At 46.0% G+C, this 72,089-nt stretch overlaps 1 protein-coding gene and 1 long non-coding RNA gene across 3 annotated transcripts; both read left to right on the forward strand.

Annotated features, from left to right (window-relative positions):
* Positions 1-6,839: 6,839 nt before the first annotated feature.
* LOC125517050 (uncharacterized) lies at positions 6,840-9,094 on the forward strand. 2 transcript variants are annotated; one of them, XM_087527366.1, is made up of 4 exons: positions 6,840-7,325; positions 7,424-7,471; positions 7,583-8,437; positions 8,582-9,094. In XM_087527366.1, exons 1-4 carry the CDS (start codon positions 7,290-7,292, stop codon positions 9,092-9,094), a joined length of 1,452 nt encoding a protein of 483 aa, XP_087383492.1. In that variant the 5' UTR covers positions 6,840-7,289. The 2 variants fall into 2 exon arrangements, with proteins under 2 accessions (XP_087383492.1, XP_087383493.1); XM_087527367.1 differs by lacking the exon at positions 7,424-7,471 and having other exon boundaries at positions 6,840-7,329; positions 7,587-8,437.
* A 19,880-nt stretch (positions 9,095-28,974) lies between these two features.
* LOC147966733 (uncharacterized) lies at positions 28,975-30,251 on the forward strand. Its single transcript, XR_015607857.1, has 3 exons — positions 28,975-29,167; positions 29,257-29,430; positions 29,670-30,251. It is a non-coding gene; the product is annotated as an uncharacterized LOC147966733 (long non-coding RNA).
* Positions 30,252-72,089: the final 41,838 nt, after the last annotated feature.

The raw sequence follows: 72,089 nt of genomic DNA on the forward strand, positions 1-72,089 counted from the left end.
GATGAGTGTTTTATAGAAAATAGGATAGCTCCCCCAAGACTAGTGCATTATAGAGAATTTGCATTTGAATACAAAATGCACAAGGTGGGATCACCACTTTCACTATCTCTAGAAAACACTAGACAAGATCAAGAAATACACAAGATCCACAAGTGGTATGGAAAACAAAGGGAGTTGAAACAAACCTTGGCAAGAGAAAGGGCAAATAAAAAGCAAAAGCCAATGTAAAGATGATCAATAAATTCTACCACAAAAGTGAGTACCAATTGTCAAAAGACAAGAAGTAAATGGGAATAGTTCCCGGTGGTAGATAGCAAGGATATCCGACATCATCTCCACACCAAACAACAAGCAAATTGCAACTTGTAGAGCTAGCATGCCACCTAGGGACAAGATAATTTACAATATTAACTCTAGATGACAATATCTCAAATGTACACATTTTCTAGGCTAGTAATATACACATAGCATATTACTCCCCCATAATGTGATACCAAATAAACACTTCACAAGAGGCAATTAGAGGATCCAACAAGACAAAATTAATGGACTATTTAGAATTTGAATTTCTCATGAGAAGACATACCACATAGTGACTAGATAATCTTGTAATATAAATACTAAATGGTATTCCTCATGTACACACATTTATAGGATTGTGAGGTGCACAAAGCACATTACTCCCCCATAACGGGATATTCCATTAATCTCTCACAAGAGCCAACTAAGATACAAGAAGAAGCATAAAGGCTCTATGCACGACACACACGTACATGATGTGCAAACCAACACACAAGTTGGAAGCACAACATATACAAACACATGCAAGGAACAAAGCCAAACATGCAAAGGGGCAAGTAACTTTCAATGTAAGCAATTTAAGCACGAGTTACTGCAAGGAGGAACATTGGATATAAGATAGAAACTTGATAATCCAAATGACTTGGCTTGAGACAATAAGTATGATGAAGTCCCCTTAATTCTTCATGATATAGCCAAGTCTCCAATGACCTCCAACATCACCTATTGATCAAGTTTGAGCTTGTTGGTCCCCAACCAAGTTGGGTCCTAAGAGGTTAGTCACAAGAGGCTTGGCTACCCAAATGGTTCTTTGCTTCAAACCACTTTGAGTACCAACAAACTTGGCAACCACATTGCCAACCTTATCCTTCCCAAGAGAATAGGCATCATCAATAATAATTGGGTTGGATAAGTTACCGCTAGTGCATGAAGAAGCGATGTGACCTTTCTCGCGACATAGGTAGCAACGTCTACTCTTCACTTTCTTCTCACTTGATTTCTCAACTTGAGAAGCATAAGCTTGAGTCTTCTTGGGAAGAGGCTTTTCTTCAACATGAGGTTGAGCATGAGAATGAACTTGTGGCCGCTTCCCTTGTTGCTTGTCACTAATGGGCTTCTTATTCAATGGGCAAGATCTAACATGATGCCCTTCTACTTTGCACTTGAAGCAAATAATCTTGGCTGAATTCTTGAATTGTTCTTGGCCCTTCTTCTTGATCATCTTGGAATTCTTCTTCTTATTGGAGTTGAATCCAAGTCCACCTTTGTCATTGGGGGATTTTTGCACACTCAAGATATTGTTGAGTGTGGATTTCCCTTCATGACTCTTTTCCAAGTCTTTCTTTAAAGAAGTGACTTGGGCCTTGAGCTCTTTGATTTCCTCTACATGGTTAGTCTCAACACAAGTACTAGAGGAAGTATAAGCTTCATCGTTAGAGCAACAAGGCAAGGAAAGTAATTCATCACAAGATGTACCAACATTGTGAGTAGATGAATTACAAGGACTAGCACATGGCAATATAGCATTTTGACTAGAAGTAGTGCTAGTATCCACATGAGGCTCACTAGATGTTACCTTAGAAATCATGGCCTCATGGGCTATCTTTAGCTCATTATGGGATACTAGAAGATCATCATGAGAGCTTGAGAGCTTTTCATGGTTTTCTTCCAATTTCCCATAATTGCTAGATAGCAACTCAAGTTGAGCCCGAAGCTCAACATTCTCCTTCAAAATGGATGCTTCACAAGAGATAGAGTTAGTAGCACAAGCATCATCATTAACAACAAGAGGAGAAGACAACATGGCAAGCTCTTTAGAATATGAAGCTTTAAGTTGAGCATGAGACTCGGTGAGTTTGATGAGCTCACTCTTAATGACCCTTGAGCCATTTTCGAGGTGCTCAAATTCCTCAAGGAGTTTAGCATGCGCAACTTCAAGCTCCTCATTTTTAGTTTCAAAATCATTGGCCACCTCAAGAGCTCTATCACGAGATTCCCTCACTCTAGATAATTCTAGAGCAAAAGTCTCCTCAAGAGATTCCTTGGTGGTTTGTTCAAGTTCAAGAGCTTGAGAGAGGTCCGCAATTTCATTAGCTTAATCATGCTCATAACCTTCCATTTTATCAATGGTGACCTCATGCTCCTCAAGACGAGATTCCAACTCATCAATATACTTCTTGCCCTCAATGGCAATGGACATGATTTCCATGAAGTTCGAACGAGCAATTTTATTTTTATGAAGAGCTTTAAAAACCATTTCCCCCTTAATTTTTAAGGAGGCAACATTATCATTCTCTCCATCATTATCCTCATCATCGTTAGTATCAACATCATCATAAAGAGACATATTGGGTTTCAAAGTAGGAGATACCTTTGAAGCCTTAGCCATAAGGCAAAAAGCAATAGATGATGATGTAGGATCCCTTGAAGCACCATTAAACACCACATCTTGTTCCATGTAGTGTTGGGTTTCCTCTACATTGTTAGCACAACAATTCGAGGAAATATATGTATTTTTATCATGGCAACAAGACATAGTACACATATCATCATGAGATTTAGTCAAGCAATTTCTACATGATATGCAAGGACTATCAACGCAAGCATGTGAAACATTTGGAGTGCTCGAAGTTCACACCCTTGCGGATGCTAATCTCCGTTTGGAGCGGTGTGGAGGCACAATGCTCCCCAAGAAGCCACTAGGGCCACCGTAATCTCCTCACGCTCTCGCACAATGCAAGATGCCGTGATTCCACTAAGGGACCCTTGAGGGCGGTCACCGAACCCGTACAAATGGCAACCCTTGGGGGCGGTCACCGAACCCGTACACTTTGGCAACCCTTGGGGGCGGTCACCGAAACCCGTCAAATTGCTCGGGGCGATCTCCACAACCTAATTGGAGACCCCGACGCTTGCCCGGAGCTTTGCACCACAATGATTGAGCTCCGAACACCAACAACCGTCTAGGGCGCCCAAGCACCCAAGAGGAACAAGCTCAAGGGTACCAAGCACCCAAGAGTAATAAGCTTCTCAAGTTGCAACTTCCACGTATCACGTGGAGAACTCAAACTGATGCACCAAATGCAATGGCAAGGGCACACGGAGTGCCCAAGTCCTTCTCTCTCAAATCCCACCGAAACAACTAATGCTAGGGAGGAAAATAAGAGGAAGAACAAGAAAGAGAACACCAAGAACTCCAAGATCTAGATCCAAGGGGTTCCCCTCACATAGAGGAGAAAGTGATTGGTGGAAACGTGGGTCTAGATCTCCTCTCTCTTCTACCTCAAAAACTAGCAAGAATCCATGTAGGGATTGAGAGTTAGCAAGCTCGAAGAAGGTCAACAATGGGGGAAGAACACGAGATCAAAGGATGAGGTTCAAAGGGGAAGAAGACCCCCTTTTATAGAAGGGGGAAAATCCAACCGTTATGTGCTCAGCCCGCACACGAGCGGTACTACCGCTCAGGCGGAAGAAACAGGGAAAAGGAGCAACAAAACAAGAACCTTGGGGCGGTAGTACCGTAGGAGACAGCGGTACTACCGCGGAGGAAGGGCGGTACTGCCGCTAAGGAGCGGTACCGCCGCACTACTGCCGCAGTGAGGTACCGCACAATCCGACACAGAAAAAGACCCCTCGAATCGACGCGGTAGGGACCTGGTAAGCCAACGGTAGTACTGCTGCGGAGTCACCGCCGGTACTGCGCTGCAGAGCGGTACTGCCGCTTGTGACTCCTCAGCGGTACTACCGCTGGGTACCACGGTACTACCGCTGGGAGCCTGACAAAAACCACACTCAAGAAAACCAGAACTGCCATAACTTCTGCATATGAGCTCCGAATTGAGCAAACTCAAGCTTGTTGGAAACAAGACGACGAGTAGCATCAAAAGAGCAAATAGAGTAGTGAAACCTCCAACCGAGAAGAACCGGCAAAACCTCCAACATCGAAAACATCATAGAAGAAGCATGTGAACTCCGTTTTCGATGAACTCGAGCTTGTCATCAAGATGACCATAAGCTCTAAGGCTATCAAAGAGAACCAAACAAGAACCAAGAAAGATGATGCAAGGATGCAATGGTTTGAGCTCTCAGCGAACGATACGATCAAGCTACTCATCGAGAGCCCCCCTTGATAGTACGACAATCGATCCTATAACCCGGTCTCCCAACTACCATCATGAGACCGGTAAAATAGAAAACCTATCAAGGGAAAACCTTTGCCTTGCACATGGTCCACTTGAGCTAGATGATGACGATCTTGACTCCCTCAAGTTGGACCACCTTTCTTGATTGGGTTGACTCGATGAAGACTAGTTGATTGCTCCCCCATACTCCACTATGGGTGAGCCACTCTTCCGCACATCTTCACAAGTCCATTGTCACCACAAAGGACGGCAAGCTTCAAGCATTTGATCTCTTCGTGATGCTCCACTTGAACTTGCACACCGCAACCTTTCTTGATTGTGTTGACTTGATGAAGACTAGTTGATTGCTCCCCCATACTCCACTATAGGTGAGCCACTCTTCCGCACATTTTCACAAGTCCATTGTCACCACAAAGGACGGCAAGCTTCAAGCATTTGATCTCTTCGTGATGCTCCACTTGAACTTGCACACCGCAACCTAACCCCACAAAGAACCCTCGCGAAGACCATGGGTTAGTACACAAAGCGTAATTGACAATGCTTACCATACCATGGGATCACTTGATCCCTCTCGGTACATCTTCTATGCTTTGTGGGTTGATCAACTTGATTCACTCTTTAACTTAGTCTTGATCAACCTCTCACAAGACCAATCTTTAGGTAATTCCTTGAATAGCACCTTGGTCGACACAAGCTCTTCTTGAAACCAACACATGTACTCCAAGAAAAGCCTATGGACAAAACCTTCAAATATAACTCAAGGCAACCATTAGTCCATAGAGATTGTCATCAATTATCAAAACCAAACATGGGGGCACCGCATGTTCTTTCAACTGCGCTGCTGCTACGTTCTTCCCCATCCCGTCTTGCAGCGTGCACCGCAGGTCGGGACAGTAGGCCTCCGAAACCGCACCTTTTGAGTCCTGTATGGGAGAAGGGTGATAAGGTTTTTGGGGAGCGCTCAGCGCGACTACTGGCTGCTTCATCATGGACGATCCGGTCGCCGATGACTAATTCCCCGACGCCGACTTCTTCCCCGATGTCCACGACCTCCTCGACGACATGGCAGGCGAGGACACCGACCCCAAGTCCAGCGCTTCTGCTGCTGCTGTCCCCTACGTGTTCTTGTCTTTCCTGTTAAAGGTTCTGCTGCAGTTCTTTGTTCTAGTCCTTGTCCTACACATGATATGTTCTACTTCATATATGCAACTAGTTCTACTGTCTCCTATAGATATGCTAGGCTACGGTTCATATATGCAGAAGCTGTTTACCTTCTCTCTGTCAGAACACATGACTTGTTTTATCTCTATTATATTACTCATGCTTTATCTAATATTTCTGTTAATAAAATCATTTGGTAAATTGCTCATATTTCCAACACTAGCCATTCCAATCTCGCACGTTGTCTCCAAAGTATCTCCTCTCTATGATACAACTCGACCAGGCGCTCCGTTATTTTATGTTCGACGTGTGAAGGAGCCGTTCTGGGCTGTTGGGCGCGAAGCAACTCCAGCTGGCCCTTTAAATATTTTATCTCCTCCCGGACACTGCCAAACTTCTCGCGATCCCACGCAGATAGATCATCAGCAAGCACAGCCAGCTTTCCTTTGAACGCCAGTACGGAATCAGCCTCCGTCGCTTTCCATCCATTACTCACAGAATCGAACAGTCTAGGTCCCGCTCCCACATTAGCTCATATTTAAAACTCCTGGGCCCCTTCTTGCATGCATGCACGTCAATCTTGAGGAGCAGGGCTGCATGGTCGGACGACGCCGCATTCTTATGTTCGAGTGTACGACAGAACCAGTCGGAGTTTGCAACACATCTATAGGAGCAGGAATACCTAAGGGCATCTCCAATAGTTTGTATGTTAGTTTGTTGGTAAAATATGCCATGTCATCAACCAACACCTTAATATACAACAATTTTAATGGGTTGTATCTAGTTTGCCTAATAGGATGTGAGATAATAAATGGGGTGCTCTTTCATTCTACATTGAAGCTTGTGCAATAGGTGTTGGTTCATGTACATACAACCTTCCTCTCTTTTCTCATTTATTGTATAACACATTATCAAAAATCCTATGTGGCAAATTGTACCAACAACTATCTTACGACCATTGGAGATGCCCTAAGAGCATATTTAGCGAGGCTATGTGCCTCGAAATTGGAAGATCTTTAGTGGGCCGCATATGAGTGTTCTTCATAACCTTACTGTTTTGTTGAAATGGGCCTATTGTCTCAATTTTGTAGATTAGCCCAAGCCCAATCTTAATAGGTCCACCACAGGAGAGACATACACATATCTACATCGTCTGCTGCCCCTTAGAAAAAAAAATCTACATCGTCTGCCCTAACGCTGTCCCCTCCTTACCCACCCTCCGCACCATCTGCCGGCGGCGGTCACCGATCTCCTCGCCGGACTTGTCCCCTAAACCAGCTCCGCTCCAGATGCTACCTTCCAGATGAAGAAGGAAGATCTAATCCATTCAGCAGTCGGATTCGAAGAAGGAAGGGACAGGTGCCAATTTCGTTCTGTCCCAAGATTCCAAGAGGAAAGGGATCAATTTCGGTTTGTATTAGAAAAAGGAGCTGTTTTTCTATGTCTGCGTCGCGTGAGATAATAGTAAATCGGCCGGTCTACGGATTCCATACCGGCTTGAAGAGGATTCGGAAACCTCCTCCGTCTCCGTCTCTTCTTTTGGGATTGGGATCCAAGGAGGCTATATAACAAGATCAGGCTGGGCGCCGGCGATTGTCGCACACAGAAGGGTCATCCTTTCAAGATTCGTTTTTGTTTGTGTTATGTTTATCCTCGCAAGTTGGTCTCTTTTGTCATCGCATCAACATGAAGTTTAATAGGGGTCGCCGCCACCGACGGAACGTAAGTCGGTGCTTATGTTTTGTTTCATTCATTCATTTTATGAAAGTCAATTTATCGATCTTTCACCGATGACTAATCTTCCACCTCGCAAAATGCAGTCGAAGGCAGAAGTTGGTAGTGGAGGCATGCTGCGATATACTCCCTCCGTTCTGAATTACTTGTCTTAGATTTGTCTAGATACGTATGTATCTAGCACTAAAATAAGTCTAGATACATCTGTATCTAGACAAATCCAAGACAAGTAATTTAGAATGGAGGGAGTACAAGCTTGTAATGGGGACAGGCTAAGTGAGCTGCCCGCCGATGTGCTGCTCAACATTCTCGAGAGGGTGGGCACACTTGATGCTGTAAGAACCTGCATCCTTTCGAAGCAGATGCAGAAGCTGCCAGCTATGCTCTCGCAGATCGTCATTGATCTCAGCCCTCGTGATTTGTTTCAAAAAAGTGATGTCGTGGCTGATGTGACCAACAAGATTCTTAGTAGGAGGCCTCCACACATCACCATTCGCAAGCTGAAGCTCAAATTTGTCTTGAGTCCTTCTCGCTGCCTTTCCATCGGCAAATCCGTTGGCCTTGCCATGACAGCTCAGAAATTTGATGCAGCTGAGTTTGAGATCATGACGCCGGTGGATTTCCATCTTTGCACTGATGCCTATCACCTGCTCTTTGCTAAGCAGTTCAATAATTTTGTTCATGATTGTCCAGATGCATTTGCTGGTCTCACGCAGCTGCATCTACCAAATATGAGGTTTGGTGAATCAGACATACCCAACATCCTAAGCAATTGCAAGAGGCTGGAGTCACTGTCTTTCTTCATGTGTGGCGTGGGGATCAGTTCGGTTCTGCATGTGGAACACACTCAACTCGTCGAGCTTGTTATGTCCTATTGTGTATTCAAAACAGTGGAGCTCAGCTCTCTACCAAAGCTCCAAAGGATGACCTTTGGTGATTGGCCCTGTGATGAAACTCCGTTGGTTCTTGGTTTTGTCCCTCAGCTTTCCAAGCTCAGTCTTGCTAATCCAAACTTTTCAGGCAAGACCCACAACTTAAGCAAGCTGCTTGCTGATGCCCCTACTGTAAACAATTTGTTTCTGGAGTTTCGAAGTGAAAAGGTACTCACTCTAATCATCTCTATCCCATTCTTGTTTGTTGTATGATGTTTATATCTGACGGTAGTAACTTATGCATCACTTGATGATGCAATTTACTCACAACTTGCACGCATTATTACTTCTAATTTGCTTTATCTCTCCCAGATTTGGGTTCAACCAGAATGCCCGAAAGTGCTTGCTCATGTTCTCGCCAAATTACGGTTTGTGAATCTGGATCACCTTCCCGAAGAATGTGATATATCTTGGACAATGTTCCTTCTTAAAGCTGCACCGTTGGTAGAGGACCTTTGCATCACAGTATGGGATCATAAGTGCCGAAAAAAGTCACACGAGAGTTACTCCAAGAAAACAGATGTGAAGTGGGAGCCATTTGATCCTTATTTTAAGCACAAGAATCTGGCGAGGCTAACTACTTACGGCTTCCAGTCCGGCGACAATTTCACAAGATACGTCAGGCGTGTCATTCAAGCTGCGGTGAATGTCAGGAAGGTATCTCTGCACGACAGGAAGATGTGCAAGCTCTGTGCTGAAAAGTTTCCTCATGCTGAGGTTCGTCCTTCGGGTTATCCACGGACCAGCGAGGAGATGGATTTGTCAAGGAAGAAGATGACAGCGGTGTCGGCGACGGCTTGTCCTGATATTCACTTCTGCTCATAAGGTTGATTTGAACATGAATGTGGTTGGAAGGAGCAATGTTGGTTTTCTGCAGAAATGTGCTCCCTCTGTCCATAGAAGTAAGATAAGCCTCTAAAATGTCTTACATTTATGAACAGAGGGAGTATCTTGTCTACCAAGTTGTTGGAGGAACTCGTGTAATTATTCCCAACAATTAAACTTGAACGGATAAAATAAGCACGTCTATGCTGAGGTCGCGCGTGCTTATGTTGAATACACAGTCAATATTATGTTATTTTTTACATCTTCTATTTTTGATGTTTTTCATGGGCACGCAGACGCAAGCTTTGCTGGATGCAGAAAATGCACGTGGAGAACGGCGGAGTCCCTGTCCGCGGTCTTGCCGTAAGAGTACGGGCTGCCGGTGGTCTGTTCAATCCCAGCGGCCAGCGAGAGCAGTCCATTTGGGAATGCTTTGCTGAAGATTTGCAACGCTCGATCAGTTCATCATTGATCTTTGCACTCGGGTTTTTTTACCGCAAGATGTAGATGGCCTGATGTGGGGATAGGGCATCTCCAGCCGCGCCCCCAACAGGCTCCCCCAGGCCACTTTTTCGGCGTCGGCGCCGAAAAAACGGCCCAGTCGCGTCCCTAGGACGCCGAAAATCGCCGGTTCGGACTTTTTTTCCGCCCGGCGGTCACAGGCCGAACCCGGCGCGCTGGGGAGCCGTTGGGCGCTCCGGCGCTAGGGAAAAGCACGCCTGGCCCACACCGCCAGGGGAAAAGTCAAGGTTTTCTTCCCCGACTCGCCTCGCACCCCCCGCGCCCTCGGCCACCACTAGCTGTATCCCGCCGACGGCCGCCGCCCGACTCCGGTAGATAGCCATTCCCCGCCGGAAAATAGCAGCGCTTCGCCGCGGCAGCCCCTCCCGCAACAGCTGGGCGTTTCCGGTCGCAGTTTCGGGCCGCGGAGGCGCGGTTTAACGGCGGGTTCACGGCCACCGAGCGCAAGGTGTTTGGCGATTTGCCCGTCTCGGCGATGGACTCGGATGAGGAGGAAGAGCTCGCCGCACTGCTGGAGGAGGAAGCCGCGGCCGACGTCCAGGAAGAAGAGCATCTGATGGTGCTCGCCGCCCTCGTCCAGCTGCTGGCGAGCAATGAAAAGCCGCGGCGAGGTGGCTCGGCGCCGGGGCGGGTGAAAGCAAAGAACCGGCATCGTCTGCAAGGCTACTGCATGCTCTACTCCGACTACTTCGCCGATGCTCCACTTCATGGCGAGAGAACATTTCGGCGCCGTTATCGGATGAGCCGAAAGCTCTTCCTCAGGATTGTGAATTCCATCCGGGAGTTCGACAACTACTTCAAGTGCAAGATGGATTGCATTGGCGCTCTTGAATTCACCTCCATCCAGAAGTGCACGACAGCGATGAGGATGCTTGCATATGGAGCTCCCAGTGATTCACTCGACGACTATGGGCGCATGGCCGAGTCCACCAGCATAGAGTGTTTCTACAAGTTCTGTCGGGCAGTGGTGACAGTGTTTGGGCCACAATACTTGAGAACACCCAATGCGGAAGACACTGCTCGGATCCTAGCCCAGAATGGAGCAAGAGGATTTCCTGGGATGCTTGGAAGCATCGACTGCATGCATTGGAAATGAAAGAACTGCCCATTTGGTTGGCAGGGGATGTACAAAGGCGCCAAAGGCGGTTGCAGTGTGGTGCTTGAGGCGGTAGCCACACAGGACCTCTGGATTTGGCACTCCTTCTTTGGTATGCCAGGAACTCGCAATGACATCAACGTGCTGCAGTGCTCTCCTGTTTTTGCCAAGCTCGTTGAGGGCCATTCTCCTCCGGTGAACTTCGAGATCAATGGGCACCAATACAACAAGGGGTACTATCTAGCTGACGGCATCTATCCGAGATGGTCGACATTTGTGAAGACGATCTCAAACCCTGTGGCAGGAGGCAAGAACGCCTGGTTTGCGAAGCTTCAGGAGGCTTGCAGGAAGGATGTCGAGCGGCCATTTGGTGTGCTCCAATCTCGATTCGCTATTGTTCGATACCCCGCTCAGACCTGGTCGAAAGATCAAATGTGGGAGATCATGACTTGCTGTGTCATCTTGCACAACATGATCATCGAGAGCGAGCAAGAAGACCCAGTGTTTGACACTGAACCATACTACAGGCAGGGTCCTCTAGCCGAAGTTGATCACCAGCTACCGGCAACTTGGACTGCCTATCTCAGTATGCGTCAGGAGATCCGAGACCCACAGGTGCATCATCAACTGCAGAAAGATCTGATTGAGCACCTATGGAGGCTCAAGGGGGACGCTTCGTGATGAAATACGAGTTTTTATTTGTTGAACAATATAATTTGTATTGAACTATTTGTTGTTGTAGTATTTTGTTAAAGTATTTGATTTTTCTGTGATGAAATATGTGATAAGAAATAATTATGTTGATAATTGAACGCCGAGACACGGCGAAACCACGCCGAATATGAGCCTATTCTCGCCCATATGGGCCATTTATTCGCCGAAATTGGGCTGCAAAGTGGGCCAATTTCGGTGCCTGGGGGCGACGACTGGGCGCAAAACCGCCCCCAGCGCCGAGTACATCGCCGGCTCACCCCCAAGAGACGATTTTTATGCGTCCGGGGGGGGGGGGGGGGGGGCAACGGCTGGAGATGCCTTTAGCGTCTTCACACTGACTATTTGTGCAGAAAAGAAAGTTGAGTGCTTCTTTATTTGGCCGGCTATAGCTAGCACGACTGTCCTAGTTCGTTAGTTGTACTCAAACGACAAATGATTCTGATCAAGGTGCTTGGAGAATTATACAAGACCCAAGTTCATTGTTGAAAGCCAGGTACTTTCCAGATTGCCATCTCCTGGACGCCACACTGGGCACACCCCCCTCTCAGGTTTGGCGCTCGCTGTTGGAAGGCGCTAGCTGTTGGAAGGACGGGACACCCTTTCACTTGGGACTCATTAAAGTGTATTGGCTCTCTGGTTCTTCGACACACATCTGGACCGACAATTGGCTTCCAAGGGACTATAAGCTTTGGCCTATTTGTCCTATATCAAATGATCCACCTCAGTTTGTGTCCGAATTGATCAATCCAGCTACGAGGTCATGGGATGGACAAGTACTGATGCAGCACTTCATTGCACCCGACATTGAAGTGATCCTAAATATCCCTCTTAGCTCTCGGGTACAGGAAGATTTTTAGGCATGGCACTATAAGAAGAGAGGTGTTTTCACGGTACGATTAGCGTAAATGATGATCTCTACTGTGAAGAAACAAAAGGAGGATTGGCTAGAGCACAGGACGAGCAGCTCAGATATCCAGGCCACAAAACGTTCATGGACATCACTCTCTGGAAAGTTAAGATCCCTTCGAAGGTGCGCATTTTCGTGTGGAGATTGGCTCATACTTCCCTCCCGACGGGGTCGGTGAGGCATGACAAGAAGATGGCGGACATTCCAGTCTGTTCTATATACAATGCATCGATCGACTCATGGCGGCATTCACTTATCGGATGACAAGATGCGTTTGGGCTCTCGGCGACGAAGAAACCCTGGAACATGTGATATCGAACCAAACAGAAGACGCAAATGTTTGGGTCTTCTGGCTATTTGAAACTCTGAAGGAAGAAGAACTTGTGCAGGTTGTGATAACCATGTGGGCGATATAGTGGACTCGGCGGCGAGCAATCCACGATGACCAATATCAGAGCCCTCTCACCACAATGGGTTTCGTTAATAAGTACTAGGAGGATCTTCAAATTGCCACGGTCAAGAGAAACCGTGATCATGTGCCACACACGATAACACAAAGGAAGCAGCGATGGATCCCTCCCACGGATGGTGCCTGCAAATTCAATTTGGATGGTCGTCTATCAACGTTGGGTGACAAAGGAGTTGCAGCGGCAATCTGCAGAGATGAATCAGGAGTGTTTTGGGGAGCCTCAGTTGTCGTTTTTGCAGGGCTATCTGAACTAGCAAAATCTTGGAAGCGCTGGCATGCAGTGAGGCGTTGGTGCTGGCCCAAGACCTTAATCTCCGTAAGAGGATCATAGCATGGGATTGCCTTGAAGTCGTGAACAATATCAAGAATGGAGCCTCTTGGTCCTATGCTTCAATTCTTTAGAGATATTGAGTCTAGCGGAATAAACTTTGATAGTGCTAGTTTCTGTTTTGAGTCAAGAGAGTCCAATTTTGAAGCTCACTCTTGCTAAAGGAGCTTCTTCTCTTTCGGTTGGATGCCATGTGCGGCTAGGGACTGACACTGCATGTATTCCGTACGTTGTCAACGTTGAATAAAATCCCTAGTTACCCCTAAAAAAAATCATGGTGCTTGCAGGAGTATATTTTTAGGAGAAAGGTATTTGGCGAACCACCTGAAATTAGCGACATAGAACCAAACGGCGCGTTTATCGTTTGATCAGAATCGCTCGACCATGATCAATCGCCTCTGCCCATTTTCTCTTTTTTTTTTTGCATGTGCTTTGCAAGCCACGTCTCCAATTCTCCTGCAAGTCCAAGGTAAATAGCCAAACAAAAGCTATGAACCATTTAGTCTAGCAGACTTTTTTTCATTACACACAACACACGTTCCTTTCTTAGTCACACATAACACCACATGCTACATGTATCTTTGCATTATTAGTTTTAACTCAAACAAATAACGATCAAACCGTTTATTCTACTGTTTCTACTGCACATTACACACCAGTTCACCTGGTCATAGTTATTAGTCTGCTCATGGTAAAGTTACCAAGCTGCTCATGTCATACATACAAACACTATGAATCCTGGTAACTTCTGTGTAAATACCATGGTAATATACGCACCACATACCTGATAACTTACGTGACTTTATCGTGAAAAAAAATGTTAAAAAAATTCCTTCGTTAACTTATGTGTAAATATCATGATAATATTATGACACCCGGATAATCAAGCTACAGTAACCTCTGCTAATGATGCCACGTCACCACTCTTACTGTTGTAAATCTCACGATGGTTCAATCCCGTTCGAATTCAAAAAATTCAAAATCAGGTCAAACGGTAAAGTTTTCAAACATTAAAATTAAAATGTTCTAGAGGTGGCAAATATTGCTTAGGTAATTATGGTGGAGGATCACATTTTTATAAAATAATTAAAAGCACTAAACTAAATAAAACAGTGGCTTGTACAAATAATTAGATGCATTTTATAAATATTAAAACATTAAACTATTTTATTAGGTATGAGAAATTAATGTGGCAATAGAGTATTTATAAATACTAATTTAGGGGCTAGTGGTATATTTTATAAAACTAAAAATAAATAAAACAAAAGAAACTACAAAAACCAGAAACAAACAAAAAAAAGGGGGGAGAGAAAGGCCCCCACTGGGCTTCGGCCCAGTAGGCCGGCCCACTCGGCCACAGGCCCAGGCCGCCCCCCCCCCACTCCCCCCTCCTTATCCACTCCCCCTGTAACCCTAACCACCCACACCCCCACTCGCTCCCCCCCTCCCCCCGATCCAGTTCTGGATCGGGATCGGGCCGACGCCTCGCGCCCCCCCCCAACGACGCTGCCGCCCCGTCCCCATCACCAATCCCGCCGCCCGCCGTCGCCGTGGACCGCTTCACCATCGTCACCCGCCTTCGTAGACCATCGCCGCCGCACGAGGACCCGAAGCCGCCTGACGCTGCCCCGCCGTCGCCGCGTCCCCGTCCTCCTCCCCGCCGGACTGCGCCCGCCTCCCCGACGCCGCGACGACGCCTCGTCCCCGTCCTCCTCCTCGACGAGCTCCATCGAACCTCGTCGCCCCGTGCCCCCTGCAACGCTGGTGAGGCCATCGGCCTCCGCCCCCCTCTTCTCCCCCCGTCTAATCTCGCATCCGCGCCGCCGTGCCCGTCTGCCCTTGCTCGCGCGCGTGCTCGCGCTCCCCACGCCTGGTGCCGCGTCCCCCTTCCCCGTGCCTCGGCCCCGCATGCCTGTGCTTGCCCGCGTGCGCCCGCTGCTCCCTGCGACGCCCGCCTCCCTCCCGCTCGCAGCCATGCCCGCAGCCCCCCCCACTGCCGCGCCGCCTGGCCTTGCCGTTCCGCCTCGCCGGGCCTCGCCGCTCACCGTTCTCGCCCGCGCCGGCCGGCTGCACCGGCCGCGCCGAGCAGACCCCGCTCCGGCCTCACCTTGCTACCAGGCGGGCTGCGGCTTCGCCCGCACCCGCATGCCCGCACGTCCCGACCACCGAGGCCCCCTGCCCGCCATCGCTCCGGCCACCGCTGCCCTTGCGCCCGCTCGCCGCCGGTCGGTTTTGCCCTCCCCTGGGCGTGCGCCCGTTCGGGCTATGCCCGCAACCAGCGCCCAAAACCGCCAGGCCTCTGGGCCATTGACACGGGGGCCCCAGCCCCAGAACGTTTTGTTAAAAAAAAGGAATTAAAAATAATATGTAAAATAAATAAAATAAATAAATAGATAATAATAATTTAATTAATTAACTAATTAAGGAATTAATTAAGTTAATTAATCATAATTAGATTAACCTAACTAACTAATTAGTTTAATTAAACGGTAGTTAGTTTAGTTAAACACTTAATAGGCTAAACAGTCAATGACCAGTGGGTCCCACACGTCAGTTGACCAGCAACACCTCTGTTGACTGCTGACGTCATGCTGACGTCATGATGACGTCAGCAAGCACTGTTCTGGATAATGTTGTATTAAAATAATTAAATAAATCCTGAAAATGATTTAAATCTTTTAAAATTGATAGAAAATAAACCGCAGCTCAGATGGAAAAACTTTGTACATGAAAGTTGCTCAGAACGACGAGACGAATTTGAATACGCAGCCCGTTTATCCGCCACGCATCCCTAGCATAGCGAACATGCAACTTTCCCCCTCTGTTTCATCTGTGCGAAAACGCGAAACACCGGGGATACTTTCCCGGATGTTTCCCCCCTTCACCGGTATCACCTCATACCGCGATAGGGCACCCCTAGCACAGCTACTTGTCATGTCATGCATCGCTATGCATCTGTTTGCTTAAATATTTATTGTTTCTCCCCCCTCTTCTCTCGCTAGACACCGAGACCGACGCCGCTGCTACCCAGTACGACTACGGAGTTGACGATCCCTCTCTCTTGCCAGAGCAACCAGGCAAGCCCCCCCTTGATCACCAGATATCGCCTACTCTCCTCTATACTGCTTGCATTAAAGTAGTGTAGTATGTTACTGCTTTTCGTTATTCCTATCCTGATGCATAGCCTGTCCTTGCTACTACGGTTGTTACCATTACCTGCTATCCTACTGCTTAGTATAGGATGCTAGTATTCCATCAGTGGCCCTACACTCTTGTCCGTCTGCCATGCTATACTACTGGGCCGTGATCACTTCGGGAGGTGATCCCGGGCATATACAATATACTTTACACAGTTACATTACCTGTGATACTGTTCGGAGATGGGGGCTGAAGGGGCAGGTGGCTCCATCCCGGTAGAGGTGGGCCTGGGTTCCCGACGGCCCCCGACTGTTACTTTGTGGCGGAGCGACAGGGCAGGTTGAGACCACCTAGGAGAGAGGTGGGCCTGGCCCTGGTCGGCGTTCGCGGATACTTAACACGCTTAACGAGATCTGAGTATTTGATCTGAGTTTGGCCATTTGGTCTATACGCACTAACCATCTACGTGGGAGTAGTTATGGGTATCCCGGCGTCGTGGTATCAGCCGAAGCCTTCGTGACGTCAGCGACTGAGTGGCGCGCGCCGGATTGGAACGTAAGCCTGCTCTTGTATTAAGGGGGCTAGTTCTGCTTCCGGCCGCGTACGCAACGTGCAGGTGTGCTAAGGGCGATGGGCCCAGACCCCTGTGCGCTTAGGTTTAGACCGGCGTGCTGACCTCTCTGTTGTGCCTAGGTGGGGCTGCGACGTGTTGATCTTCCGAGGCCGGGCATGACCCAGGAAAGTGTGTCCGGCCAAATGGGATCGAGCGTGTTGGGGTATGTGGTGCACCCCTGCAGGGAAGTTAATCTATTCGAATAGCCGTGATCTTCGGTAACAGGACGACTTGGAGTTGTATCTTGACCTTATGAGAACTAGAACCGGATACTTAATAAAACACACCCTTCCAAGTGCCAGATACAACCGGTGGTCGCTCTCTCACAGGGCGACGAGGGGAGGATCATCGGTTAGGATTATGCTATGCGATGCTACTTGGAGGACTTCAGTCTACTCTCTTCTACATGTTGCAAGACGGAGGCTGCCAGAAGCGTAGTCTTCGAAAGGATTAGTTATCCCCCTCTTATTCTGGCATTCTGCAGTTCAGTCCACATATGATACCCTTACTCCATTTGATACCCATGCATATGTAGTGTAGCTCCTTCCTTGCGAGTACTTTGGATGAGTACTCACGGTTTCTTTCTTCCCCTTTTCCCCCTTTCCTTTCATTCTGGTTGTCGCAACCAGATGCTGGAGTCCAGGAGCCAGACGCCACCGTCGACGACGACTCCTACTACACCGGAGGTGCCTACTACTACGTGCTGCCCGCTGACGACGACCAGGAGTAGTTTAGGAGGATCCCAGGCAGGAGGCCTGCGCCTCTTTCGATCTGTATCCCAGTTTGTGCTAGCCTTCTTAAGGCAAACTTGTTTAGCTTATGTCTGTACTTAGATATTGTTGCTTTCGCTGACTCGTCTATTTTCGAGCTCTTGTATTCGAGCCCTCGAGGCCCCTGGCTTGTAATATGATGCTTGTATGACTTATTTTATTTGTAGAGTTGTGTTGTGATATCTACCCGTGAGTCCTTGATCTTGATCGTACACATTTGCGTGCAAGATTAGTGTACGGTCAAATCGGGGGCGTCACAAGTTGGTATCAGAGCCGACTGCCTGTAGGAATCCCCCTTCCACACTCTTTGGCCGAAGTCGAGTCTAGACATTGCAAAAACTTTACTAACATGGCTGTGTGGCTTACAGGCCCACGTCGCCATTGGGTGGTACTAGGACCTTTTACTCCTCGACCTTTACTCTGGGACTCTGATCTCTCTTCTATTCGGGTTAAATGAATTTTGCTAAATCTAACATTAGGATCTCGTTATCACTTTCACCCGGAGAGCCCCTTATTACTGAGGATCGTCTGCTGCACATGAAGACCCTGAAGATACTCTCCGCGGTTAACCCGAGAACTTGTCTTCATCGCGTTTGCAATTCCCCTTCCACCGTCAACCCTTATGGATAACTACTTGCAGTTGTTATTCTTACATTCATCCCCAGTTGGTCTTGTTATTACAAGATACCCCGAAATACTCGTCGTTGTTTCGATAATCCTTTGAGCTTATTGCCTTGCTGTTCTTTGTCACCTGAATACCCCTATGGATAATTCTCGCACTTATCGAGTATCCGCTTATCCCCAGTTGTTCATATGCTTTTCAAAATACTTGGAAATACTACCCGATCTTCCGAGTATCCTCCTCAAACTATTGCTCAGTAAATACTTGTCTGCTTGCAATATGGATGCTTTCCATATGTGTAGCAATATTCATTAGTATCCTTTGACACCATCATTTTGATCCTATCGATTCAACACGTGTGTGAAAGCACGCAATCATCAGTTGATCCTTTTAAATTATCTTCCCGGCTCAGACGTCATTTTAAACATGAGCTGGTTATTAACCAATCAATGCCTTGATCGGTTGTGCTTCTAAGTCTATTGAACTTATTCATTTTCAATCAGAACGATTGCTTCTGATCCCTTGATTTGGAAATCATAAAATTTCTTTGCATTAAGCTTTGATTAGTTAGTTGTTTCTAGAATCCAATGCCTTTGCATTGTTTCTTCCTCTGTTGAGTACCGATGCTTACAGCAGATCCTTTGAGAACCATCGGATCCTTTGTTAGATTTTACCCGACAACGTCCCTCATATTCAATCACTTTGGAAGTTCTTTCCCTGATACATAATGTCGTTGGTAAATCCTATTCTCTGATTTGGCCAACCATGCTCTACTTCCGAGCTTGTATTATTCACTCTGAAGTTTGTGGTATATGTTCCTAAGATGCCCTGATGGGTTGAACCTACGCCTTCCCTAATCCGTGTGAACCCGAAAGATTTCACGGGTCATACTTATCTGGTATTGCACCAGGTAAAAAGAAACTTTCAACAACTAATGTCATTTTCGAAATACGAGCAGTAAATGTAAGGTTATGCATTGAAGAAGTGGGAGTCGACCTTGAACTTTGTGTTCATGCCCATGGACACGATGTAGATCTTATCGTTAAAGCTTCTCTTAAATTAATTACTCCCTTGGTATAAGTTCATATTATATCTGGGACCTGGCCTTTTGCAATCGTGGTTTCGACCATGTTCTCTTTTAGGTACCGTTTCTCGTGCAAGTTTAAGCACTTGTCTTCTGCAGAGCAATACCCCAGTCCAACCTCTACTTTGATCTGTCATCGAGTATTACCCCCTGGTATCTCGAGGATACCACGGGATACATAACTTCTTATGAGTTCTTCATCAACTAATATTCTTGCCGATTCCATTTTTCCAATGGGTTCTCAGTTGTTAGAACCCCTCAAGGACACCGACAACTGAATTGAGTCCGCACTATGATTCATCAACTCTTGGTAACCTTCATTACTTACGAGTCTGAACTCGATCACGTCATTCCGAGCCTACTCGGCTATATCATTATCGTGCCAAATTTTAACTGTGCTACCTGGTCCTTCTTTCCGGAGCACAATTTCGACGATGGGCTAAGCTTACGTCGATCTTCCTTGTCTTATTGTTTCACATCAAACAAAAAACTTGATTTCAAGTTTGTGTCGCACCCATGGTTCCAATAACCTTTCGCTTCATCATTCGTTTGACTTGATGTCATCGCCGACCGATTACATCTTCATGAAATCTCTCGACAAATGTGTCGTGATCATCAGCGACATCCTGAGCTCTTCCAAGATTTATATCGAATTCATGATGAGAAATACCATCCTTGCCCTTGATGATTTGTTTTATCATCTACCACTTTATTGCCTTCCGTTCGACACAAACTTGTTCGTGTTTTGTGTTATACCTTGAGTTCCATGCTACCCAGCATTGTTCTTCTTTACCTTGGATGTTGCACCTTTTATGTCAAGAATGTTGTGGGAATTTCACCACCTTTTATGCATTCTTCGTACAAGTGATATTTCTTGCCATATCCGTTCATTCTTAGACTATTGATTATTGAATCACCATTCTGACATTGGTCGTGCAACCCAACCCATAATTCGGACACACCTTTCAACCAATGTTAATTGTGTATGTTTTCCTCGAGCATACTTCATTATATTATTTGATCTGAAAATGTTATCTCCTTGTTCACATAATCGTGGAAATCCATCTTTTGGAGATAGCGCTACAGATACATACGTAGCAGTAGCGCGTTAGCGGAATTAGCGCTACAGATACATACGTAGCAGTAGCGCGTCTAACGATAAAAGCGCTACTACTAAAATTCGCACTGCTAAGCCCATAGGCTACACATAGTAGTAGCGATCTTATAGAAACAGCGCTACTGCTACTTGTTTTGTAGCAGCGCATTTAAGGAGAAAGTCGCTACTGCCAATGAAAATAAAATTAAACGGAAAGCAAATAAAAAAGAGAAAGGAATAGCACTAGCGCATGTTTAGAAACGCGCTATAGCTAACATAGCAGTAGTGCACTTCCTCGAAAGCGCTACTGCTACTTTTGACTTAACCGCGCGGTTCGTTCTTCCCCACGGCCACTTCCCCCAAATCCTAACTCCTCCGCTATCATCGTGCTGCATCGCCGTCGGCCGCCGCGCGCTCTTCCGTCGCTCTCCGCACACCCTCGAGGCCGCCCCCGACCCTGACCTTGACACCGCCCCCGACCCCGACCTCGACGCCGCCCTCCGCCACGCGCCCGAGCCCGACCCCAACCTCGACGCCGCCTGCCCCTCCCTCGCTGCAGGCACCCGAGGTGAGCACGCCTCCTCCTCCCCCTCCCCTACCTCTGCCTAGCTAAATTTCCCAGGGTTCTGGAAATTTTAGATTGCATCAAATTAGTTAGTGTTCATCAAATTAGATGGTAATTAGGGCAGTAGTTCCTAGGTACCAATTAGTTAGTAAGAACTAGGGCAGTAGTGTTTAATAGAATTAGTAAGAAATTTCATAGAGCTAGTTGAACTAGTTTTTTTAGTAAGAACTGGTTGAATTAATAGAACAAGTGTATTTTTAGTAAGAAAATCAATATAACTAGTTGAACTAGTTTATTTTTAGTAAGAACTAGTTTATTTTTATTTATAGTAAGTTTATTTTTAGTAAGAATTAGTTGAATTAATAGAACTAGTTGAACATGTCACATTTGTTATTATTATTTTAGTTAAAGCAATTATTCTCGCATCGACGTCGACGATGCCTATCCCGCATCCTCGTCGTCGACTCGGCGGAGGACACCTGCTTACCCAGATGGGCCATGTCCGGGACTGGGCTCCGCCAGGCTGGTACTGGGAGGCGCTACCTACCAAGGGGCGCAGCTTGGTGAGGAGTCAGCCCATCGTTGACCCGAACCTTCTTTGGTGGCGGTCGCTTGGGGCAGTGACGGTGCAGAAGCTTGAGGACCCCGCGAAGGTGGTACGTCACCGTGTCAGCGAGGAGGACGTGCACGTCCGTCGCTACTTGTTTGCGTTGGACCACAGGTTCCCCAGGGATTTCACTGGAGCTATGATCCTGTGATGGTTCCTTCTCTTTGGGTGTCCACCGCCCGCGCCGATACCCGTCGTGCGCTAGGGTTTTAGTTGTATTAGTGATGTTATATGTATGATACTATCCGGGATGTATTATTGATAATATTCGACGATGTACGGACGCAAGAGATGATTTACTTTTGCTTATTGAATGCATGCTAATTTGAATATTTATTTATTTTATGATTTGGTTTTGCTTATTGAATGGTCAAATTGGAGAAGTACCCCTATTTTGAATGCTCAAATTGAATCCCATTATGCAAGGCGTATGCATTTGATTAGTTGATAGCTTATAGGGTTTTTGATTTTGCAGAAATCTAGGAGCCCCTCCATCATCCCCGCCGTCGTCGCTGTCACTGACCCCCTCCGACCTTGAGGTGAGACTAGTCAAATCTCCATGTCAATATGAGTCCTATAAGATATTTTGAAATGTTTTTGCTCATATTTTCAACCATTGAAATGCAATGACCATCAAGTTTGAATGCTCATATGATGTAGATAAAAACATGTATATCTTGTGTTGCTCAAATAGGATATGTGCTTGCCCAAGTGGCCGGTCATGTTTGCAGGTTACACCTCCGAGTGGCCTATGTTTTGCGGGACTGTTGATTAATTTCTATTCCGACTTTCAGGCGCTCGATATGTCCTTTTTTAGCAAAGGTCATGCTGGATTTTTCCGTGAATTTTGTCATGACTTGTGCTAGAATATGTAGGAAATATCGAGTGGCCTAGATTTTCTAGAAAGATAATTAAACGATATTTTGGGTTGACTTTAAGTCTGTCGAGGCTCCACCATATATGAGTGGACAAAGAATCCCGACTATTGTCGTGGGGGTCGCTTCTCCTCTGTTCCCGTGTGCTAGACATTTTGGTGTAATGCACTCGGGGACGGAAGGAGGAGCGATCATCACCAACGGCCGAATGTATACACCACGTGAGCTGAGAGTTTTCAAGAAAAGACTCGGCAGACCGATAGTCAACTCGTGATGAATAATAATGATCTAATTTAGTTTTTGTAATACATATATTTAATTGTACAAGTTTAATCTTTAAATTATGAACATAGAAAATGTCGTACTCGGACGACGAAAGTCTCCCGGGGGAGTGCGACTGGTGCAACGACGACCGAGGTCAGTGCGACAGGCCTCACCTGGACGAAGATCGGCGCTTCAGCATTAAGCTCCAGGAGACCTTCGATGTTGAAACGGTACACAACGACGACAAGTGTTTTTTTCGTAATTAAGCACGACTTCGACTATTTCAACGTGTAATTTTCATCTTTTACAATTCAACATGCCATGCAAGACACTATGTCTTGGAGAGGATGGGGTTTGAAGACCATGAAAGTTTTGAAACAAAGAAAATTCACCTAAGGACCCATCATGGTATGGATTTTGAAGTAAATTTGTACAATTCTCAGAGCGTAACCCATTTTGGTTGCACAAATTGAGAAGTACTTTGCAAGATGTATGGTTTTTATGAGGATATAATTGTCACCACGGATCTTGGAGATCCTGACATCGAGCAAGACAATATGGACATTTGGGTCCTTATTGATACGCTTCCAATTCTACCGCTATGTGAGTTTCTCAAACATAGTTATTAACTAATTTAATTTGTTTATTTCAAAATAGTTGGCAGCCTATTTCCATTGACAGCTTATTTTCATTCTTTAAACAATGTGCGGAAGATGGTAGACAGAACCTACTACACCGATGACTCTGAATTAACTTATCAGGAGAAAAATCATCTGATCGTATTTTGTAATGAACTTGAGAATTACAATATCTATTATAAAACTCCTCCACATTGATACGTCTCCAACATATCTATAATTTTTGATTGCTCCATGCTATGTTATCTACTGTTTTGGGCAATATTGGGCTTTGTTATCCACTTTAATATTATTTTTGGGACTAACCTATTAACCGGAGGCCCAGCCTAGATTTGCTGTTTTATGCCTATTTCAGTGTTTCGAAGAAAAGAAATATCAGACGGAGTCGAAACGGAACGAAATCAACTGGAGAAGTTATTTTTGGAAGGAAACACACCTGATGAACTTGGACCCCACGTCAGGGGAGACACGAGGTGCTCACGAGGGTGGGGGCGCGCCTCCCTAGGGCGCGCCCACCTGTCTCATGGGACCCCCGTGGCTCCTCCAACGTCCTCCCTGCACGCATATATACCCACGTGACCTAAAACTTCTAGAACGCAACATAGATCGGGAGTTCTGCCGCCAGAAGCCTCCGTAGCCACCGAAAACCAATCTAGACCCGTTCCGGCACCCTGCTGGAGGGGGTAATCCTTCTCCGGTGGTCATCTTCATCATCCCGGCACTCTCCATGACGAGGAGGAGGTAGTTCTCCCTCGGGGCTGAGGGTATGTACCAGTAGCTATGTGTTTGATCTCTCTCTCGTGTTCTTGATTTTTCACGATCTTGATGTATCGCGAGCTTTGCTATTATAGTTGGATCTTATGTTTCTCCTCCCCCTCTTCTCTCTTGTAATGAATCGAGTTTCCCCTTTGAAGTAATCTTATCGGATTGAGTCTTTAAATATTTGAGAACACTTGATCTATGTCTTGCCGTGGATATCTGTGGTGACAATGGGATACCGCGTGCCACTTGATGTATGTTAAGGTGACCAACTTGCGGGTTCATGAACCTATGCATAGGGGTTGGCACACGTTTTCGTCGTGATTCTCCGGTAGATCTTTGGGGCACTCTTTGACGTACTTTGTGTTGGTTGAATAGATGAATTGAGATTGTGTGATGCATATCATATAATCATGCCCACGGATACTTGAGGTGACATTGGAGTATCTAGGTGACATTAGGGTTTTGGTTGATTTGTATCTTAAGGTGTTATTCTAGTACGAACTCTAGGGCTGTTTGTGACACTTATAGAAATAGCCCAACGGATTGATTGGAAAGAATAACTTTGAGGTAGTTTCGTACCCTACCATAATCTCTTCGTTCGTTCTCCGCTATTAGTGACTTTGGAGTGACTCTTTGTTGCATGTTGAGGGATAGTTATGTGATCCAATTATGATATTATTGTTGAGGGAACTTACACTAGCGAAAGTATGAACCCTAGGCCTTGTTTAAACGCATTGCAATACCGTTTACGCTCACTTTTATCACTTGTTACCTTGCTGTTTTTATTATTTCAGATTATAAATACTATTATCTACCATCCATATACCACTTGTATCACCATCTCTTCGCCGAACTAGTGCACCTATACAATTTACCATTGTATTGGGTGTGTTGGGGACACAAGAGACTCTTTGCTATTTGGTTGCAGGGTTGCTTGAGAGAGACCATCTTCATCCTACGCCTCCTACAGATTGATAAACCTTAGGTCATCCACTTGAGGGAAATTTGCTACTGTCCTACAAACCTCTGCACTTGGAGGCCCAACAACGTCTACAAGAAGAAGGTTGTGTAGTAGACATCAAGCTCTTTTCTGGCGCCGTTGCCGGGGAGGTTAGCGCTTTAAGGTATATCTTTAGATCTTGCAATCGAGTCGTTTAGTTTCTTGTTTTATCACTAGTTTAGTCTATAGAAGAAAATTACAAAAAAATGGAATTAAGTTTGTCTCATACGCTTCACCTTTTTAATATCTTTCGTAAGTATGATGGAAAGGATAATTGTGCTCAAGTGCTAGAAGAAGAAATGTCTAAAATGTTTGGCACTAAATATTTGAATGATGAGCATGATTGCAATGTTGTTAGTACGAATTCTTTGAATATCAATGATGCTAATGATGATTGCACTAGTTATGATGCCTCCTATAAACATGTCAATTTTTGTGGAGTGCATGTTTGCAAGTACACACCAAATAGGGAAGATAGATATTGCGAGAGGCATAAGTACTTAGAAACCAAATTGTTGCAAGAAGAGCTAGATGAATGTGCTGAAAATTTATTATTTCTTAGTCCTACTTGTGAACTTTGCAATGAACGTGATCATTTTAGTGCCCAATGCAAATTGTTTCATGATCGTATCGTGTCCAAAAATAGTGATGACTTGATTTCCCTTGCACATCATAATGAACTTAGTTTGCTTTTGGGATATGAAGAAATTAAACATAGAATTAAGGATATTCCAAAATTTGCCCTTGATAAAGTTCTTCATTTTGATCTAGAGAAAATTTATATGTATTGTGCGGTGAATTGCATTGATAATCCTTACATTGCCAATTACATAAAGAAAAGAAAACAAATAGAGGATGAAGAGAATAGTAATGAAAGGGAAGAGACTTCCCAATATCCTCCTATTATTTCTTATGATGAATCAGGTAACGAGGAGGAGCCTTCTACTCAACCAATCTCATTAATAAGGAGCTCCAAAAAGAGGATTGAACCCCCACATGATGTGGTGAAGAGGAAGAAAAGAAAAAGGAAGAGAGGTAAAAAGGTATCTCTCCCAAATAAAGTTGCTCCTATTATTGTCGTGCCTCATGAAAATGAAGATGATACACTTTATGATGATCTCGTTATGCCTATTGCTTGTTGTGATGATTATGATTGGGAAGACAATGATACTTCTTATGATCTTGAAAATCTTTTTGGTACTTGCTTGGAAGAATATGATAATAATGTTTGCTTTACTATTGGTGCTATCCATACTATTAACGATGAGAGTGATTATGCTTATGATACGAAAAGGCCCAAGCTTGGGGAAGCTATGTTTAATAAGGATGACATATTTGAGAATATATTTGCTGCAATTAATGTTTGTCCCAAGCTTGGGGAAGCTATGATTTATGAAGATGATATTTTTAGTCTCCCAAGTTTTGATATGCAAGTTTATAATGATGATAGCATGCCTCCTACTCATGATGATTATTGTGATGATACTTATGCTATAAAAAGTAGTGATTATATTTATAAAACTTTTCATGATTATGATTACCCCTTCTCTGAACATTACTCTTTTAATGTGGAAACAATTTATAGTATTCAAGTCTCTTATGATACTCCCACTATTCATGAGAAGAAACTTGCTTATGTGGAGAGTAATAAAATTTCTATGCTTGTAAATCATGAAAAGAATGCTTTATGTGATATTTATATTTTTGAACTCATTCATGATGCTACTGAAAATTATTATGAGGGAGGAACATATGCTTGTAGGAATTGCAATAGTATCAAGTTTCCTCTCTATGTGCTTAAAGTTTTGAAGTTATGCTTGTTTTACCTTCCTATGCAAGTTGATTCTTGTTCCCACAAGTTGTTTGCTCACAAAATCCCTATGCATAGGAAGCATGTTAGACTTAAATGTGCTAGTCATATTCTTCATGATGCTCTCTTTATGTTTCAATTCTTATCTTCTATGTGAGCATCATTGAAATCATCATGCCTAGCTAGGGGCGTTAAACGATAGCGCTTGTTGGGAGGCAACCCAACTTTATTTTTATTCCTTGCTTTTTGTTACTGTTTAGTAATAAATAATACATCTAGACTCTGTTTATATGTGGTTTTATGTGTTTAATTAGTGTTTGTGCCAAGTAGAACCTTTGTGAAGACTTGGGGGAAGTCTTGTTGATCATGCTGTCAAAAACAGAAACTTTAGCGCTCACGAGAACTGCTGTCATTTTTATTTGAAGAGTGATATTTAGCTAATTCCTTTTGCAGATGATTAATAGATAAATTCCTCAGGTTCAGCAATTTATTTGAGAATTTTATGAGTTCCAAAAGTATATGTTTGATCCAGATTACTACAGACTGTTCTGTTTTTGACAGATTCTGTTTTTCGTGTGTTGTTTGCTTTGATGAATCTATGGCTAGTAAAATAGTTTATAAACCATAGAGAAGTTGGAATACATTAGGTTTAACACCAATATAAATAAAGAATGAGTTTATTACAGTACCTTGAAGTGGTGATTTATTTTCTTATACTAACGGAGCTTACGAGTTTTCTTTTAAGTTTTGTGTTGTGAAGTTTTCAAGTTTTGGGTAAAGATTTGATGGACTATGGAATAAGGAGTGGAAAGAGCCTAAGCTTGGGGATTCCCAAGGCACCCCAACATAATATTCAAGGACAACAAAGAGCCTAAGCTTGGGGATTCCCCGGAAGGCATCCCCTCTTTCGTCTTCATTCATCGGTAACTTTACTTGGAGCTATATGTTTATTCGCCACATGATATGTGTTTTGCTTGGAGCATCAATTTTTTTTAGGATTTTCTTTATGTTATTTAGAATAATGTTTTGCATCTTTTATTTCAATAAAAGTGGCATTGATAGCCTTTACTATGCCTATGTTACAAGTATACATGTTGCTGTTTGAAAACAGAAAGTTTACCGCTATTGCAATAATTCCCTAGAAAAGTCAGAATGTGATAAAATGTTGAAACCTTTTGCATATTAAGCTCTGATAAATTTACTACAGTGGGAATTTTCTTCCATAATTTTTGTAGCCAGGGAAGTATGGATGTTGCAGCATTCTTTACAGACTATCCTGTTTAGGCAGATTGTTGTTATGTTTGCATTGTTTGCATATGTTTGCTTCTTTAATGATTCTGTTTGAGGATAGTACTATCAAATATGCAGAGGCATTTAGTATACAATGCTGAATAATAATTTTAGTGATTTGCTACAGTAGAGTATGATAAGGTTTTTGCAATGGTTTATACTAACTTATCTCACGAGTCCTTGTTGAGTTTTGTGTGGATGAAGCTTTTGAGATTTAGGGAGACCGTGATATGAGAGGAATTAAGGAGACACAAAGGCTCAAGCTTGGGGATGCCCAAGGCACCCCAAGATAATATTTCAAGAAGTCTCAAGCATGTAAGCTTGGGGATGCCCCGGTTGGCATCCCACCTTTCACTACACCATGCACCAGAATTCCCTACTGGTGTGTGTTGGCAAAAATCAATATTGCTGACCGACTGTCGGTCGGGAAAAGTTCTAACGGACCGTCGGTCGGGAAAACTTGTATATAACGTCTGATTGTCGGTCGGCAATGCTAAAATATGTACCAACGGACGGTCGGTCGGCAATACCCTTATAGCCAACTTACTGTCGGTCGGCAAACAATTCCCGACCAACTGACGGTAGCTAAATGGCCCGACCCCAAAATGTGCGCGCATGTACGTGATTTCTAGCGCCAACATTTGGCCCAGCCCGCGAAGGCTCCCTTATTTTTCTTTTCCTTCAACCCGAACCCCACGCTCCAAACCTTATCCCCTTTCTCTAGATCCACCACGCACGCCGCCGCCGCCCTAGGTGCCCTCTCCGGCCGACGGCAGCGCTACGCGTCCAGCGAGGCTGCCACCACTTTGTTCCCCTCTTTCTCGCACCCCTCCATCGTCATCATCACACGGCTGCCATTTTCCCACGCCGAGGTGGGCTTGTGCCGCCGCCGCCATCACACAGGTGCCAACAGTGGCGCTTTTTGTTCATACGCAAGTGCCCGCTGATGCCACCTCTGACCTCTCTCTCATGGCTCCACTGCCGCATCCCAGACTAGCTAGATCTATGTGGGTCAATGTCCCTTCACTCCCATTTGTCAGGTCCAAGGCGCCCAACCCCTGCTTCCTCTGCTTCCGGTGATTAGGAGCTTGGTGGTGGGTGCCCCCATCTCTCCCCAATTCAGGAGAACAGGAGCTAGCCATCCATGGAAGAAATGACATCGTAAGGTTCTTTCTCTCTCTCTCTCTCTATGTGTGTGTGTGTGTGTTCAGATTCCAACTCCCACCGGTGGACCAGATTTTTTTTACCTGTTGTAAGTTTAATCTCTTTAAAAAAATTGTGCTGATTTGGTTCATGGAAGCAGAAGTCCTTGAACTAGTAAAGCTCAAACCCTAATTTTCTATCACTATTATTGATTGGATTCTAGGGTTGTTACCTGATTGAATTTGAAAATTAACATTTGCAGGGGAAATAAATCTTTAGTAAGTTTGGTCAAAAAGGCCACCGGACGATGTCCATAGTCATATGCATATGCATCACATCGACTTGATGCTACTACTATTTACTCTCAAGAACATTAGTAAGTATGTATCGATGATAGCAAGCAAATGTTGGATGCCCTCACTGTTTACTTCTGATTGGCATATAGGACTATGTGCTTGTCCAGTAAACACATCTCCAGTTTTCTACTAATTCTTTGGTACAACAGTATACATGTAGCATTTCGTAAATGTTTCCTTGTGAAAATATCATACTATAACATTATGTTCTATTTAGTTCCCAGAAGTAGTACTTGGTTTCAACTTTGAAAGACCAGATGAATTCTTCTATGGGGCGTCTGAACAAAAGGGGCATTTTCATCATCCCGTCACTAAGGTAATTTTGGTCACTTATCTGAACAAAAGGGGCTCTGATCTCTTAATGAAATTGGGGGTCCATTGCGGAAACTTTTATTGGAAAAGATAATCTATTCCCATGGGGGCTGGGTTCTCATTGATGAACTGAAACATGCTACTCTCAAATTAGAGAGTAGGAAACTACAGGCTCAGTTGACATTGGACCTTTATGTTGTTCTTTTTTTATATGGTGAAAAAGAGAGTTCATATTTTTCATATGGCTTATCTTATAGAACAAAAATTGCGATATGTTGACATTCGACTTTTATGTCGTTATTCTTCCATGATGGTTCGCCTACTGTTAATATCATGTTCTCCAACTGACACATTCTTGCACACAATCACAACTTAATAAATAATTTTGATCACTTAGTTTTTAGAATTTTATGCTTACAAGTAGATTTACTGGTTACTAAGATTAAGCAGACAAACCCCTTTTTCAGCAAGCTGTTTTAGATTGCGCTGAGACAAAATAGAAGTGTCCTACTGCTACTGTGTATACTGGAACATAATGCATCGTTGACATGAATGCTATTGAAAATTTTGAGTTGTTGTGGTGTTCCAAATGACTTAAAGTTGTTGTACAGATTAACTGAACCATAGCACTCTCGAATTAGAGAGCAAGAAGTTGGGAGTTACTAATTTCTTGTAGAGTAATAGTTCTTTTATATGCAACTATTCAGTTGACTTGTGAAGGAATAGCTAATGTCATGCTTGAATAACTGGGCTGTTGTCATGACCTTAATAGTGCAAATCTATGCATATAAAGCTGTCATGCTTGTATAAGTTGGCAGTACACAAAGCTGCAGTTATGATCTTAACCGTCCAAATCTAATGGAAAATTTATGTTGTGCTATTGTGTATACTATATTGGAACATAATGCATGGTTGACATAAATGCTATTGGAATTATTTAGCTGTTATGGTGTTCCTAATAACATAGAACTGTTGTAAAGATGAACTAAACCAAATTACTCTCAAACTAGAGAGCAAGAAATTGGGATATAGTTTCATGTAGAGTAATAGTTCCTGTATGTGCGGCAATTCAGTTGCCTTGTGAAGTAATAGTTGATGCCATGCTTGTTGGGTTGGTGTCATGACCTTAACAGTGCAAAGCTATGCACGTAACATTCACATTTTATTTTGTGTTTCCCTTCGGCAATTACTTGTGAATGTTTTAGCACTGAACCGTATTTGGTTGAGTATATCAATATCAAACTTGTTTGTGTCACTTTCACAGTTTTGTGAGCCTTCTATCACTCTAGTGTTACAATCTTTTGTCTTGGATACTATATCTGTTATTTGACCTGACTGGATGCTTATTTATGATTATCACAGCCAGAAATGATATTCTTTTATGTTCGTTGTCGATTTCCTTAAGGAACAAATGAGTTGCTGCCAGAATTTGGAACATTTCCTGGACTTGTGTTATTAATGTAGCGTGATCATCTTTATTTCCAACAACCTATACTATTAGCAGATGTGGAATTCATATCGGCTTTATACAAAGAAAAAAAAATTCATATAGTATCGTTCTATTGGTGAAGTGAATATTAAAATCATTTATCTTGAGGAGAAACTAAAAGAATTCCCGATCTTGATGAATGTATAACTCGGTTTGTGAGGATCTGAAGAACACCTTTTTTGCGTTGCAGGTAGTGGAGCAAGATGTCTTATATCTAGGTGAGGGCATCATTCAATGTTGGGACAAGGAATCTCATCATTGCAATATATAGCTACCACATTGGACCAGGTGCATTTATCCCGAGCTGGCACGTGAAGGTAACTTGACCCATCATGTTTATTTTGTGAAATTTAAAGTCAAAATAAGGGATTTATTCACCAACTAGTCAATCTCCTTCCAGGAAGAATAGTACAAAAAACTCTATGCTTAGCACACATCTGCTATGGAAAGTACATCATCGTTAAGCCTAGGTACTTAAGTTGTTTTAGTAAGATCTACGAATTTGTATAATAAGTCTGCACAAGTGTAGTCCTTGAAAGTCAAATTAAATAGCTAGATAAGCATTGCTCATTAGTTGTCAGATGCCAAAAAGTGAAAATGACCTCAATGAGATGCTGACAAGACTGCAAATGCAGAAGAATGAATTACTTATATAATACATAATTGTTTAAACACAAATAGATGCTTCAAACGCTTCTACTACCTCAAGATCATGCGTACTCTATTTTTTTCCTATGCCAAAAGAGTAATTTATCTTAGTTTTGATGATAAGAAACAAACGCCTTTGCTGACCTATTAACTCCTTGTGGAGATGGTGGGCCGGCTGTGGTGATCTCAGTCGAGAATCAATGTTAGTGTTAACATATGGCTATGGAATTCTCGGTATTTATTACTGTTTTTATTTTTAAGAATGTGATGATCCTCTATGTTGGAATTTTGCTACTGTAGTCTAGTTTCTAATACTGTATTATAATTGAGAATTGTTTAACTTTTGTAGGAAGCAAACAAAAGGACTGCACTCAACGGAACCATGAAGCCAACGATCTACGCCAACTAGATGTTTTAGATTTCATCTTGTACATGTCTCATACTTGCATCTTTTACCCTTTCCTGGTTATGTTTAGAATAGACTGAAGTGTATGTATGTGACAAATAATTAATGGAATAAAAAAATGTTTGGTGCACTTGATGTGAGCTTGATGTATGGTGTCTTGGTGATTATACTTAGAACACATGAACTATATGTATGTGACAATCAGTACCATATGTTAATTCAAGTTGTGGGTGGCTAAACAAAATGTTGTTGAATTGTTGGTTGGCAAAAGAAACCCTGTCTGATTGTTGGTTGGCAAAACAAACCTCGTCTAACAGTTGGTTGGGAAAGGCTAATGCCAGGCCCAACAGAATGTAGGTCGGGAAAGAATACCCCATCCAATAGTCGGTCAGGAAAGGCCCATGGTTTCCCCAACAAACTGTTGGTCGGGAAAGGCCCATGGAAGGCCCAACAGACTGTTGGTCGGGAAAGATACTCCATAGCCGTCAACCAGTCGGTCGGGAAAAGTTTTTCCCGTCTGGACTTTCCCCAACAGACATTATCGGTCGGCAATTGTCTTTCCCATCCGACTGTTTGTTGGCGAAACTTGTATTCCCAACCAACCTGTCTGTTAGGGATGTAGTGTTGTGGTGTAGTGTTTCTTCTTCAACAATTACCGGTTAGTATCGGTTGATCCTAAGTTTTTGCTTCTTCACATGATGTTTGCTATTCTTAGATGTCATTTTATTTTGCTTTGCTTGCTGTTTTAATAGAATACCAAGAGATGAAATTATTAAATGTTAGAGAGTCTTCACATAGTTGCATAATTATTCAACTACTCATTGATCTTCACTTATATCCTTCGGAGTAGTTTGTCTTTTGCTCTAGTGCTTCACTTATATCTTTTAGAGCATGGTGGTAGTTTTATTTTGAAGAAATAGATGAACTCTCATGCTTCACTTAGATTATTTTGAGAGTCTTAAATAGCATGGTAATTCGCTTAAAATCCTAATATGCTAGGTATTCAAGAATAATAAAATTCTCTTATGAGTGTGTTGAATACTATGAGAAGTTTGATGCTTGATGATTGTTTTGAGATATGGAGATGGTGATATTAGAGTCATGCTAGTTGAGTAGTTGTGAATTTGAGAGATACTTGTGTTGAAGTTTTTGCTTCCCATAGCATGCACGTATGGTGAACCGTTATGTAACGAAGTCGGAGCATGAGGTGTTTATTGATTGTCTTCCTTATGAGTGGCGGTCGGGGACGAGCGATGGCCTTTTCCTACCAATCTATCCCCCTAGGAGCATGCGTGTAATACTTTGCTTTGATAACTTCTAGATTTTTGCAATAAGTATATGAGTTCTTTATGACTAATGTTGAGTTCATGGATTATACGCAGTCTCACCCTTCCACCATTGCTAGCCTCTCTAGTACCGCGCAACTTTTGCCGGTACCATAAACCCACCATATACCTTCCTCAAAACAGCCACCATACCTACCTATTATGGCATTTCCATAGCCATTCTGAGATATATTGCCATGCAACTTTCCACCATTCCGTTCATCATGACACATTCATCATTTTCATATTGCTTAGCATGATCATGTAGTTGACATAGTATTTGTGGCAAAGCCACTGTTCATGATTCTTTCATACTTGTCACTCTTGATTCATTGCATATCCCAGTACACCGCTGGAGGCATTCATATAGAGTCATATCTTTGTTCTAGTATCGAGTTGTATCATTGAGTTGTAAATAAATAAAAGTGTGATGATCATAATTCAATAGAGCATTGTCCCAAGAAAAGAAAAAAAAGAGAAAGGCCATAAAAAGGAAGGCCAAACAAAAAAATAAAGGCCAAAAAAAGGGACAATGCTACTATCCTTTTTCCACACTTGTGCTTCAAAGTAGCACCATGATATAGCGAGTCTCATATATTGTGCTTCGTTGGTCCGGCCCCCCTGTTTTTTTCATATATTATATGCTTGTGTATATTGTGTATATTGCTTCTTTGTGTATATTATGTATATATGTCACTATATATTGTGTATATTGCTTCTTTTCAGATTTTTTTTCATATATATGTTTGTATTTTGTATTTTTCTTTTTTATAAAAATGTATATATGTTTGTATGTTCTCTGTGTATATATGTTCATATATGCAAAAGTTAGATTTAAATATTTAGAAAAGGATTATCTATATATGTTCTCTAATTTAGTACATTTTAGGTTAGTTTCATTTCTAGAAAAGTTTTATATATTTAGGAGAGGAAAAAAGGAAAATAAGAAGAGGAAAAAGGAGAAGAAGAGGAGAGGAAGAAAAGGAAGAGGAGAAGAAGAAAGGAATAGAGGAGAAGAAGAAAAAAATAGAAATTTTCTATTTTTTTCTTCTTCTCCTCTATTCCTTTCTTCTTCTCCTCTTTTTTTCTTTTTTTTCTTCGATCTTCTCCTCGATTCCTTTCTTCTTCTCCTCTTTTTATTTCTTCTTCGTATTCTTATGTTTTATCGGGTCTGTCGTCGTCGATATACCCCTCCCGATAACTTCAACACCAGGGGGGGTCGATATACCCCCCTCCCGATAACTTCAACACGAGGCGGGGTCGATATACCCCCTCCCAATAACTTCAACATGAGGGGGTCGATATATATACCACCTCCCGATAACTTCAACACGAGGAGGGGGGGTCGATATACCCTAAATAGCAAGTATCGCCGGTGTGAGATACATGTGGCCGTCGGTGTCGGACAGTACATCCACGTCCCACAAGTGACGCGGGCGTCGACACGCGTCACTTGTGGGACGTGGATGAAGTGTCCGACACCGACGGCCACATGTATCTCACACCCACGATACTTGCTATTTAGGGTTTCCTCTACTGCTCGGCGACCCTCGACGACCCTCGTTCCCGATAAAAAAAAGAGGAAGAAGAAGAAAAAAAGAGGTTCTTACTCCTCTATTCTTTCTTCTCCTCTTTTTTTTCTTGTTCCTCTTCTTTTTTTATCCTTGAAGCGTTGTCGAGGCCACTCCAAACCCTAGAGAAGCAGCGTCGAGGCCACCCCAAACCCTAGAGAAGCAGCGTCGAGGCCACTAATTAATATTAGTTCTACGTTTGCCACTAATATATCCATCTGTCATGTTTGAATAATAATTGCCATGTTGTAAATATTTGTAGAAACTATGGATGCCGCCCGAGACGAAGTACAAGAAGAGTTGTTGGGGGACATAATTGCACGAGGAAGTGATGTCGTCTGCTCGTTGTTTCTCAACGACACCGATGGTCTGGAAGCAGCTGGCTATGATTATGATGGCTCCGGTGACCAAATGCCGGTGCAAGAAGGAGACTGTGAGGACGGCTCCGGTGACACAATGCCGGTGCAAGAAGGAGACCATGATGACGTCTCCGGTGACCGAACCGAGTCCGGCCAGGTATATATATTAGTTAAGCTTCTGCTGACTAGCTAATTGATGCATTCATTGTTTTGGTATGTACACATATTAATTAAGTCTTTGTTCTTTTTTCTAGCCCTCCGAATCGAGCACAACTTCGGTAAAGAGACGAGGCCCGAAGAAAGTTGAGCTCGGATGAAAAGTTTGAGATCATAGCAATCGCGCCCGACTGCCAACCGATTGAAGCCCTCTGGACAAAGAGCGCATTTGTTGCTCAGTGTGGGGTTTTTGTTAGGTACAAGATCCCGATCAGCATGCAGCAATGGTTAAAGTCGGCTACAGAAGACCCTGAGGTGTCTTATGTCAATGATATGTAGAAAAATGATCTTTGGACTGAGCTGAAGTCAAATTTCACCCTACCGCCAGAGGATGATCCGGAGAAGTCAGTGAAAGAGCAATTAATCAAGTCTTTTGCTCTTAAGAGGATGGCAGAACTATTCAGGAGGTGGAAGAAAGAGCTGAATAAGTTTGTCAAAAATAAAGAGACACCAGAATTCAAGGGCAGATATGAGAAGATCAGAGATCACTAGCCCGCATTTGTGGCCCATAAGACATCAGAAAAGAGTAAGAAGATGTCGGCGACAAACAAGCAAAATGCTGCGAAGAAGAAGCATCACCATCGCACGGGGTCAGGTGGCTACCTGGCAGCCCCGCCTAAGTGGGCCAAGATTGATAATGATCTGGTTGATAAAGGGATCGAACTAGAGACAATTAACTGGCCAGACCGTTGCCGGACTTGGTTCTTAGGGGCTGGCGGAACCTTGGACCCTGTATCAGGGAAGTGCATTTGGACGGACGAGCAAATGGAAATACCAGTCAAGAGGCTTAAGCACTATATCGAAGCAGCGCAGCTAGGGACGTTCATTCCAGACAGAGAGAACGACGAGCTCACAATGGCCCTCGGGAATCCTGAGCACCCTGGACGGACCCGAGACACGCCAGGCTCCATTCCATGGAAGGCTGGGTTTCCGGACGCAGGCGGTTACAAATGCCACAAGAGGAGGAAGAAAGTGGAGCAGACCCAACTGCAGGCGCTGCACGCTAGGGTACAAGCAATAGAGGAACGAGAAGCAAATTGCAGCAAACGAACTGCCGAAGCTTCCACCGAAGCTACCCCACCATCTCAGCGGAGAAGCAGCATCGCTTCCACCGAGCTGCTTCAGCCGGAGCATGTCTTGACGGCTCCTGCCAGCTATCCCATGGATGCTATCACGGAGTCTAAAAATTGCCACCTTATGATGCAATGGATTAATATGAAGGTCAAGGCGGCTGTTGGCTCTGTTTTTCCTACTGAACCCGGCGCAACTTTTCATTGCCGGCCGATTCCAGAAGGATATGCTAGGGTGATGGTGGATGAAATAACGGAGGGATTTGAGGACCTCCAGCTTGACCACCCTATCGGTGAAGGGGAGACTCGGCTGGGTTCTGCTCTGAAGACTCCACGCCTATGGCGGAAGGAGCTCATCAACCTTCCGAACTGGACGCCTCCGCCTCATCCTCCTCCTCCGGCAAGTCAGGGCACTCTGCCTCCTCCACCGCCTCCTCCTCCGGCGAGTGACGATCTAGGGCACTCGGCAGGCTCCTTCTCCGGCGCGTGGCGGCACTCCGCCTCCTTCTCCGCCTGTGCCGGCGCGCCCGAGCAGTCAGCCTCCTCCTTCTCCTCCTCGTCAGCAAGGGCGGAAGAGACCTGCCGCCGCTCCGGCTGCTCCGGCGCGTCGTAGTCCTTCTCCTCCGCCTCGTAAGCAAGTAAATAAGACAACTGCTCCGTCTGCTCTGCCGGCGTCTAGCAGTACAGCCAGAGGCAGGAGGACATACAGATTCGGTCCTTCTCTGAAGACTCCAGAGAAGTTACCATACGAGAGGACCCCAGAGGAGAACGCCGAGATCGCGCGAGAAGAAGTGAGGAACTTCTTTGAAGGGGTGAATGCAAAGAAACATCCACCTCCAGAGGAGAAGGTAGATCCGGTGAAAGCGAAGCGCACTCTGGCTGCCCTAACAAAACCACCCAAGTCTCCGCCGAAAGGAAACTATGAGCGCACTATTGGAAAGGAATTTGCCGAAGCGGGGCGGTCGGGAAGTACTGTCAGTGATCAAAGGCTGAAAGAACGACGAGCTGGGAAACAAATTGCCCAGCTCGGCGAACAAGCGAAGCAATCGTGCCCCCCGCTCAAGGTGCCTAGCGACATCGTCGCTAATGACCCGAGGATGGTGCCCGGTTATAGCAATCTTGGAGATTACCTGCCCGACGATGTACATTATGATTTCATGGAGGTGCAGATACAAAGATACGAGTATGGGAAGCCTCTCGTCAAAGATGAAAGATCTCTATCAACGATGATGCGAAGATTGCATGATTGGTACTTGAAAATCTGCAAAGAGTCTGGGGGGAGGAGTACTTTGTATGTGAGAGTTAAAAACGAGCATGACCTCATTGGAATTGATCTGTTGCCTGTTCCATTTGAGGAGTTCTTTCAGTTTTTCAATCAATTGGCCCTCGATAAAGCAACGGTCACCTGCTACTGTCTGTAAGTAGTACTACTTTTGTCATTAAGTCTCTCTATATAGCTTAGCTCTTTCATTGCATGTATTTATAATAATCCTCACTATATTATGCAGATTGAAGATCGTCGAATTGAAGAAAAGACAAATCGGTGATATTGGGTTCGTTAACACAAATATCATAGATGCAACTCAGGTTAAATTTCATGCCGCAGATACCGAGGCCAACTTGCTACGATCGTTGGTAATAAATGAAAACAAAGATATAATACTCTTTCCTTACAACTTCAAGTGAGTGTCACTATCTTGTGCATATTCGGTTTCCCTTATATATTAGTCAAGGTTATAGTAATGTAATTGATGAGTTATGCATGCGTGTGCAGTTTCCACTATATTCTCCTAGAGATTAAGCTTGAGCAGGGACTAGTAACCGTCTTAGACTCAAGACGAAAAGATCCCCAGGACTATGTGGACATGACTCAAATGCTCGAGAAGTAAGTTAAATCGATCATTATCCACCATATCAGCAACTTTGTTCATTTCCTGATATATCAAGTAATTGTTTTCTTTGTCTGGCAGGATTTGGAAAAAATTCACCAAAAAAGCTCCAGGACTCCCGAAGGAGCTGCAATTTAGACACCCGAAAGTAAGTACTATAGTAGCATGTTCTGCGCATCTCCTATTGATTCAAGCGCTAGTTTCATCAATACCATTTGGCATTCTTGCTTAATAGTTTGATTGACCTCTATTTCTTGTAAAGTGGTTGTGGCAGGAACAAGGGAATGATTTCTGTGGATACTGCGTTTGCGAGTCCATCCGCCACACGACCTGTGAGCGGGGCTACTCTGACGAACAATATGAAGTGCGTAAATAACAACATTCACAATTTCATTTTATTACCATCATTTGTGTTGAGTTTCATTCATTCATATATATATATATATATATATTGACCCCCTTCTTCAAATTAGATGTTTCGGAAGCGGGATGAACTCCTAGCACCAGCTCGCATGCGAGCAATTGAATAGGAATTGGTGGCATTCTTTCTTGACCACGTGATCGCTGAAGATGGAGAATACTATGTGGACCATGAGTCTGTATGTTAGGAGATTATATTTGTAAGAGATAATTATTGTATATATGTAGCCGGTAGTGTCGGATAGATATACGAGAACTTGTTGTTCGACCAATCTCTCGGAGAAGGAGAGGTGGTCGATATCACTTCTCTCTGTATGCATATATGTTCATGACGATCTTCTGTTTCGTTCGTTTGCTTACTAGCTAGCTAGCGTGTCTAGTCCTCTCTATACGTATGTATAGTACGTAGCGTCGACCAAGCACGGACATAAGAGAGGACACTTCTCTCTAATTATAGCTAGCTAACACAATATATGAAACACCTAAATTAACCCCCCAACCCCCCCCCCCCCAAACCCCCCCTTTTAAAAAAACAAAAACCCCAGCCATAGAAATGCTGACGCGTGGATGCCTATTGGTCCCGGTTGGTGCCACCAACTGGGACCAAAGGCCCTCCTGCCTGGGCTCCGCGCACAGGCCACATGGAGGCCCATCTGTCCTGGTTCTGGATTGAACCGGGACTAAAGGGACAGGGCATTAGTACCGACCCTTTAGTCCCGGTTCAGGAACCGGGACAAAAGGCCCTTACAAACTAGGACAATAGGCCCTTTTTCTACTAGTGATACTTCTAAAACAGAACTACATTGCTAACTACGAAGTTATTAATATGTTTTTCAACAGAAAATCCCGAAGGATTGTGTGCCTCATCTAATGTATCATAATGGTTGCCTTGATGTTTTGAACATACAGTCAGATCATCCTACGAATCTCACCTGTCCATATCGGATTTCTAAAACCAATGAACGCATGGTAATCAAAGAATGAAAAAAATGTGTGGACAGTCGTAAGGAGGTTCTTAGAAGCAACATTGTGCAAAAGGCAAGAATTAGAGATAGGATAATCTACATTCTCCATAATGGAGAGTCAGGGGCTATCTTGTTTTATGCTATTTTACCTCAGAGAATATAGTAGGTCCTAAGAAAATGTAGTAGGTCTTATGAGGTACAATGTTTATTATGTGGTACAGTGTGTTAGAGTTGATGATGAGGAGTAGTTGTGATTATGACTAGTGACCAACTTGCTATGTGATGTCTAATTGATGAAAACAATGATCACGAGGAGGTGTTATATGACAATGATGTATTATGATGATAAGTTGTTAATGATATGATGATGATGATGATGATATTTATTATATCATTGGGTGAAAGAACCGCGGATTAGTTTCAAGTGGATGTCCATCCACTTGACATCCATTTGAAACTAGTCCACGGTTGTTTCACCCAGTGATGTAATAACTCAATATGATGTAAAAATAATCGCTAAATTGCTACCGTATAAAAACTTGTATAAAAGTATATGAATACAACATGAAATAAAAAAGAAATAAAATACGTAATAATAGTAGTAGCGCGGGCTGGTAGAAGCGCTACTAGTAAATAGTAGTAGCGCTGCTAGGGGAAAGCGCTACTACTAAGTCGATATTGAAGGAAATATGCCCTAGAGGCAATAATAAAGTTATTATTTATTTCCTTATATCATGATAAATGTTTATTATTCATGCTAGAATTGTATTAATCGGAAACATAATACATGTGTGAATACATAGACAAACTTAGTGTCACTAGTAAGCCTCTACTTGACTAGCTCGTTAATCAAAGATGGTTATGTTTCCTAACCATGAACAAGGTGTTGTTATTTGATTAACGAGGTCACATCATTAGTTGAATGATCTGATTGACATGACCCATTCCATTAGCTTAGCACCCGATCGTTTAGTATGTTGCTATTGCTTTCTTCATGACTTATACATGTTCCTATGACTATGAGATTATGCAACTCCCGTTTGCCGGAGGAACACTTTGGGTGCTACCAAACATCACAAGTAACTGGGTGATTATAAAGGAGTACTACAGGTGTCTCCAAAGGTAGATGTTGGGTTGGCGTATTTCGAGATTAGGATTTGTCACTCTGATTGTCGGAGAGGTATCTCTGGGCCCTCTCGGTAATGCACATCACATAAGCCTTGCAAGCACTGCAACTAATATGTTAGTTGTGAGATGATGTATTACGGAACGAGTAAAGAGACTTGCTGGTAACGAGATTGAACTAGGTATTGGATACCGACGATCGAATCTCGGGCAAGTAACATACCGATGACAAAGGGAACAACGTATGTTGTTATGCGGTCTGACCGATAAAAGATCTTCGTAGAATATGTAGGAGCCAATATGGGCATCCAGGTCCCGCTATTGGTTATTGACCAGAGACGTGTCTCGGTCATGTCTACATTGTTCTCGAACCGTAGGGTCCGCACGCTTAACGTTACGATGACTGTTGTTATGAGTTTATGCATTTTGATGTTCCGAAGTTAGTTCGGAGTCCCGGATGTGATCACAGACATGACGAGGAGTCTCGAAATGGTCGAGACATAAAGATTGATATATTGGAAGCCTATGTTTGGATATCGGAAGTGTTCTGGGTGAAATCGGGATTTTACCGGAGTACCGGGAGGTTACCGGAACCCCCCGGGAACTATATGGGCCTTAGTGGGCTTTAGTGGAAAGGTGAAAGGGGCAGCCCAAGGTGGGCTGCGCCCCTCCCCCCTCCCCTAGTCCTATTAGGACTAGGAGAGGTGGCCGGCCCCCTCTCTCTCTTTCCCCCTCGGGGATTCCTAGTCCAACTAGGATTGGGGGGGGGAGTCCTACTCCCTGTAGGAGTAGGACTCCTCCTGCGCCCTCCTCCTGGCCGGCGGACCCCTCCCCCTTGGATCCTTTATATACGGAGGCAGGGGGCACCCCTAGACACACAAGTTGATCATTGAGATCGTTCCTTAGCCGTGTGCGGTGCCCCCTGCCACCATATTCCACCTCGATCATATCGTTGTAGTGCTTAGGCGAAGCCCTGCGTTGGTAGAACATCAAGATCGTCACCACGCCGTCGTGCTGACGAAACTCCTCCCCGAAGCTTTGCTGGATCGGAGCCCGGGGATCATCATCGAGCTGTACGTGTGCTAAGAACTCGGAGGTGCCGGAGTAACGGTGCTTGGATCGGTCGGATCGGGAAGAAGACGTACGACTACTTCCTCTACGTTGTGTCAACGCTTCCGTTGCGATCTACAAGGGTACGTAGATCATACTCTCCCCCTCGTTGCTATGCATCACCATGATCTTGCGTGTGCGTAGGAATTTTTTTGAAATTACTACGTTCCCCAACAGTGGCATCCGAGCCTAGGTTTTATGGTTTGATGTTATTTGCACGAGTAGAACACAAGTAAGTTGTGGGCGATACAAGTCATACTGCCTACCAGCATGTCATACTTTGGTTCGGCGGTATTGTTGGACGAGACGACCCGGACCAACATTACGCGTACGCTTACGCGAGACCGGTTCCCCCGACGTGCTTTGCACATAGGTGGCTTGCGGGCGACTGTCTCTCCAACTTTAGTTGAACCAAGTATGGCTACGCCCGGTCCTTGCGAAGGTTAAAACGAAGTCTATTTGACGAACTATCGTTGTGGTTTTGATGCGTAGGTTAGATTGGTTCTTGCTTAAGCCCGTAGCAGCCACGCAAAACTTGCAACAACAAAGTAGAGGACGTCTAACTTGTTTTTGCAGGGCATGTTGTGATGTGATATGGTCAAGGCATGATGCTGAATTTTATTGTATGAGATGATCATGTTTTATTGTAACCAAGTTATCGGCAACTGGCAGGAGCCATATGGTTGTCGCTTTATTGTATGCAATGCAATCGCGATGTAATGCTTTACTTTATCACTAAACGGTAGCGATAGTCGTGGAAGCATAAGATTGGCGAGACGACAATGATGCTACGATGGAGATCAAGGTGTCGCGCCGGTGACGATGGTGATCACGACGGTGCTTCGGAGATGGAGATCACAAGCACAAGATGATGATGGCCATATCATATCACTTATATTGATTGCATGTGATGTTTATCTTTTATGCATCTTATCTTGCTTTGATTGACGGTAGCATTATAAGATGATCTCTCACTAAATTATCAAGAAGTGTTCTCCCTGAGTATGCACCGTTGCGAAAGTTCTTCGTGCTGAGACACCACGTGATGATCGGGTGTGATAAGGTCTACGTTCAAATACAACGGGTGCAAAATAGTTGCACACGCGGAATACTCAGGTTATACTTGATGAGCCAAGCATATACAGATATGGCCTCGGAACACGGAGACCGAAAGGTCGAGCGTGAATCATATAGTAGATATGATCAACATAATGATGTTCACCGATGAAACTACTCCATCTCACGTGATGATCGGACATGGTTTAGTTGATTTGGATCACGTAATCACTTAGAGGATTAGAGGGATGTCTATCTAAGTGGGAGTTCTTAAGTAATATGATTAATTGAACTTAAATTTATCATGAACTTAGTACCTGATAGTATCTTGCTTATTTATGTTGATTGTAGATAGATGGCTCGTGCTGTTGTTCCGTTGAATTTTAGTGCGTTCCTTGAGAAAGCAAAGTTGAAAGATGATGGTAGCAATTACACGGACTGGGTCCGTAACTTGAGGATTATCCTCATTGCTGCACAGAAGAATTACGTCCTGAAAGCATCGCTGGGTGCCAGGCCTGCTGCTGGAGCAACACCAGATGTTATGAACGTCTGGCAGAGCAAAGCTGATGACTACTCAATAGTTCAGTGTGCCATGCTTTACAGCTTAGAATCGGGACTTCAACGACGTTTTGAACGTCATGGAGCATATGAGATGTTCCAGGAGTTGAAGTTAATATTTCAAGAAAATGCCCGGATTGAGAGATATGAAGTCTCCAATAAGTTCTATAGCTGCAAAATGGAAGAGAACAGTTCTGTCAGTAAGCATATACTCAAAATGTCTGGGTATAATAATCACTTGATTCAATTGGGATAAGCAAAACTGAAAATCTAAATCATATTAGAAAAGTATCATGTAAACAGGAAAGAAGGGAGAAAGAATTACACAAGCATGCACGTGAATAGGTGTGAGTGCATTTAATTTGGGTTTTTGAAATTTTTAAAAAGCCATAACTTTTAAACCGTGCACTGAATTAAGATCTCCTTTCATCATTGGAATCCTTGCGACGCGCTCTTCGAAACTGCATGGATATGTTCTGACGAATTTTTTTGTGTGCAATTTAGTCCTTGTTTGGTGTAACTGTCTAGCAGTCGATGTACAACTGGCTGGCAGTCGATATGCAACTTTCTCTCTACTCGTGGACATGCCGTTTTAACTGATGCGAACAGGTGTGAAAGCATTTAATTCACATTTTCATTTTTTCTAAAAAAAGCCATAACTTTTGTCTTGAATATCGGAATTAAAATCCGCTTTCATCGTTGGAACCCTCGCGCATGCTCTAAAAACTAGGTCACACATGGGTATGTTTCGAGGAACTTTCTTATGTGCAATTTAGTCCCTATTTGGTGCAACCGTCTAGCAGTCAATATGCAACTGGCTGACAGTCAGTGTACAACTTTCCCCCTATCCATGTACATGCTATTTTCGTCGATGATGACTCCACTCCAAACTACCCCAACTAGTGAGATATGCAACTTTGTCTGTTGGCTCGGCCAACTGTCTGGTAGTCGTCGTGCACGTGAAACTCTGCAATCGTGCATGAGAAACTATCTGACAAGAGTGTGCAACTCTGTGGTCCGTGCGTGAACAACTATATCGACTAGGGACTTCGTAGTCGCGCATGCAACTACTCCCTCGCGCGTGTGCAGCTACCACAACCCATGTGTGAGCTACTATGCCAACAAAAGTGTGCAACTCTACAGTTGTGCATGAGAAACTATCAAACAAGAGTGTGCAACTCCATAGTCCGTGTGTGAGCAATTATGCCGACCAGGGTGTGCTCTGCAATCGTGCGTGAACAACTACTCCACCGCGATTGTGCAACTCGCACATCCAACAAGAGTGGACACCAATGCGGACGAGAGTATGCAACTTCACGGTCATGTGTGTGCGACTATGTGCATGAGAGTGTCAAGTACATTGCCAAGCGTGTGCGACTATGCCAATGAGAGTGCAACTCTGTGGCTATGCATGAGTTATTACACCAACGAGAGTGTACAACTCTGTGGTCGTGAATGTGCGACTATGCCAGCGTGCATGTGCAACTCCACGGACGTGCGTGTGCGACTATGTCGACGAGAGTGTGCAACTCCCTTGCCACGCGTGTGCGACTATGCCGACGAGAGTGTACAACTCTACGGTTGTGCGTGACCTACTACGCCGACGAGAGTGTGCAACCCCATGGTCGTGCTTGTGCGACAATGCTACCACGCATGTGCAACTCCCGAAGTCGTGCATGAGCTACTATGTCGATGAGAATGTGCAACTCCCGCAGCCATGCGTGTACAACTATGGGGACCAGAGTGTGCAACTCTGTTTCCACGCTTGTGTGACTATGCCGACAACAGCGTGCAAATCCGCGGTCATGTGTGAGCTACTACACCGACTAGAGTGTGAAACTCTGTGGTCGTGCGTGTGCCACTATGTCGACGGGAGTGTGGAACTCCCGCAGTCGTGTGTGCGCTATTATGCCGAGGAGAGTGTGCACCTCAGCGGTTGCGCGTGTGCGACTATGCCGATGAGAGTGTGCAATTTCGTGGTCATGCGTGTGCGACCATGCGGACAAGTATGCAACTCTGCAACCGCACATGGGCTACTACATCGATGAGAGTGTGCAACTCCGTGGTCATGCTGTGCGACCACGCGGACGAGTGTGCAACTTTGCGACCGCCCATGAGCTACTACACCGATGACAGTGTGCAACTCCGTGATTGTGCATGTGCGACCATGCGGAGGGGTGTGCAACTCTGCGACTGCGCATGAGCTACTACCCCAAACGAGAGTGTCCATCTCCGTAGTTGCGTGTGTGCAACTATGCCGACAAGAGTGTGCAACTTCGTACCCATGTGTGTGCAACTATGTGATCGATAGCGTGCAACTCTGCGACCGCGTGAAAGATCGTGGATGTCGCCTAGAGGGGGGTGAATAGGCGTTTTAAAATAATTACGGTTTAGGCTTGAACAAATGCGGAATAAACCTAGCGGTTAATTTGTCAAGCACAAAACCTAAAACAACTAGACTCACCTATGTGCACCAACAACTTATGCTAAGCAAGATAAGCAACTATGTGATAGCAAGATATATGACAAGAAACAATATGGCTATCACGAAGTAAAGTGCATAAGTAAAGGGGCTCGGGTAAGAGATAACCGAGGCACACGAAGACGACGATGTATCCCGAAGTTCACACCCTTGCGGATGCTAATCTTCGTTTGGAACGGTGTGGAGGCACAATGCTCCTCAAGAAGCCACTAGGGCCACCGTAATCTCCTCACGCCCTCGCACAATGCAAGATGCCGTGATTCCACTAAGGGACCCTTGAGGGCAGTCACCGAACCCGTACAAATGGCAACCCTTGGGGGCGGTCACCGAACCCGTACACTTTGGCAACCCTTGGGGGCGGTCACCGAACCCGTACACTTTGGCAACCCTTGGGGGCGGTCACCGGTACCCGTCAAATTGCTCGGGGCGATCTCCACAACCTAATTGGAGACCCCGACGCTTGCCCGGAGCTTTACACCACAATGATTGAGCTCCGAACACCACCAACCGTCTAGGGCGCCCAAGCACCCAAGAGGAACAAGCTCAAGGGTACCAAGCAACCAAGAGTAATAAGCTTCTCAACTTGTAACTTCCACGTATCACCATGGAGAACTCAAATCGATGCACCAAATGCAATGGCAAGGGCACACGGAGTGCCCAAGTCCTTCTCTCTCAAGTCCCACCGAAGCAACTAATGCTAGGGAGGAAAATGAGAGGAAGAACAAGAAAGAGAACACAAAGAACTCCAAGATCTAGATCCAAGGGGTTCCCCTCACATAGAGGAGAAAGTGATTGGTGGAAATGTGGATCTAGATCTCCTCTCTCTTTTCCCTCAAAAAATAGCAAGAATCCATGGAGGGATTGAGAGTTAGCAAGCTCGAAGAAGGTCAACAATGGGGGAAGAACACGAGCTCAAAGGATAAGGTTCAATGGGGAAGAAGACCCCCTTTTATAGGAGGGGAAAAATCCAACCGTTATGTGCTCAGCCCGCACACGAGCGGTACTACCGCTCAGGTGGAAGAAACAGGGAAAAGGAGCAACAAAACATGAACCTTGGGGCGGTAGTATCGCAGGAGACAGCGGTACTACTGCTGGGTTAAGCGGTACTACCGCTCCCTTCGGCGGTACTGTCGTGCAGAACGAAGGGAAAAGGGAAAGAGGGAACCGGGCGGTACTACCGCAGAGGAAGGGCGGTACTGCCGCTAAGGAGCGGTACTGCCGCACTACTGCCGCAGCGAGGTACTGCACAATCCAACACAGAAAAAGACTCCTCGAATCGACGCGGTAGGGACCTGGTAAGCCAGCGGTAGTACTGCTGCGGAGTCATCGCCGGTACTACCGCTGCGGAGCGGTACTGCCGCTTGTGACACCTCAGCGGTACTACCGCTGCGGAGCGGTACTGCTGCTTGTGACCCCTCAACGGTACTACCGCTGGGTACCACGGTACTACCGATGGGACCCTGACAAAAACCACACTCAAGAAAAGAAGAACTGCCATAACTTCTGCATATGAGCTCCGAATTGAGCAAACTCAAGCTTGTTGGAAACAGGACGACGAGTAGCATCAAAACAGCAAATAGAGTAGTGAAACCTCCAACCGAGAAGAACCGGCAAAACCTCCAACCTCGAAAACATCATAGAAGAAGCATGTGAACTCCGTTTTTGATGAACTCAAGCTTGTCATCAAGATGACCATAAGCTCTAAGACTCACAAAGAGAACCAAACAAGAACCAAGAAAGATGATGCAAGGATGCAATGGTTTGAGCTCTCTACGAATGATACGGTCAAGCTACTCATCGAGAGCCCCCCTTGATAGTACGGCAACCGATCCTATAACCCGGTCTCCCAACTACCATCATGAGACCGGTAAAATAGAAAACCTATCAAGGGCAAACCTTTGCCTTGCACATGGTCCACTTGAGCTAGATGATGACGATCTTGACTCCCTCAAGTTGGACCACCTTTCTTGATTGTGTTGACTCGATGAAGACTAGTGGATTGCTCCCCCATACTCCACTATGGGTGAGCCACTCTTCCGCATATCTTCACAAGTCCATTGTCACCACAAAGGACGGCAAGCTTCAAGCATTTGATCTCTTCGTGATGCTCCACTTGAACTTGCACACCGCAACCTAACCCCACAAAGAACCCTCACGAAGACCATGGGTTAGTACACAAAGCGTAATTGACAATGCTTACCATACCATGGGATCACTTGATCCCTCTCGGTACATCTTCTACGCTTTGTGGGTTGATCAACTTGATTCACTCTTTGACTTAGTCTTGATCAACCTCTCACAAGACCAATCTTTAGGTAATTCCTTGAATAGCACCTTGGTCGACACAAACTCTCCTTGAAACCAACACATGTACTCCAAGAAAAGCCTATGGACAAAACCTTCAAATATAACTCAAGGCAACCATTAGTTCATAGATATTGTCATCAATTACCAAAACCAAACATGGGGGCACCGCATGTTCTTTCACCGAGCGTGTGCGACTATTCCGACGAGAGTGTGCAACTCTAAGGCCGTGCTTGCGCTACTACACTGACGAGAGTGTGGAGCTTTGTGGTCCTGTGTGTGCGACTACGCCGATGCGCGTGCGTAACTCCCTAGAAAAGTGCATGATCTACTATGCGGACAAGAATGTGCACCTCCGAGGCTACGTGTGTGCGATTATACCGAGGAGAGTGTGCTACTCCGTGATCATCCATTTGCGACTATACGGTCGAGAGTGTGCAACTTTGTGGCCGCGCATGTGCGACTATGCCGATGAGAGTATGCAACTCCAGTGCCGTGCCCGTGCCGCTACATCGACAAGAGTGTGCAACTCTGTAGTCCTGAGTATGCCACTATGCCGCTGCTCAGGTGCATCTCCCGAAGTAGTGCATGAGCTAGTATGCGGACGAGGGTGTGCACCTCCGCGGTTGCTCATATGCGACTATGCTAATGAAGTTGTGCAACTTCGCGATCATGTGTGTGACTATGCGATCGGAAGTGTGCAAGTCCACGATCACGCGTGTGCGGCTATTCCAACGATGCGGCCTACTTGTAGCATGACATGCTTCTAGTTTGTAATAGTAGTTGGTCGAGCTTACAAACATCACGCGATTTGACTAAACTTGAGTAAGCAATGCGGGCACGAGTTGTCATCTAGCCAACTTAATATCACCGTGTTGTGTAATTTTTCAATGGCTATATCCAATTAAGAACTACTATGTGTGGAACTGTAATTACTGTGGATGCCAACATAAACATGTGACTAGCAGAAATAGATCGACTTACACCGGCGTGCTGGACGCGCCGATGACACACGAACAGAACCAATTTGGTTGAGGGACAAGACGGGACTATTGCCAGTTCACAAGCTTTGCTTTCTTAGAATGTAATTGAAGTGGACAATCTCAAATGAGACGTGTTCAAGAAGAACGAGGAAGCAGAGCTAATGCGTTAAGAGATCAAGTCCAAAGAACAGCTCTTCTTACAGCTATTCAAGATGTTGTGCAGCAAGAAGCAACAGTTAGGAAGCTGCAGAGTGAAATTATAAAAAACACAATCAATATGGCCATATCAAACGAATTGAGGAATACTAATTGTTAGCAGAATATGTACTGGTGTGTGTATGTATGCGTAGTCACCGCATGATCTCTCTCTCTCTCTGAGACATGCTTTGCATCGTGGGTTAGTGGAGCTGGTGGCTCTCACACGTTCTCTCTGAACTGCTCTTGTAAACTGTATATATGCAGCGTCAGATGAATGGAAGTGGGTGAGTCGAGTTCTATTTCTCGTTAACATGGTACCTGAGTAGGACCTGCACAATCCCTTTGGGCAGAGCTCCACCAACCCTTCCGCTGCTGCCATGGGCACCAACCCAGTTCAGACCCCACCCTCCTCCCTCGCTGACGGCGACGGCGACGCCGGCGCTCCTCTGCAGCCGCAGCCCCCTGTCGCTTCTCCTCCAGCCGCAGCCACGCCGGCGCCCCTCCGCATCGCTCCAGCGACGCCGGTTGCGGCGCCCGCTCCGACTGCCCTTGCCTCCTTGGTTCTCCAGACCGTGGACATCCGCCGCCACGTCCCCGTCGTCCTCGACCTCACCGCTGGGAACTATGCTCAGTGGTGCCGCCACTTCGATGCAGTTCTCGGCATGTTCGGCCTGCGCGACCACGTCGACGCCGCCGCCGCTGCGTACTCCACTGACCCAGAGTGGGTGATGGCCGACCATGCCATCGTCCACTGTTTGTACGTGACGATCTCCCCCGAGCTGCTTGATGCTGTGATGGAACCAGAAGACACCGCGCTCTCCGTCTGGACGGCCGTCGACGACATCTTCCGGGCAAACCAGCTGTCTCGTGCGGTCTACATCGACGCCGAGTACCACGCGGTTGTGCAGGGCGACCTCACCATCATGCAATACTGCACCAAGCTCAAGCTCTACGCCTACCAACTGCGCGATCTGGGACAGCCCGTCACGGAGACGCGCCAAGTCTTCCACCTCCTCGGCGGCCTCAACCGCCAGTACCACAACGCCATCCCGCACATCACCGCGCGCGTGCCGCTGCCCACATTCCTCCAGACGCACTCGTTTCTTCTCCTGGAGGAGCACCGCGCCGAGCAGTCAGCACGTCAAAAGGCTGCCCATGCGCTCTACGCTGCACGCTCGCCCGGCCCTACGCCCACCCCGCCTGCACCTGACTCTGCTCTGTCGGGCGGCCGTGGTCGTGGCCGCCCACGCAAGCGTGGCCGCAGCAACGGGGGGGGGGGGGGGGCTCTTCCTCGTCATCGCCCGCCCCGCCTTCACCACGGGCGCCGTCTCTACCTGCCCCGGCGCCGGGCACGAACTCCTGGACCGGCCTCGTCCAAGCGTGGCCTATGCCGTGGCGCGCTCCCGGCTCCGGCGTGCTTGGGCCGCGTCCCGGAACTCCAAACCAGCAGGCGATGATGGCCATGGCGCCGCCCTACCCCAACCCGTATGGCTACGGCGGCGGCTCCTACCCCGGCCTTGCGGCTCCTCCACCGTATGGTGCTGCTCCTGGCGCGGCGGCCGCACCCAACCAGGCTCTGGACATGGCGTCCCTACAGGCTGCGCTGCACAGCGGCACCGCCGGCCCTTCCTCGTCCGGGAGCAACTCCGACTGGTACCTCGACACGGGTGCCACCGCACACATGTCCGCGAACCCCGGTACACTCTCCTCCTTGCGTCCATCTTCCACTTCTGCATCTATCATCATTGGCAACGGTGACCATCTGCCGATCACGCATGTTGGCACCGGGTCTATCATCACTGGCACATCACCTATTCTTCTTCGTAACGTTGTCGTCTCTCCCTCCCTCATCAAAAATCTTCTTTCTGTTCGACAACTTTGCCGTGACAATCCAATCACTGTCGAATTTGATGAGTTTGGCTTTTCTGTTAAGGACCGCCGCACCCGGATGGTGATTCTGCGCTCTGACTCCACCGGCGACCTGTACCCCGTTGCTGATGGCTCTCCGACGCGTCAGGTTCGGCACTTCGCTGGCACTGCCTCCGTCGGCCTTTGGCATCAACGCCTCGGGCATTCGCATGATGGATCGCTCCGGCGCCTTGCGTTCGACTGCTCCAAGTCTGCGCCACACTCCTGCCGTGCGTGTCGCTTTGGCAAACACACGTGGCTGCCCTTCTCTTCATCCACCACTAGTAGCTCATTTCCCTTTCAGTTGCTGCATTTAGACGTTTGGACATCTCCTATTGTAAGCATTTCTGGCTACGATTTTTATCTTGTAATCATTGACGATTATACCCATTATGTATGGACGTTTCCCTTGCATCGCAAATCTGACGTCTACCCCATTCTCGTCGAGTTCTACGCTTACACTCGTACTCAGTTTCAGTTACCTGTCCTTGCCATGCAAACTGATAATGGGCGAGAGTTTGACAATGCCGTTGTTCGCGCTCTACTCGCCTCCCATGGCTCGGTGCTTCGCCTCTCATGCCCATACACCAGCCAGCAAAACAGCAAGGCCGAACGCACCTTGCGTACGCTCAATGACAGCTTGCGCTCCCTCCTCTTCCATGCCTCCATGCCCCCGCGCTTCTGGGCTGAAGCTTTGAACACGGCCACGTTCTTGATGAACCGTCGGCCTTGTCGAGCTAGCTCTCCCCGCACACCCCATTAGCTGCTACTTGGCACCGCAGCGGACTACGCCTCGCTGCGTGTATTCGGCTGCCTCTGCTACCCCAACGTCTCCGCCACCGCCCGCCATAAACTCGAACCTCGCTCCATCGCCTGCGTGTTCCTCGGCTACTCCACCGACCACCGTGGCTACCGATGTTTCAATCCCACAACCCGGTGAGTTCTCACCTCCCGTCATGTCCGCTTCGATGAGGAAACCTTTCCCTTCGCAGCCGTCCCGTCGTCTAACCCTGTACCGGTCACCTACTGCTCGCCACCCGTTTTGCAGATTGCTCGTGACTCGGCTGGCGTGGTTCCCGTGTCCGCGAACGCCGCCGGTTCAAACTCCGCCGTTCGATCTTCATCAAGCGGCCCGGCGGCGTCGCCGTCATTCGCGGGTTCCCCCGCTTCAAGCCCTGCCGTCCTTTCTTCATTGAGCGGCCCGGGGGCCGCGCGCTCCACTGCTTCAACCTCCACCACCGGATCTTCCTCCCGTGGCTCTGACACGTCATCCAGCTGCGCGCGCGCATCTGGGTCAAACAAGGCCGCCAGCTCGCGCTCGGACGCGGTGCCTGGCCCGTCTCCGGCTGTTGCACCACCCGTCGCCGCCTCGCGCGGCATGGTGACCCGCGCGCGCGCCGGCATCTTCCGCCCCAACCCCCGGTACGCCAACGACTACGCCTGCCTCGCCACCACTCCGCGGATGTGTCGCCGCTCCCTCACTCCGTTCGCGCCGTGATGCGCGACCCCAACTGGCTCGCCGCCATGCGCGAGGAATTTGCGGCACTCGTCGGCAACCGCACCTGGGAGTTGGTTCCCCGGCCGCCGTGGGCTAATGTCATCACCGGAAAATGGATTTTCCGGCACAAGACCCACGCGGATGGCTCGCTTGAGCGTTACAAGGCTCGGTGGGTTGTTCGGGGCTTCAACCAGCGCGCTGGAATCGACTACGGCGAGACATTCTCCCCCGTGGTCAAGCCGGCCACGATCCGGACGGTGCTCACGATCGCTGCGTCGCGTGCCTGGCCAGTACACCAACTGGACGTGAAGAACGCTTTCCTCCACGGCACCCTCTCTGAGGAGGTCTACTGTCTCCAGCCGGCGGGCTTCATCGACGAGGCTCGGCTGGACCACGTCTGCCGCCTGTCCAAGTCCCTATATGGACTCAAACAGGCGCCGCGGGCTTGGTTTCAGTGCTTCGCCGGCTTCCTCGCGCGCATTGGCTTCACTGCTACCCGCTCCGACAGCTCTCTGTTCGTCTACTCCAATGGTGCTGCTGTTGCCTACCTGCTGCTGTACGTGGACGATATCGTCCTCACTGCTTCCACTCCAGCGCTCCTCCGCCATGTCGTGGACCAGCTGACCGGCGAGTTCGCGATGAAGGACCTCGGGGCGCTGCACTTCTTCTTGGGCATCCGTGTCACCCGCAACTCTGCAGGCTTCTTCCTTTCGCAAGAGCAGTACGCGGACGATGTGCTGGAGCGTGCTGGGATGGACAACTGCAAGCCGTGCGCCACACCGGTCGACACCAAGGCCAAGCTGCCCGCGGCGGATGGACCATGCGTCCCCGACGCCACCGCCTATCGCAGCATGGCTGGTGCACTCCAGTACCTGACGATCACTCGTCCGGAGCTCGCGTACGCTGTTCAACAGCTCTGCCTGCATATGCATGATCCCCGGGAGTGTCACCGCATGCTGCTCAAGCACGTGCTCCGCTATGTCCGAGGCACCACCACCCTGGGGCTCCACCTGCGCGCCTTCCCCGCCCTCGACGTTCGCGCGTACACCGACGCGGATTGGGTCGGCTGCCCCGACACCCGTCGCTCGACCTCAGGCTACTGCATCTTCCTCGGTGATGCGCTCGTCAGTTGGTCCTCCAAGCGACAGGCGACGGTGTCGCGCTCCAGCGCCTAGGCCGAATACCGTGGCATTGCCCATGCGGTCGCCGAGTGCGTTTGGCTTCGTCAGCTGCTAGGGGAGCTCCTCTGTCCCGTCTTGACCGCCACACTTGTCTTCTATGACAATGTCTCGGCGGTCTACCTCTCCAGCAACCCCGTGCATCACCGGCGCACCAAACACGTCGAGCTCGACATCCACTTCGTCCGTGAACGAGTGGCGCTCGGCCAGTTTCGTGTTCTGCACGTTCCTACGCGTCAACAGTTTGTGGATGTCATGACCAAGGGGCTGCCTACGGACATTTTCCAAGAGTTCCGTTCCAGTCTCTGCGTCTCGACCATCGACGTCAAGACTGCGGGGGGGTGTTAGCAGAATATGTACTGGTGTGTGTATGTAAGCGTAGTCACCGCATGATCTCTCTCTCTCTCTCTGAGACGTGCTTTGCATCATGGGTTAGTGGTGCTGGTGGCTCTCACACGTTCTCTCTGAACTGCTCTTGTAAACTGTATATATGCAGCGTCAGATGAATGGAAGTGGGTGAGTTGAGTTCTGTTACTAGTGCAGAACCGGGCAATAGCACCGGTTCGTAAGGCCCTTTAGTGCCGGTTGAGGAACCGGCACTAAAGTTTCGACACTAAAGCCCCCCCCCCTTTAGTACCGGTTCAGCACAAACCGGTGCTAAAGGGGATCCACGTGGCACGAGCCAGCTCCGGGGGCCGGGAGCCCTTTAGTACCGGTTGGTAACACCAACCGGTACTAAATGGTTGTGGGGTTTTTGGTTTTATGATTTCTTTTTCATTTAATTTTGTGTTTTCCATTTTAATTCCTTTTCGTTTGCTGGTATTTTACGGTACTACACATTGTACACGTTATGCATATATATATATATATATATATATATATATATATATATAGAATTTCTAGTAGAACCAATCATATATATATATCATCAATGTCTCACAAACCACCATATTAATTTACACATACACACATGTATAGCTATATACAATTTCTCCTACATATGCATGTTGCCTTCGGAGCCAGTGGCATTAGCCTAATTGGTGCCTTCGGAGCACGATGACAATTGGAAGTGGTTCATGGGGGCGGTAGCGGGTAATAGTATTCTCCCTTCGGATTTATGACCTGGTCGAGCAAAAATCCGGCTATTTCCTCTTGAAGTGCTTCTACGCGCTCCATTGGTAGGAGCTTGTCCCGCACCTCTTTGAACTGTTAAGAAGGAGATCAATATGCATGTGTATTACTTGTGTGACTAGATATCGATAATGGTGTGAAAATTGGGAATAGTGTTCTGACAAGCGTACACATTCCTGTCTTTGAGATCTGCTCCTTTCGGACGCCATCATGCGAATGTTCTCGCAAACGCAGAATGCACACAGATCAGTCCCCTACGCCTGCTTCAGGGCTTTTATTACGAGAATGGAATTTAATTTGATCAGATAATAATTAATCAAGCATGATAATTAAAGAGATGGCAGCTAGCTAGCTAGTACAACTTAATTACTTACCTTGGATCGAAACCATTTCAGCTTTGGTTTCCATTCGCCTTCCGTGACGCTGATGAACCTTGCTCAAGCCCTGCCCGCCGACAAAAAAAATGAATAAAGGGGTTATTAAATAGTTCATATCATGAAATTAATGACGAACTAAATAGGCCGAGATATATAGTTAATAATGATTGAAATTACCTGTTGACTATCCCAAACAAGATGTTATAGTCACTATTTGCTTTGAGTAGCGAGTCCAGTATTTCAACTGTTCTGGCATCAACTTTAATGATACACAAGATCCAGTGAAATCTGCATGCACACATGTTTGCATGTCTTAATTAAGCGGGCATATGTAAGCAAAAACATGTAGCTAGCTAGTAGGCAAAAACAGAGAATTTGTAGTACAAGAAAGTGTGACTCACTGGAAGTTGTAAGGAAGTAGTATATCTTCATTGTATTTGAGGCGCTTCAAGAACTCTAGCATGCTGTCCTCTACCTCTTTTTCTTGATGCTTGTTTATTTTCCATGTGTATTCATTAACAGTGTTTGGGTCAATGAACCCAATGCCATAGCGTCCACCTTTTCTCATTTCATACATCTTCATCCTGCATAATACCACAGAAAAGAATATAGTGAGGATAATTACAGGTAATGATTGATCAAAAGGATCACTACAGCTAGCTTGAGACTTAAATTACAGAAAGAAATCACTTACAGACAATAGCAACTAACGATAGATTTGTCGAGTGCGTCTTGATTGTATAACTGAAACAGTTCAGGATACTCAACGGCCACAGCTTTCTCATGGTAGTAATCATCCTTCTTGACATTCACCATGAGGGACTCTCGATTGGATCTCTTGGTAATGTCCATGTACCATTGATGCAATTCATACATTCTCGTTGGGAGCTTGTTGACATCTTCTGGCTCGACCAAAGGTTGGCCCCGGACATATTTCCGTTTTATTTCCTCCTCTGTAATCCCAGGCATGTCCTGATCTCGAGGAGTTGTCCAACAGTGATCTTGAGTTCTTCAGCCTGCATTATATGCTCCTGGGTTATTACCACATCGCCCACCTCGGGAATGTAAACTGTTTGGCCACAATAATATTGGGCGCGCGTACTGTCACGTGTTGTTGGCGGCTCAACAAGCGGGGGGGGGGGGGGGGTCGATTGCGCCGCCTGTTTTCCCAGCTGGGCAACGGTTTTCCTGCATTTTTTGACAGCTGCTTATTGTTTGGTCGAGCTCGAGCTTGCCTCCTTCTGTAGACGTCGTCGATGTAACTTCCTGATGTGGCGCTCATAGTCTGAGTCAACAGGCTTAGGAGCTGGTGGTTGAGCCATACGAATGAAGTGGTCAACTACTTCCACAGGCACTTTCTCCCTTGGCGGCGGTGGCGGTTTCGGTCCAAAATGGGCGTCGACTTCTGCCTGCACTATGGCATTGGTTTGCTCCTCGGTCCTGTCGTAAGCCCTCACAGGAAGAGGAGTAGTGAGGTTTGGACCATATTTATATCGCTTGCCTCCGCCTGTACTTCCTGTACTATGACCTCGACTCGTACCGCTACGCACCATAGCTGCGGGGTGTCTCTTCTGCGACTGCTGAGGCGGCGGAGACGGCTGACGGGGCTGAGTTGGACGAGGAGGAGTGGCCTGAAGCTGTGCCGGACTTGGAGGAGGAGTGGACGTCTGACGCTGTGTCAGACTTGGAGGAGGAGTGGCCTGACACTTTGCCGGACTTGGAGGAGGAGGAGTGGCCTCACGCGTTGGTGGACTTGGAGGAGCGGGAGTCTGCTGACTCGGTGGCGGACTTCGACGAGGAGTCGGGTGACGCGGTGTCGGTGGCCTTCGAAAGATGATGCAATCCTTTCTCCATAGGATGACACGATGTATGGCCTCTCCCAATGTGTGCTCGTCGTCACCTCCAGGAATGTCAAGCTGTAGCTCCGAATATGGGTCCACCACCTCATCAACCAAGACACGAGTATAGCCCGCTGGAATCGGGTTGCAATGGAAGGTTGCCTCGGGGGAATTTGAAAAAGCAACGGCGTCCGTCACCTTCATGGATATGTTCTTCATTTTGAAGTGTAGCTCGCAGTTAGTGTTCTCTGTGATGTCATCCACGGGGTATCTATCCAGCACTACTGCGTCGCCCGGGGTGGAACCCACGCTGCTTCTCGGCATGGATGGGGCGGTGGTATCCAATGCTGGATCATCCGCTAGCTGCTGCAGATGCTGAGACCCCCTTTGCTGGCTAAGTGAGTCGATTTGCTCCTGCTGCCGCTGGAATTTAGCTGCCAATTCCGCTTGACTTGCTTCTAGGCCTTGAAGGCGTTCATAGTCCTGCTTCCTCTGCTCCTCCTCCATCTTCCTCTTCTTCTCCTCGGCAATCTTCTTTCTCGCACGGGTTCTATAGTCAGCGTTCCAGTCCGAAAACCCCTCATACCACGGAAGAGCGCCCTTGCCTCGTGTTCTTCCTGGGTGTTCAGGATTTCCCAAGGCACGCGTAAGCTCGTCGTTCTCTCTATTGGGCTGGAACACCCCCGATCGAGCCTCTTCTATTGCAACAAGTAGCGCATCATCGGCTCCGTTCAGACATGCCTTCGTCGAAACATTGCCTGTCTTCAGGTCCAACTCCCCCCCATGCGCATAGAACCAAGTCCTGCACCTGGGGGGCCAGCCCTTAGTAACCGGAGTGACACCTGCATCCTCCATCTCTTTCTCAGACTTATCCCACTTAGGCATTGCCACCGCGTAGCCACCTGGCCCCAGCTTATGGAACTTATCCTTTTTTCGGCATTCTTCTTGTTTATTCTTGACCGTTCCTTAGCTAATTCTGAATCCTTGAATTTCACGAAATCGTCCCAATGAGCACTTTGATTCTCTAGTATCCCCTCGAATACTGGAGTCTTCCTTCCTCCCTTGACGTACTTCTCCCACGTCATTCTCTTGTGGTTCTTGAATGCAACCGCCATCTTCCTAAAAGCAGCGTCCTTGACTTTCCGCACATCTGCTTCTGTGAAATTATCTGGTAGGGTGAAATGTTCCATGAGAGTATCCCAAAGCAGATTTTTTTGATTCTCGTCGACAAAAGTAACATCTGGACGTGGATTTGCTGGCTTTCGCCATTCTTGAAGGGAGATCGGGAGTTGGTCCTTCACAAGAACTCCGCACTGACGAACGAACTTGTCCGCAATCTTCTTAGGCGCTAATGGTTCGCCATTAGGTTTGAATGCCTCGATATTGTACTTTACGTGCTCCTTCAACTTTTTGTTCGGGCCTCGTTTCGTCCTTTTGCCTGAAGATTTGCTCGATCCGGATGGCTGAAAGAAGAAAGATCGATTCGTTAATATATCTTAAACTCATTTAAAACATGCGATGATCACCAGATTCCTGCTTATATAAATATATATACCTCGCCGGTGTTTGTTGTTTCAGGATCAACATGTTCTTCGTCGTAGTTCATGACTTCATCTTCTCCGGTGTTGTTTAGAAATTCGGAGCCGTCAAAATCTTCTTCATTCTGATCATCATCTGGCCCGCATATGATATCGAACATGGTCTGTTCTCTCTCTCTGTCGGTATTGTCCGCCATAGCTTTTATTTAACTATGCCAAAAGAAATATAAAACAATTTAGTATTCAAATTACATCGTCTCGAATAATAGATATAATCTCGAATACATCGTCTCGAATAATAGATATAATCTCGAATACATCGTCTCGAATAATAGATATAATCTCGAATACATCGTCTCAAATAATAGACATAATATCAAATACATCACTGGCTAGGTAGCTAATAAAGATCGAATACTACAGAAGAATCTAGGACACTCGCGGTTCCTGCGGCGCGGGCGGTGGACACCCAAAGAGAAGGAACCCTCACAGGATCATAGCTAAAGTGAGATCCCTGAAGAAACTGCCAGGTACTGGAGAACCTGCCGCCCTCTAACGCAACCATGTAGCGATGGACGTGCTCGTCCTCCTCCCTGACACGACGACGTACCACCTCCGGCGGGGCCGGCTCCCTCCACACCGAAACTGGCCCACGCGAACGCCACCAAACGAGATCAGGGTCGACGACGGGACCCGGGGCCAGGTTCCTCATCAAGCGGCGCGCCCCTACAGGCAGCACCTCCCAGTGCCAGCCCAGCGGAGCCCAGTCCCGGACATGGGTCAGCTGGACGTCGTCGCGGACGTGTCGACGACGAGGATGCGGGCCGGGCATCGTCGACAACAAATACTATATGCTGCAAAAGTAAAGTAACATTTTTTAAATGATGGATTGTGATGATTTCATATATGCAAATTCTACATTTTATAACTAAAAATATAAGAAACTAAAAAAACATCGATCATCGTCTAACAATTTGAAATTAATCTAATTCATCTAGCTAGCTAAAACTAACATTTCCAATATTTCTAACATTTCTATATAACTAACATTTCTATAACATTTGACATTATATATATTATAACTAACATTTCTATATACTATTTGACATTAATCTAATCTAACTAATTAATTCATCTAAAACTTTGTATGAAAAACAGAAAAACAGAAAAAACTAAAAGCTAAAAACAGAAAAATTGTGTGTGTGTGCGCGTGTAATGTGTGTGTGTGTAGTGTGTGTCTTTGTGTGCATGTAGTGTGTGTGTGCGCGCGCGCGTGTGTGTGCGCTACGGTCGGCGCCGGCGCGCGGTGTAGCTTTGATCGATTGGAGGGAGGAGAGAGGCCGGGGGAGGGGCTCACAGCGCGCGCGGGCAAGGTCGAGGCGACGGCGACGGCGAGGCGAGGTCGATCCAAAGGGGACGGCGATGGCGAAGCGAGGGGACGGCGACGGGCCGGTGCGGCGACAGGGACGGCGACGGGCCGGTGCGGCGACAGGCCGGCGACGGGGGCGCCGCAGAGTCGACGGGGACGACGCGGCGAGGACGGGGGCGTCGCGGAGTCGACGGGGACGGCGCGACAGGGGCGGCGGCAGAGAGAAGTGGGAGATGAGAAACTGAAAATTTTCGAAGTGTTTCTTATATAGGGGACACCTTTAGTACCGGTTGGAGCCACCAACCGGTACTAAAGGCCTGTTTTGGCCAGGCCAAGCGGCGGGAAGCACCCCCCTTTAGTACCGGTTCGTGGAACCAACCGGTACTAAAGGCCCCCCCTTTAGTACCGGTTGGTGCCACGACCCGGTACTAAAGGGTGTGCGCTGCCTGGCGAGGGGCGCAGAAGTTTAGTCCCACCTCGCTAGCCGAAGGGCGCTCACACCTGCTTATAAGCCCCGCCGCCGTTGCTGTCTCGAGCTCCTCTCTAAAGCAGGCCTTCTAGGCCTACCTCTGCTACTCTGCCCTATGGGGCCTATTGGGCTTGCGGGCCTGCATCCTGGCCCAACAACAGGTTGGGTTTCTAGTCGTATGCAGGCCGCTGTGGCCCGGTAGGTGGGCTTTTTTCATTTAGTTTTTTCTTTTCTGCTTTATTTATTTTGTTTTATTTATTTTTAGTTGTTTTTTTGCTGTATTTAGAGTTTCTTTGTGAATATTTTTGATAGTTTTTAGAAACTTTCAGTTAGTGCCGGTAGTTTTTAAATTTGAATAGTTTAAATTTTGAATTATTTGAAATTTGTGTGAATCACTAGTTTGTGAATAACTTAACTTTAAAAATACATTTTCCAGTGATTCTTTTTTCTTATGTTTAATATTAGTGTGTTTTATCATTATATTCAATTTGGTAATGCTTAAGTTATTTAAAAATGAAATGCCTTTGTAACGGATAAGTTTTCGTCCGAAACCCTCATACTTCGAAACAGATTGTCCATTTTATACACGAAGTGCATCCAGTTTTTGCGGTAACCCTCTCTACTTTTTTGCACATGCTATGTGGGTGAAATTATGATACCATGCCAACTTTCATCCTTTTCTGAGTTCATTTGAAATGCTTTTCAATTTCAGGGTTATTTAGCTGAAAAAATCAATAAATGCATGAAAGAATTTGCTTGCACATAAAATTTCTTCGCGTTTCAAATGCCAAAACACATAACTAGCTACCCTAACTATTATAGAGATTCCCTCCTGGGTGTGAAACACAGAAGAAAGTGATGATAGTTAAGCCGATCACATCCCAGATCTTTGGGTGTGAAACTTTTTCTTCGCGTGTGTCCCTTTGCGTCGTAGCCATGGAAAATCTTCATCATTTAACGGGATGCTCGGGTCAATATTCACTGTGAATGGAGCAATTTCATCAAACTTTTCATAATCTTCTGACTTGTCTGTCTTGTCATCCACTCCCACGATGTTTCTCTTCCCAGAAAGAACTATGTGCCGCTTTGACTCATCGTACGATGCATTCGCTTCCTTATCTTTTCTTTTTCTTGGCTTGGTGGACATGTCCTTCACATAGAAAACCTGTGCCACATCATTGGCTAGGACGAATGGTTCGTCTGCATACGCAAGATTGTTGAGATCCACTGTTGTCATTCCATACTGCGGGTCTTCCGTTACCCCGCCTCGTGTCATATTGACCCATTTGCACCGAAACAAAGGGACCTTCAAACCACGTCGATAGTCAAGTTCCCATATGTCCTGTATATAACCATAATATGTTTCCTTTCCCGTCTTGGTTTCTGCATCAAAGCGGACACCACTGTTTTGGTTGGTGCTCTTCTTATCTTGGGCGATCGTGTAAAATGTATTACCATTTATCTCGTACCCTTTGAAAGTCATTATATTCGAAGATGGTAACTGGGACAACAAGTACAGGTCATCTTCAATAGAGGTGTCATGCATGGTACGTGCTTGCAACCAGTTGGCGAAACTCCTGGTTTGTTCACGTGTAATCCAGTCATCAGACCGCTCCGGGTGTTTGGAGCGTAGCAAATTCTTGTGTTCATCCATATATGGAGCCACCAAGGCGGAATTCTGTAGAACTGTGTAGTGTGATTCAGTGAGAGAATGTCCGTCCATACATATTATTTGTTCCCCTCCTGGCGTGCCTTTTCCATCCAGTCTACCCTTATGCCGCGATTCAGGAACACCAATCGGCTTAAGGTCAGGAATAAAGTCAATACAAAACTCAATGACCTCCTCATTTTGATGGCCCTTGGAGATGCTTCCTTCTAGCCTAGCACGGTTATGAACATATTTCTTTAAGACTCCCATGAACCTCTCAAAGGGGAACATATTGTGTAGAAATACAGGACCCAAAACGTTAATCTCTTCGCATAGGTGAACTAGGACGTGCGTCATGATGTTGAAGAAGGATGGTGGGAACACCAACTCGAAACTGACAAGACATTGCACCAAATCATTCTGTAACCTTGGTATGATTTCTGGATCGATTACCTTCTGAGAGATTGCATTGAGAAATGCACACAGCTTCACAATGGCTAATCGAACATTTTCCGGTAGAAGCCCCCTCAATGCAACCGGAAGCAGTTGCGTCATAATCACGTGGCAGTCATGAGACTTTAGGTTCTGAAACTTTTTCTCTGCCATGTTTATTATTCCCTTTATATTCGACGAGAAGCCAGACGGTACCTTAATACTGAGTAGGCATTCAAAGAAGATTTCCTTCTCTTCTTTGGTAAGAGCGTAGCTTGCATGACCCTGATGTATGCCGTCTTTTCCGTGCATACGTTGCTGGTCCTCCCGTGCCTCAGGTGTATCTTTTGTCTTCCCATACACGCCCAAGAAGCCAAGCAGGGTCACACAAAGATTCTTCGTCACGTGCATCACGTCGATTGCGGAGCGGACCTCGAGGTCTTTCCAATAGGGCAGGTCCCAAAATATAGATTTCTTCTTCCACATGGGTGCACGTCCGTCAGCGTCATTCGGAACAGGTTGTCCACCAGGACCCTTTCCAAAGACCACCTTCAAATCCTTGACCATATCATGTACATCAGCACCAGTACGGTGGCGAGGCTTCGTCCGGTGATCAGCCTCACCTTTGAAATGCTTGCCTTTCTTTCTTACGGGATGCCTGCTCGGAAGAAATCGACGATGTCCCAGGTACACATTCTTATTAGCCAAATATATACTGTCAGTACCGTCCAAACAGTGCGTGTATGCGCGGTATCCCTTGTTTGTCTGTCCTGAAAGGTTACTGAGAGCAGGCCAATCATTGATGGTCACGAACAGCAACGCCTTTAGGTCAAATTCTTCCCCCATGTGCTCATCCCACGCACGTACACCTGTTCCATTCCACAGTTGTAAGAGTTCTTCAACTAATGGCCTTAGGTACACATCAATGTCGTTGCCGGGTTGCTTAGGGCCTTGGATGAGCACTGGCATCATAATGAACTTCCTCTTCATGCACAACCAAGGAGGAAGGTTATACAAACATAGAGTCACAGGCCAGGTGCTATGGTTGCTGCTCTGCTCCCCAAAAGGATTAATGCCATCTGCGCTTAGACCAAACCATACGCTCCTTGCGTCATCTGCAAACTCCTTCCCGTACTTTCTTTCGATTTTTCTCCACTGTGACCCGTCAGCGGGTAATCTCAACTTTCCGTCTTTCTTACGGTCTTCTCTGTGCCATCGCATCGCCTTGGCATGCTCTTTGTTTTGGAACAAACGTTTCAACCGTGGTATTATAGGAGCATACCACATCACCTTGGCAGGAATCTTCTTCCTGGGGCGCCGGCCCTCGACATCACCAGGGTCATCACGGCAGATCTTATAGCGCAATGCACCACATACCGGGCAAGCGTTCAAATCCTCGTACTCACCGCGATAGAGGATGCAATCATTAGGGCATGCATGTATCTTCTGCACCTCTAACCCTAGAGGGCAGACAACCTTCTTTGCTTCGTACGTACTCTCGGGCAATTCGTTGTCCTTTGGAAGCATATCCTTTATCATTACCAGCAACTTTCCAAATCCCTTGTCAGATACACCATTCTCTGCCTTCCATTGCAGCAATTCCAATGTGGTGCCCAGCTTTTTCTTGTCACCTACGCAATTCGGGTACAACAATTTTTTGTGATCCTCTAACATGCGCTGCAACTTCTTCTTCTCCAAATCACTTGCGCAGTTTCTCTTTGCATCGGCAATGGCCCGACCTAGATCATCAACGGGCTCATCTGATGCTTCTTCTTCAGCTTCTTCCCGCATTGCCGGCTCAGCTTCTTCCCGCATTACCGGCTCAGCTTCTTCCCCCATTGTTGTATCATCGTATTCAGGGAACCCATGGCCAGGATAGCTGTCGTCGTCCTCTTCTTCTTCATTGTCTTCCATCATAACCCCTCTTTCTCCGTGCTTGGTCCAAACATTATAATGGGGCATGAAACCGGTCTTAAACAGGTGGACGTGAATGGTTCTTGACGTAAAGTAATTGTGACCATTCTTACAGCGAGCACATGGACAAGGCATAAAACCATCCGCCCGCTTGTTTGCCTCAGCCGCAAGCAGAAAAGTACGCACGCCCTCAACGAACTGGGGAGAGCATCGGTCATCGTACATCCATTGCTGGCTCATCTTCATTACACAACACCGAATAGACCAAATTAATACAAGTTCATACATAAAGTTCATACAACACTTAAATGCAACAAACAAATAACTCTCTAGCTAAAGCATTTAAATGCAACAACAAATACGATCAAGATCGCAACTAAGGTAACAATGGATCCAACAGTTTAATGATACCAAGCCTCACTATCGATGGCATATTTTCTAATCTTTCTAATCTTCAAGCGCAATTTCTCCATCTTGATCTTGTGATCATCGACGACATCGGCAACATGCAACTCCAATTCCATCATCTCCCCCTCAATTCTTTTCAATTTTTCTTTCAAGTACTCGTTTTCTCTTTCAACTAAATTTAACCTCTCGGCAATAGGGTCGGTTGGAATTTCCGGTTCAGATACCTCCTAGAAAAAATTTCTATGTCAACTTGATGGGCATAATTTGTCATAAACACGAAATGCAACTAGTTTTAAAAGAGAATATACATACCACATCCGAATCATAACAAGGACTAGGGCCGACGGGGACAGATATCAAAACCATGGCACTATATGTATAACAAACAACGTACGGGTAAGATAATTATACGAGTAATCCAAATCACACAAACATCAATTTTTATATAAAATTTCATGAACAAGAGGCTCACCACAAGGTGGTGCCGGCGATGGGACGGTGCGGGCGATCGATGGTGGCTACGATGGAGATTTAGAAGGCACTAAGTAAACCACACCTACATATGCAAACTAAGTGTTATTTTTGACCTCAAATTGCATATAAATCAAATACTAGCACATATATATATATATATATCCTCCCAAATTACTAAACTCACAAATTAATCACTATATAAACCAATGCAAGAGCTAATCTAGCAATGAGAGATGAAAGGACAAAGTTGCTAACCTTTGTGATCATTTGAATGGATGAGAGCCTTCAAATCTTGACAAATTTTGGGCAAATTTTGTGATGAACTCGAGAGGAAGAAGGGAAGAACAGAGGAGAGGGCCGGAGAGGGGAAAGGGGGAAGAACAGAGTGCTGGTGGACGAAGGGTTTATATAGGACGACCTTTAGTATGCTGGAGGAGCCCCACTCTGACAACATCCCGCCACCACTCTCATTAGTACCGGTTCGTGGCACGAACCGGTGCTAAAGGTTCACCATGAACCGGTACTAATGAAAGCGGCCCGGCTATCCGTTGGAACCGGCACTAATGTATACATTAGTGCCGGAGTGCCGGCTCAAATACAAACCGGCACTAATGTGCTTCACGTTTGACCATTTTTCTACTAGTGTGTTTCTCGTTAACACTAATGAAGAGAAACTGAAAATCACAGGAGTGTGGAGCACCGCGGGGGTTGGGGCAGCGACAAACGCGGGCCCTGATGAGCTCGCTGCTGTCCAGGGTGCTCTCCTCGTGTCCTATGCCACCATGACGCACGACCTTGCCCAGCCGCTGAACCGCGCATGGACTTCTCTCGATGGAACTCACCGGGGGCTAAGTCTTGGGCGGCAGCGTAGTCTACCTGGCGCGCCTTCGCCGTCGGTCGCGCGAGCGTAGACCCGGCAGCATTCCTTGGTCACGTCCGACTGGAAGCCGCGCTTCCTTAACGAGGACGTGGTTGTCGCCGTCAGCCGCAATAATGGGCCAGAGGTGGCGCTTAACGGATCTGAGAGTGCCGCCTATTGGGGATGAGAGGAGCAGCTCCTACTTGTTCTTTTTGGTTCCTCTCGCAGCTCACAAGGCACACACAAGAACACTAATATTTGGTGGCCGGCCGCACATAAGCCTCAGCATTTTCTCTCTTCTGCTCACCCCAATCCAAAGCAAAAAAAAAATTACAACTTAAGTAGCTGACCCACACACGCACAGCCAGACACACTAACTCCACGACTTGCATGCGCTGCATGCACGCGCTGATCCGCACGCCCTCGCCTGCGCCAACGATGCGTTCGGACGTGCGCGGTGCGGCCGGGCTCCAACGGATGGCAACGACTCCTACTGGCTACTGTAGGCAGCTCGTCCACGCTACCGTATGCGGCAAGCTGCAGACCGACTCAATTGCACGCACTCCCCACAACTCGGATCGCCACACGATTAACATACACGACGCACGCACACACACGTACACACACGCCACGCCGCTGTGTTCCACCGTCCCACGCGCGCACCTGACGTGCCTAACGCACCTGACTGCATCAGACGCCGTGGCTTATTCCAACACCGCCGTGTCGCCTGCTACATCTGGAAACGCCATCGGCAAGGGACGGAAGCTGAGGAGAGGGAGGAGAGGGAGGAAAGGACGGGCGCGGCGGGGGAGAGGGAGATGGCGGCGACGGCGCATCGGGAGAGAGAAGAGCGTTGGGAGAGGAAGAGATGGCACATAGGAAAAACAGCTTGTGCAATCGACTTCCCGCTTGTCGCCACCTGTGTCCCCACGAGGTCATTCGACGGTCTCCAGCCGGCCGCTTGATGATGCGAAATCATGCGCACGCACGAAGTAGCTTTTAGGCTATTTATATAATGTACTCCAGTAATTTAATAGGCAATGGTTTGTGGAAGTGATTAAGATGAGCATAACTGAAAAATGAGTCCAGCTACCTAGAGTCCTGGTGATGAAATATGTTTTGAATATCCTGTTAAGCAATTAACTAAAACATTGCAGCCTAATGGCCAATTCATATCAGCCGCGCGGAATATCACTGGTCAACCAATTCATATCATCACAGGCGTGCAAGTGGCCTGTCTGTCCCTCGGGGTTAGTGATGAAAGACTTATCACAGATGATGAGTCCCTTTAGTTATCCAGTAACGGGTAGCACAAAGGTTATCTGCCTCTTTTCTCAAAGTGCGACCCTGAGGTATAGAACCCTTAAGAGGACGTGCACTGTGAGAAGCGTTTCTACCAAGCTTTTGCGAGAGTATTAAATTCCAGTTTTTGACCGGATTCTTATCACTTTTTTCTACTAAAACACTTACAATAAAAATAGGCATGAGTATGAGGACTTGATTGTCACAACCATATGTTTGCAATCAAGATCACCATGATATTAATTTGCGCTCTGAAAAACATCCATTAACATGTGCTTTGCAACGAGACAAAGTGGATGGGTGTTCAAGTTACGTTTTGACCAGGACGCGCCCTGCATCAAGAGTTAGTTGTCCAACTGTAGGCCCTATTCATCGAACGGGGTTACCTCGGTTATTAAGATAAACCAGACAAGAACATTGGGCGTTTAATGACTACATCACATATATCACCAAGGATTGGCTTCACGCTACCATACTAAACCAAAGTTCCAGCGTGCCATGTCAAGAGTCCTAATAAATTAATGAAACATCAAGATCAGATACCTTGGCCGCCACTGGCCAAAAGTCAACCGCCAAGGAACCCCATCGTGGGGTTCCTCAAAATGTTCATGTATGCATTATTTTAGAGATAATTTTTTGTTTTCTTTTTTTCTGGTTGCCTGGACTAATTTCAAGTTGGGGTCCTACATTAAGGTTCTGAAGATCTACCGAATAGAAAATTATGCAGACCACATCCATGTTAAAACTATGCAGATCCATCGATGCCACAAGTAATAGAAAACATTTCACACAGGGGAATCCCCAATTGGGCCCACCCATACAATAGGAACATTTTATACTGCACACTGCGCTGGGAGAAGACACAACGCGCCTATTTGGGCCAACACATGTCCAGGTGGCCTATTTTCTAATTCTGTTTTCCTTTTCCGTATTTGTCTTTTTTAAATAATTTGGGACTTCAAAAAATTTCAGAAAATAAAAATGAGAATTTTAAAATGTTTTTTTAATAATTCATAAATGTTTGTGGACTCAGAAAATGTTTGTGGTTTTAAAAAATCTCATATTCAAAAAATATTCAAAATTTTGAAAACAAATGTTTGGGAAATCAAAAAAAGTTCATACTTTTGTTAAATGTTCATGTATTGAAAACGTTAATGAAATTGAATAAAATTTCGCCAATTCAAAAAATGTTTACGCATTGAAAATTTTCCTAAGAATTAAAAAACTGATCATGACTGACTTACAAAATAGTTCATTGATTCATAGAATGTTCGCCGATTTAAAGAATTATCATGCATTTAACAAAATGTTCATTAAATAAAAAAATGTCTGTGAATTTCAAAAGTTGTTCCACCAAACAATTTCCAAAAAAATGTTCATCGATTTTAGAAATGTTCTCTTATTCGAGAAAAATATTTAAAAAATTGTCACAATTAAATAAATTTCTTGCAAATAATATAAATGTTCATGATTTTAGAAATGTTTGAAAATCTGTAAAAGAGTACATGAATTTTAAATTTTTTCATGATTTCAGATATGTTCATGAATTTTTTTTAAAAAGTCATGATTTTCAAAAATTGTTTAAGATTTCATGAAAATGAGAGTGATTGTGTATCTCTGTGATAAAGCAAAATGTGGTCATGGCCATTGAAGATTATGATTATTTTTCTCCTGTTGCAACGCATGGGGCATTTTGCTAGTCATGCTTAAAAGGTGCAAGTGTTAATTTATTTCACTACTCTCAAAGTGAAATAAATTAAAGTCTCCCAAAGTGGTGCCATATGTCAGGGGACTATTTTAACTTTTGTTTGGTCTAAACACACTCACTTTATTACTGATTAAAAGTATCCACCAAGATACAATGTAGATGGGGGACTGATTGAGCCATAGATGACCGCCCGCATGAATACCTAGAGTGTATTTAGCAAGGCTTTTTTTCTTCTTCTTTTTTGAGGACAAAGCTAAGCTTTATTGATCATCATCCATATGGAGTGGGATACAATTCGGATTATGAGGGTTAGCCAACTACATGTGGCGCCCCGCACCGAGAGAGTGCATGCTTAGCTAAACTATGAGCTTCACCGTTTGAAGAACGGCTTTCAAAGACCAAATTACAAGTAAAATCCATAGAACGTAACTTAATTTTTGTTATCACCGAACCATATGATCCGTGATTGCTGAGCTTGATGTCGTCGACAACCTGCTTGCAGTCCGAAGCGACGATTAGGTTCCCCAGAAGAAGATCATCCGCCAAAGCAAGACCTTCTCTAAATACTATTGCTTCCAAAGTAGGTGGGTTTGTGACCCCGGGTAAGACCAGACCAGAGCTCCCCAGGTAGTTGCCCCCCTGGTCCCGGCATACTGCTGCCGCTGATCCTCGTCGATCGTGAAAGACCGCTCCGTCCACGTGGATCTTTACAAATCCCGCCGGAGGTGCTTCTGGCCTTGCATGTGCTGCCCTTGTTACCCGGGGGGATCCCTGTAAATTGATTTGAGGCTTTGCATGAATCAGCTCTAGTTCTCTAATGAACCTGCTCACAAACATGGAAGTGGCCTGCGGGCTTTGTGTGATCCCCTCGTGTATAAACTTTCGTCGCGCCGTCCAGATGGACCAAAGGGTGACAGCCACTCGAACAAAGCTGCTATGAGGCAAAGATGCCATGAGGGTGAAGATCCACTGTTTCGCGTGTGGTTCCTTAGTGGCGGTCATTTGGTCTACCGTTTCCCCCTCTTCTGACGCCCAGACACATCTTGCCATTGAGCACTCAAGGGGGGGGTGTCTCCAAGAATCTCGCGAGCCACAGAAACCACAAGAGCTAGTGGTAGACATATTACGGTGAGCTCGTATATCTTCGGTAGGGAGAGACTGTCTTGCTAATCGCCACAAGAACATTCTGATTTTTGCTGGTACCTGCACATTCCATAATAGTTTCCATGACTTCTCCTCATTACGCACATTTGAGGGTCCGGCAACTCCCTCGAGCCAAGCTCCCCTCCGATTCTGTGTCGCCACCATCATCCTGTAGGCCGAGCGGACTGTAAACTTGCCATTTCTTTCAAAGTGCCAAGCCCAATAATCCTCAAAGTTGCGGGTGCATATAGGAATCGCTAAGATTGCTGCAACGTCCATTGGCATAAAGGTCTGTTCAACTTTTTGCTCGTCCCATGAGGCCGTACTTAAGTTGAAGTAGTCTGAAGCAAGCCTGGGCCGATTTGCAATCTTACTGCCATAAGCTCGGAGCATTTCATCTCTAGGGTCCCATTTGTCCATCCATACATCAGTAGAATTCCCATTACCAATGCGTTTTATAAGTCCCAGCTTCAGAATATCCACTCCTTTGATAGCTCGCCATATTTGACTTGGGTGAGAGCCTAACTCCGCTTGCAATAACGTTGAATCTGGAAAATAAACACTCTTGAGTATCCGGGCACTCAACGAGTTTGGCTGTTGCAAAATCCTCCAACCCTGTTTTGCTAGCATTGCAAGGTTAAAAAGT

The sequence above is a fragment of the Triticum urartu genome, chromosome 6A (assembly GCF_056163025.1).
Source record: "Triticum urartu cultivar PI428250 chromosome 6A, HENAU_Tu73, whole genome shotgun sequence".
In the NCBI taxonomy this organism is placed as follows: domain Eukaryota; kingdom Viridiplantae; phylum Streptophyta; class Magnoliopsida; order Poales; family Poaceae; genus Triticum; species Triticum urartu.

What these genes read in the sequence shown, in the direction of transcription:
- LOC125517050 (XM_087527366.1), top strand. Translation starts at nt 7,290, where the DNA reads ATGAAGTTTAATAGGGGTCGCCGCCACCGACGGAAC. An exon ending in GTCGCCGCCACCGACGGAAC is followed by an intron (nt 7,326 to 7,423) that starts GTAAGTCGGTGC and finishes CGCAAAATGCAG; the next exon opens with TCGAAGGCAGAAGTTGGTAG. An exon ending in TGGAGTTTCGAAGTGAAAAG is followed by an intron (nt 8,438 to 8,581) that starts GTACTCACTCTA and finishes TATCTCTCCCAG; the next exon opens with ATTTGGGTTCAACCAGAATG.